Here is a 72,089-nt window from a genome sequence, read left to right on the forward strand (position 1 = left end):
TTGAACTTGTAATTTATTACTCCAAAATCGACGTACCCGGACCTTATTATGAAGAACAACCTGACCCCCCCCCCCCGCAAGAGACCTCTTGAAACAGTCGAATGTAGTTTACCAATTCTTATGCCCCGTCCGTGGATGTCCCGGCTCTTACGTTGGTATGACTTCTATGAAACTGTCCAAGAGGATTTCCTGCCATGTACAAGAAGGAGCGATTAAAAACCATATGACAGCACACCAGGAAGCTATCTCCTGCGATGGTATTATCAAGAATATCAAGATAATAGTGAGGGCTCCCGACCAGCAACGCTTGCGACTGCTCGAGGCACTCCTCATACAGCAAGAGAAGCCCTCATTGAATACGACGCAGGAAGTGCTCTTCCTCCCCACCAACTTAGATTTTAGATTTAGATTTATTTTTCTTCCCGCCACTGGCCAGTGGGCATAAGGCTGATACAGTTTCTCTCCATCTGTCTCTATCCCGAGCCATTTCCCTCGCTTCCTCTAAGTTTTGGATTTCATCCTCAAGATCCCTGACAATTATGTCTATCCACCTCGTTCTTGGTCTACCCAGCGGTCTTCTTCCTATTTGTACTGCTCTCAGTGCTCTCCTGGGGTCTCTATTCTCTTCCATCCTCTCAACATGTCCAAACCATTTCAGCCTTCCCCTCTTCAACCTGGTACTGACTGGCCTTTGTTGCCTCAATCTCACCCTGAATGTCTTCATTTCTAACATAATCATCCCATTTTAATGCCAAGTATTCTTCTCAGCAGCTTCATCTCAAAAGCATCCAAACCTTTTCTCCTCTGTTCTGGTCAGTGCCCAGTGGACGAGCCATACATCAGGACTGGTAGTACTACTGCATTGAATATTCTCATCTTAGTTCTCAAGCTGATTTCATGCCTCGACCAAACGTTTTTCTCAGAACCTCAAAAGCTCTTGCTGCTCCTAGTTTTCTTCTTTGTATATCTTCAACTTGCCTCCCGTCTGCTGTTACCACACTTCCCAAGTAAACAAACTTCTCAACTTGCTTGAGTTCCTGTCCTCTGATTGTCATATCCTCCATGTGCACCCAATCATCATCCTTACTCACAACCATGATCTCGCTCTTCTTTGTGCTGATGTTCAAGCCAAAATTCTGTGTCTCTGTCTCCATCCTCATTACCATACCTACCAGCACCAGCCACGTATCAGCACCAACGCAACATCATCAGCAAAGTCCAAATCCATAAAAACTTCTCCACCAATACTAGCCCCTCTGTTTTCATTCTCCATCACTCTTCTCATTATATGGTCAATATATACATTAAACAAGGTGGGTGACATAACACATCCCTGTCTTAGCCCACTTCCAACTGGGAACCATTCACTTTGCTGTCCATCCAGCTGTTACACAGCTGCACACTCCTTGGTACCAGTTCTTTAGTATCCTTATCACTTTCAGTGGTATACCATAGTGTTCTGCCACTCTCCACATTCCATCTCTCCATACTGAATCATACGCTTTCTCCAAGTCTATAAAAGCACAGAATATTGGCTTTTGCATACTCCCATCTCTTCTCAATTATCTGTCTTAAGGTGAAAATTTGATCCACTGTTGACCTTCCACTTCTAAAACCACACTGCTGTTCTCTAAGTTTCTCTTCTACTATAGGTCTTATTCTGTTAAGTTATTACTCTCATGAATATCTTCCCTGGGACTGACAGTAAACTTATGCCCCGATAGTTACCACACTCCCTTTTGCTTCCCTTATTTTTATATATTGGTATCATAATTGCCTTTTTCCAATCACTTGGTACCACCTCTGTTCTCCAAACTATGCTAAAAACAACTCTTAATGCCTCTATCATCCTTCGTCCTCCTGCTTTTAGCATCTCTGCAGTTATCCCGCACACGCCAGCAGTTTTTTTTTCATTTTTTACAGATTTTAAGGCCTCTTTCACCTCTTCTGCACTAATGTCTTCTTCTTGTACCTCCAGGGCCTCGTTTAAATCTGCAATGCACTCATCCCTACCGGTAGTATCAACATTTAGGAGTCTTTCAAAATACCTTGCAAACAGATTCCTTTTCTCCATTTCGTCTGTGACCAAGTTCCCATCTTCATCCAACATGCCATCACTCCCTCCAAACTTTTTCTGGCTTGCGTTCCTCAAGAATCTCACAGCTGCAAACATAGCCCTGCTCTCGCCAATTTCCATAGCTTCTTCAACTTCGGTAGCTCTTTCTTTCCAAAACATGTTTTGGTCATGCTTCATCCTATCACTTAGTTCTCTCAGCTTTCTATTTCTTCGTCTTTTTAGTTGTTGTTTCTTCTCTAGGTCTTGTTCATCGTCCATTTGAACTCTCAACCTTTGTTGCTCTTCACTTAAAACTTTTGCTTCATCACTAAACCAAGGTTTGCTGTTACTTCTCTTATAACCTAACACCTCTGTTGCTACGTCCTTAGTATCTGAACTTAATATTGCCCAGGATTCCTCTGAATCCATATCCATATTTTCCATACCAATTAATGCCGCAAATTTGCCTCCTACCTTCACCTCATACTGTTGTTTAACTCTTTCATTTCTCAACTTATCCACATCAAACTTTATAGTTCTCCTTTTTTCTTGATTGGCCTGTAACTTTATTCTAATCTTGGCATATTACGAGTTTGTGGTCAGAAGGAACACGGCAGCCCCTAAAAGTTCTGGTGTCTAATATAGACTTAAGGAGACCTATGTGTATGAATAATAGTACAAGTAATACCAGATCTAGCTACATCCCTGATCAAAGAATACCAGACGAGACTAGCAGCCCAGCAGCCAATGACAACGCGAGCCGTCGTGACACAATGCCCACAGAAGCCATGCCCCAGCCTCGACGGTCTGCAAGGCTGCAACAGCGTGACCTTCAACGACAAGTAGCGTCTTGAAGAAAACTTCTTTCAACCAATAGCAGGAGTGCATTGCACCACCAGCCAATGAAAACGCAGCTAGCGGTTGACCCCCTGCTGACCTGCCGCTATATATTGAGTAGATCTTGACAGCACCTACAGTCTGCTCCGACCCACTGCCATGATCATGCTGGGATGATACCGAGAGAAACGTTGGCCACTAGATCAACTTATATTTTGATCTATTTGTTCATTTACTGTAACAAATAAATAAATTTGTAACCATTATCCCTGAAATTGACTCCTCCTGATGAGTAATATCGGCGCAATACTCGCCAGTTGTAGTAGCAGAGAGAAAAGCTAGTATTAGAAAAATAGAGAAGACTATTTACAAGTTGAATGCAGCTGATGCAGCAATATCTTTCAATAATAATATAATATACATACTATGTGTTTGTGAGTTACATTGGATAATCCTGGGAAAAAGTACCTATACATTATCACATTTATTTTATCATATTACATAATTTGTTTATTGCTTCTTAAATAATATTACCATATTCATCCTATTGTTTACATTATTTTAAAATTTACCCCCGCACCTCTCCAGGTCCTTATATCAGGGCTTGTACACGTTAAACCCTAATTGCCCCCCCCCCCCTCCCTTCCCTCCAAAGACGCACTCATCCCAATGCCCTTTGTGGTAGAAACACTACATTTAGGCCTAATAAATAAAATTCAAAGATGGCACTTTCAATGCACTTTTTTTTTTCATAGTCCAATATTTGTTTTTGGTTTTGTTCTATTTCTTTGATAGTTTTTCCTCTCAAACACTTACCGTTATAAACAAACAAATGCAAAGCAGTTTCTGTTTGGTTAATGGAGGTTTTCCGTGCAACACTTATGGCATCTGATGCAACAACGAGTATTTTAAAAGAATTCTGATGCTATTTGGAAACAGTCCAGTGAAAGAGTTCCCAAGTGCTACGAAAATGTTAAAATTATAAAGAATGTAATGAGTGTAGTACTATAAAATGGTACGGGGAGTAATGAAAAACGCATGTAAAACGTGATAAAGTAAACGTACTGTAATAATGTGCTACAGAGGTTCTAGAGTATCTCGTACATTTTGAAAGGAATATCCTGTGTTCTCGTGGTATATTTATTACGTACTTTCAAAGTCATGCTGACATTTGTGAAAATTATTATTGAAACTACCACAAGAAATCACCTATATTTCCAGTTAAAAATACATTCGTTTAAGGAAAAAACAAGCTATTTTATTCGGCAACGAATGAAAGTAAGTTATTTTCACCGCAATTTCACAATTGCTCACAACATTGTGACCTGTAACGCACGCCACACCTAACCTCCCCCCCCCCCCCACCCTCTCCTTCCAACATTGTGACCGGTAACGCACGCCACACCTTATTCTTCCCCCCACCCCTCCTTCCCCCTCCTGGCGTTGCTAATGTCCATTACAAAACTCGGATTTGAAAGAACGTTTGTTTAAGCTTGGTTTTGGATTTTCTGTCCGTGTTTTCCGCCTTTCGATGAGAATGAAGACAAGACTCATCTGTTGAAAGAAGTCTGCGCAAGGTCAACCGCCATTATCTTAAGAATATTTAGTAAAATAGAGCTGTAGTACTAGACATTGAAATCCTAAAACGATATCGACAAGTGATTCATGACGTTGTAGTATCCTCATTTAATGAAAATATCTTTAATTTGCAATAATTTACCAGGACTGTGAGTGTATATCAGAGAAAACAAATAGTTTTAAAACGACATTTTTCGGCCTCACAACTATGCAGGTTTACCGTTTAACCGTCCTTAGTACTAGCTTCGTTTTTGAGATATGCCAACATTAGCTTGAGATTTAAAGTTGTACTACGCGAAAATTATTGTATTTGTACGAGAATTGCATTAAAACCTGTCTCTCCGGCATCGTTTGTTACGATTTTTGGTTGGTGTAATAATGATGGGTAATTACTTTGACCCATTTTTCACATTCTTATTCCTGTTATTTACACATTGTTATTTGTTTATGCACGGTGAGGAAACTATACTGATTAGATTATCGTCCGATTTAAAAGGCATTGAAACAGGTTAATGAACCAAAAAGTCTTTGGAATAGTATGAAGGTCTTATAATTTCCACCTTTTAGGTCTAAAATAGCACGGGGGAGTTTACCGAATCTTGTATTTTGCGGTGTAGGGGATACGGCCTATGTAGGCCTATTTGTTTTATCATAAAATACAATCTCCAGAGGCTTATTGTTCTATCCAACAATTATTTCTATCGTTACATATATTGTGTTTGATGCAGAGTACCATTCCAACAAAGATATATTCAAGTTAACGTTGTTAAAATAAGGAAATAGCTAGTTCCAGCGCCAATGTGACTCATTGTCATTGTGGAATTCTCGTAACACGAAACCGTTAGCAGCACCATTGACATAACATTGTGGTGATTTCCTTCTTAAGAGGTGATAAATTCCTCGGTAATCTTCAAGTGTCTTCTCGTTTTAAAAGAGTTGTTTATGGTACTACTTAGCCTGTGGCGGTGTGACTTTAACCGTGATGAACACAAGGAGGTTTAGTGCACGATCTAGGAATATACCTAGACCGTGGTTTAGTGGGGTACGTTGATTTAACCATCGGAAATATTACAAAATAATAATAATTTCGATAATTTCACATTTTTCTTCCTCAAAAAAATAAAGTTCTGAATCTCTTTTTATTATTGCTGTTTTTAGTCTAAGGGTTAGTTTTCTGCGGAGTATATGCTTAGGCCGTAATTTGTAACAAGTAATTTTATATGTTGAACAGCTTACTGTAAAATTCTGAGAAATTATTTATTTAATATTTAGAAGCATTGATATAAAGTGGACAAAACTCCAGATTCCAAAACGGTTAATTTCTTCGCGTGACTTCAGCACGAAGTGTAAATATTCTGAAACGAAAAAGACTGTAGCTATCTGAATCGTGTGTGTATGTGTGTATGACGTGAAGAATATGGGAATATGTACAACAATGAAAGGATTCAGTCAAGGAATATGTAAAGGTTACTTGTATGAAAATTGCACAGCACAGGATAAATGTAGAAGAAAGTATGGGAGAATTAGACTCAATATGACGGAACAGGAGTATGGATAGGGCGGGATAAGAATAGAGGATATAATTAGATTAGAATAGTAGAACAATAATGGTAGAAGTGCGGCGTGTCAAGGTCAAACGAACTTTGTCTCTCGAAAAGGAATTATATGAAAATATTCCATAAACATAAAGCGTTGGTAAAAGTAAACGGCGTTGGTTATAGTAACCCAATCAGCTCATCTCTCAGACAAAAGGGACTTTGAGTAACAGAAAAAAAAGCTGTACCAAAGTAAATAAAAAAAATATGAAGAATGGTTGTCTCTACCACTGTTGCTAAGGGCACCAGTTAAAAAAAAATTAGCTGTACCAAAGGAAATTAAAAAAATATTAAGAATGGTATGCTCCACCACTGTTGCCAAGGGCACCAATCATTGGTACATGATAATGATTTCATTTGTGTGAAGGAATAATGACTTCGATGTAAGTCAGGGACACAGAAGAGAGAAAACTAGTCAAAGATAAAGGGAGAAAAAATTCAGCCACAGGGCAAATGGCTATCATATGTTGTCTCGTAATAATGAGACGCAACCCAGTTTTGTAATGGTATCACCATTTTTTTGTACTAAATAACCTTTGCTGATAGATACTGTGTGCATGTAGGTATATAGAAATAAGTTTGTTTTTTGCTTTATTAAAAGTTTATTTTTAAAAATGAAGTTAAAAATTTGGGTTTAAATTTTTCTTAGTCTCAGCCGTTGCCACATTACTTGACGATATTCTGTTAATATTCTCTACTTACATAATCGTCAACCACGCTATCACGCCTTCCTGTGAATTTTTATTTTTTATTTTTTACCATTTTTTTTACATGAGGATCAGTTGAAGGTCTGCAGTCCAGTTAGCCATGTTTGAAAAAAAAAAAAAATCGGATGTTCCTTAAGCAACGTCAACTGAGCTTAACGAAACAAAGTACGTTCGCGCGTTCGCCACATCAGCCTATGTGAAATTCGTGAAAAATAAAGAACGAAAACGCAATTTCCATAAGAAATTGTAACGCTTAAACCAGCCCATAATAAAGCTTATGCGTGCCCTGCAGATTATTAAGAAAAAAAAAATCATCCCACCACGAGAACCAGTCAGTAACAAGATACTATCCTGGAGCCACGTAAGGAAAGGTAAGCTATATTGGGCAAATCTTACAGACGAACGGACACACACCACGCTGGCAAGAAAGAGAGGCTGTCTGGAGCAAAACCTTTTAAGCGAACAAACGCCACTTCTGCTCATAATCTTGGCAGTTCAGCCGGAAAGGACTTTTGTAAGACCCCCATGAGGACCTGACGAAGCCTTTCGCATCATTGGCCGATGGACGGTTGCATAAGAAAACCTCGCCCTGCCATTGGCTGCTCGTCCAGGACTCTCTTGGGTCCGGTGGTGAGGGCGTGAGGGAAGCTGAGAAGAGAGGTGGACGAAGCCGAGGAGAATAGACGCTTCTTGGAATCACCGGGAGACAGAAGCCATCATGATACGTCTAGTTAGTACTAAATGCGCAGTTTTAATTCGTGTGTCGTTCGTTTGTTTTGGCTATAGAGTGAAATGGAATATTTTGCCGTGTAATACTGGATTTATTTGTATGTATCATAAATTTAGCTTCGAATAAGTGACATTGGCATTATAATTAATAATATGTAATTTTGTTTTCACAGATATTATTAACGGGATTAGCAGCGTGTTTGCAAGCCATCTCTGGAACGTGAGTAACTGTTTGCAATATATTTTTGTTATTTTTTTAAATAGTAGGATTTGAGTTAATATCATTCTAACCAGAAGAAGGCGGATAGGTTCTGCGAAATATTTTATTCAAAAAAATTTTTTGTTTCATAAGAGTGAAAGGTTACGGCACAAAGAACTCATGGAGGACATCACGTGATCATTTGACATTATGTAATGGAATGTGTGGAAAGTGAATATTGACATTTAAAGAAATAAAAATATATAGGCCTTATTTATGGGTATAAGAAGATGTCATTTGTTGGGAATACTCTCTCTCTCTCTCTCTCTCTCTCTCTCTCTCTCTCTCTCTCTCTCTCTCAGCAACTCCAAGTGACTCTTACTGTGTTATTTAAAATCGACAAAAAAATAATAAATAACGTAAGTAAACGGAACCTGAAGATACTGAAAACAATTATATTAGACTATGAAACCACCTGTTACGTGTGAATACGCGAATAAGCACAGAGAATTTTTTTTTTTTTTTTTTTTTTTTGTGTGTGTGTGTGTGTAGAAGTAGCCATCTGTTGATAAGAGGATCGCGTACAAATGCTAGGCCTAGTTCAGCTGAATTTAGTGGAACGGTTTTTTTGTTCATCAGTGCGCTGATTGATAGGCCTAATTTGTTTACATCAGCATTTCTATTTTTAAAAAAATGTATATATATTCGCTATTATTTTTCAACACTCTTGATAGGCCTAGTTCGTTTACATCCACAGCATTTCTGTTAAAAAAAAATGAATATTTGTCATTGCTTTTCAACACTAGCTGCAACCTCTCATTCCTTTTACTGTACATCCATTCATATTCTCTTTTTCCCATCTCAGTTGTTCCATAGTGTATCTGCGAGTTTATCTTTTTTTCTGTGACACCTTTAAAACATCTTTACTTTGTTTCCCCTCGAACGCTGAATGAACTCATAGGTCCCAGCGCTTGGCTTTTGCCCTAACTTTTATATTCTATTCCATTCGTTATTGTGGTTAAATGTAGGACGGATTCCTTGGAATATGTACTGGAAAAGTTTTATATATATATATATATATATATTATATATATATATATATATATATATATATATATATATATATATATATATACTATTAATGACAGGTGTACATGCAGTGTATGAGACACGATCTATAATAGGCCAAGAGTCATCTGACATATTTTGGCAAAGTTTTCAAGAATTAATCAAGATATTTTTCCATTATGCATGATAAGGAAAGATATTATTCCATTATGCATGCTAAGGAAATAATCATTACTTCTTCAACTTTGCGTATACGACGTTTTCGTTTTAGCCACCGCCTTAAAAAGAAAAAAAAAAATGCATTTTTAACTCTAGATTTATAAAAACCTGACAAAGCGTTGAAAAAAGATAAAAACCTACCTTTTTAAGTCTAGCCTTATAAAAACCTAACAAAGCCCAAAGCGTTCTTACGGTGTCCCCGCATTATCTACTGGGATAATAATAAAGGTAAGGTCGAAAGATCCTAACTGGAAACATTATGAAATGCCGCGGGAAGAATAATGATAACACCGTTTATTCATTCAGGGTTAGTCCTGTGGTTAACCTTTATGGTAACATGTCGCTCTGGGATGCTGGTGGATTGGTTTTAATTTTCAGCCAAAGAAAAAACTTGAGATGGCTTTGTCTGTCCGCGCATTTCCTGTCAGCCTTCAGGCCTTAAAACCAACTGAGGCTAGAGAGCTGCAAATTGGTATGTTGATCATCCAACCTTCAATCATTACATATACCAAATTGCTGCCCTCTAACCTCAGTAGTTTTTATTTTATTTAGGGTTCTATTTAGCCATAATCATGCGTCTGGCATAATTATGTCAGCCCCCAGGCCTTAAAACCTACTGAGGCTAGAGGGCTGCAAATTGGTATGTTGATCATCCAACCTTCACTCATCACACATACCAAATTGCTGCCCTCTAACCTCAGTAGTTTTTATATTCAAGGTTAAATTTAGCCGTAATCATGCGTCTGGCAACGATACAGGACAGTCGTGGTTAAAGTTTCATGGGCCGCGGTTTAAACAGCATTATATCGAGACCACCAAGAGATAGATCTATTTTCGGTGTCCTTGATTAGACGTTGTAGAGAAAACTCGATTGCGCCGAAGTTTTGTTTGTTTTTGTCCTGAATTTCGTGTTTTGTCATTAGTTGGTATTGATAACATTTTACTACATAGAAAAATAAAAATGAATGTAATAACTTCTTTGCCTCTTTTTATTCGGTCGTATTGTTAACATGGTATTGATTAATCGATTAGTTTATTAAGAATGTTGCTGCTGGAAATGAAATCTATCTCTCTCTCTCTCTCTCTCTCTCTCTCTCTCTCTCTCTCTCTCTCTCTCTCTTTTGAATATTGTTAACATGGTATTAATAAATCGCTTAGTTCATTATTATGAATGTTGCTGCTGGAAATGAAATTCTCTCTCTCTCTCTCTCTCTCTCTCTCTCTCTCTCTCTCTCTCTCTCTCTCTCTCTCTCTCTCTCTCTCTCTCTCTCTCTCTGAATATTGCTAACATGGTATTGATAACTCGCTTTGTTTTTTTAAGAATATTGCTGGAAATGAAATTCTCTCTCTCTCTCTCTCTCTCTCTCTCTCTCTCTCTCTCTCTCTCTCTCTCTCTCTTGAATATTGTTAACATAGTATTGATAACTCGCTTAGTTTTTTTAAGAATATTGCTGGAAATGAAATTCTCTCTCTCTCTCTCTCTCTCTCTCTCTCTCTCTCTCTCTCTCTCTCTCTCTCTCTCTCTCTCTCTCTCTTGAATATTGCTAACATGGTATTGATAACTCGCTTTGTTTTTTTAAGAATATTGCTGGAAATGAAATTCTCTCTCTCTCTCTCTCTCTCTCCTCTCTCTCTCTCTCTCTCTCTCTCTCAATACTATATTGTTAACATAGTATTGATAACTCGCTTAGTTTTTTTAAGAATATTGCTGGAAATGAAATTCTCTCTCTCTCTCTCTCTCTCTCTCTCTCTCTCTCTCTCTCTCTCTCTCTCTCTCACACACACACACACACAAAGATTGAGATTAACTCTCATTATCTTTTACACCTGCGTCCTTTCATACCTCTGGTTGACCTCAGAACGAGGCTCCCTTACGAGCAGCAATCTGGGTTGATTTTCTGCCGAGTTTTCCTGAACGAACTTTTAAGGGAACGGGGCGAACGAATTTGAAAGAAATGCACCGGCAGAGAAAAATGTTCGGGGTTGCGTCTAAGAGGTTCACTTGCCTTTCGTTCGTCAAAGTTTTTCGTTCGATTTCGTCTTGGCTTCTTATACGACAGAATGGTTGGAATATAGACGTCTCTCATTGCAGATAGAGAGAAAAAAAACCATTCATCTGTTCCTGGTTCTCTCTCTCTCTCTCTCTCTCTCTCTCTCTCTCTCTCTCTCTCTCTTATGCTCTTTGTGATACCTTTTCCCCGGGATATAGAGAAAAATTAATATATACATAATTTTTTTTTAAATTCGTCAATATACGGATTTATGAATTGTTCAAAAATGCATTTCTCTTATTATTACAAATATATTGATTTTTCCTCTTGCAAAAAACTAAAATTGGTCAGAAATGCATTTTGAAAACGATATGAAAATGATTTACAATATGATCTTAATAAAAAAAAAGTATTTATGTCTTACGAATACAGTAACTTCAAAAGTAATGTGTCAGTTGAGTGTCAAGTGTAAGGTTGCCCTTTCAAAAGTCAGTTATTGTTTTTTTTTTTTTTTTTTTTTTTTTTTTTTTTTTTTTTTTTTTTTTTTTTTTTTTACCTTGCAATAAATTTTTCGCTGACTGAATACCTAACGAAGCAGCCTACTTTTAACTTGGGAGTCAGAACCTCCTCTGGTTATATAACGAAATCTCATGTTTTCATTTTGGTACAAAACATTTTTAATTTTTTTATTTATATTTTTTTAAAAGTTGAATTACTATTTTATTTGTATCACGTCAAATTAGGTAACTACGAACTACCACTCTCAGGAAATCACTGGTACGCGTCTCCTTATCTAAATGTAGATAAATATGCTAATTTCATTTTTTGGCGCGAATTGACAATCGTCTTTGGTATCAATTTGAAGCCGAATATTTTTCCTTTATTGTGATATGTTTATCGTCATATGTTCAAAACAGCAGAACCTCAAAAGTTAAAAGTCCAAATGACAACTTGAAGTTAGTTGAAAAAAAAATGCTCACAATAAGTAAAGTATTGGAGTTATATACGGATTTTGGATATTTCGTTGATAGTGACCCCACCAAAATGGTTTTTTGGGGGTCATTGTTTAGGAATAATACTTCTTGGGCATCATGATACAGTTTTTTGTTTATGTTTTAGCGGTAATCCCTAACGGGCTTGTAAACACGTCGCAAAAGAAGAAGAAGAAGAAGAAGAAGAAAATGTAGAGATATACCGTGTTATTACCCGTGAGGATCACTATCTACGAAAGAACCGTATAGATCTTTCCTAGGTAGTGACCCCCCCCACCCCAACAAGGGTTTCGGATTATTTGTTCATGGCGGTAAAAGAAGATTACATTGCCTTTAGTGATGTTTGGGGCATTACTATTTTCAGCCATTGCTCAAGCATTTGTAACTTTTTTTTAACGGCATAGGGGTTTTCTGTTAGCCATAAGAATGGCGTTGAAATCACCAGTAAGTGTTCCGTACTGGTTGAGGTGGCGTCGTGCAGAGGAAAGACTGACTTGTGAATTGGTGCGTGGTTGATCGGATTATTTCTCTCTCTCTCTCTCTCTCTCTCTCTCTCTCTCTCTCTCTCTCTCTCTCTCACACACTTCCGCTAGCGCGCACATATACGCGTGCGTATACATAGATTTTGCATCATTTATATACATACTTATGTATATATATACGATTACATACATATATGCAAATACATAACATAGGTAAACATGTATATATGTATATTTATATGTAATATAAAATCTGTATAAGCGTGCGTATGAGCGTTCAATAAATTGTGCGTGTGCGCGCGCGCGTGCCTCTTAAAACTCTTTCGGGTACTCCCTGACCCAGTCTCTGGAAGCCCTCTGGAAGTCCTCTGGAAATGTTCCCTTTCTCGTATCCTGGAAGCCCCTTCTTCCAAAGGCATTCCTCCAGCAGAGCGAAACAAGTGAAAGTGTGGGGCGCGGCCTGGTCTCATGAGACCTGTATCTAGACCGTGGTCTGAAACACCAGGGCAGGGCGGCGTAAAAGGCCTGATGTGGTGCCCCCTGGGCATCATCCCAATTGCGCAATGAACCTTTGATGTTGCCGAAGAAGGATTACGTCTCTATCGTTATCATATAGTCAAGCTTTCTCTCTGTGGTCTCGTCTTACGAATAGCTTTCCTGAGAAGTCCTCAAGAAACTCCTTGAAAGAAAGTACACTTTATGCGGTGCACTGTAGGCACTTCTTCAGGTTCTCTACAGCGTCCCTTCGGCCCTGAGCTGCAACCCTTTACAGTCTTTTTTTATGGTACCTCCGTCACCCTTACTTTCCTCATCTCTCTCCTAACAATTGTTTCATTGTGCAACTGCTTTGAGGTTTTCCTCCTGTTGCATCTTTGCAATGTTTTACTCTCACTTTCTCTTTCAGCGTTGAATGACCTTATAGGTCCCAGCGCTTGACCTTTGGCCTAAGTTGTATATTCTCTCTCTTGAAAGAAAGTTAGCTTTAATATCCATTAAGCGCGAGAATGCTTGCGAGATAGAGGTGAATGGCTGTGCATGGAAGGTGTTAAATGTGTTGTTGATGAGACTACTCTGTAGGTATAGGGAGAAAGTAAAGTTTTGGAAGTTTTCTCCACCACTGGTTCATCCACGATTCGGCGTTTAAAGTAGGAATGAAATGTTGTTGTCTCTCGTGTTGTATTTTCTCTAGACACACACACACATTATGTGACGTACAATTTACAAGAACGTTAGAAATTTTAAAACAACAGCCACTCATGTAGGTAATTGGTATTGACGTTACAAGAGTTAAACAATAAAAAAAAATTATAGATAAAAATTAACCATCTAGCCTTGAGATGTTTACGTCATCTCGTTTTGCCGTTGGGCTGTTGTGAGAGAGAGAGAGAGAGAGAGAGAGAGAGAGAGAGAGAGAGAGAGAGAGAGAGAAGAATATATTCATACACGTAAGGACAAGACTTATTGTATGTATGTATACCAGGCAATAGCATGGGAGAGAGAGAGAGAGAGAGAGAGAGAGAGAGAGAGAGAGAGAGAGAGAGAGAGGGCGTGGTCCCATTTTGATGGTCGAGGGAACATGCCAGAAAAAAAAAAAAAAAAAATGAAAATAAGACGGAATGAATAAAGAACTATTGAGGTCATCTTTCTCAGTCCTTAGCGGTTTCGTTTTTAGAGCTGAACCCTGTAAATACCTTTGGGGCATTGTTTAGGTATCCCATTATAATTAGCGCGCATGCCCAATGTAATACACTTGCTTATGCTTTTGCAACGCTAATTTTAAAGGTCAGTTTCATTCCTACGACACGCTATGAGGCATCTGGTGACATCATTAATGGCTTGAAATCCAGCCATGTACAGTTTGATTTCAATTCAATTTCTCGTTACATTAAAAAAAACCTGTTTATTTAAACGAGTGATATGAATATTTTTATAAAGAGATCTATTTTTTTATTTATTTATTGGGTAACTGAGACGGACAGAGGAACTTGAGCTAAGATGTGCTTTTCTTAATAAAAAATGAATAATTTTATAAAGAGATCTATTTTTTTTTTTTAATTTTTTTATTGGGTAACTGGAGAAATACAACGATATGGGGTGTGTTTATTGTAAGTGGTGGTAGCACTGACACTTGATAAGAGTTACGACGGCGATAAGGAGTGTGTTTATTGAGGTGATGGTAACACTGACTCTCGATAAGAGTTAGTCATTTTGTGCAGATGCGGAACAGAACTAGTCGACCATAGAAATGAAAGGTTTTAGTTGCTGGGAAGGACGTATCGGGCACTTGTTAGGGCACTGCGCTCCCCTTGGGCATACGTGAAAGTATAAGCCTTTTGACATTTCAGGTGCCCGAAGGCCCTTCGGATAAGAAACCCCCTGTAACATCTGAGGCTTAAATCCGAGCTAAGGCAAGCTACTACCACTTTTTGTGCCCTTCGTATTTACCAGAGAGACCTTTACGGCCTGTGATGTTTTTTTTTTTTTTTTTTTTTTTTTTTTTTTTGCCCTTCCTTGGAAACCAGCGTCTGTAATGCTGACTTCTTCTGATTTTCTGTTTTCAGGTCTTGGTAATTATTATTATTATTTGTGAAACAAATCCAAAGTTATGTATATGTACATTTATTTAACGGTAATTCTGTACAGATAGCTTTCGGGAATCTGTTCCATTCCCCTTTTCAGATTGAAAATGGTAATCGAACGTATTCCCGAAAGCTATCTGTACAGATTTACCCTTAAATATATGTATCTGTACATACCTGTGGATTTGTTTATCTATTGCAAGACGCGTGCTAGTATTATTATTATTATTATTATTATTAAAGCTCCACTCTCAGTACTGGATATTACTCTTAATCTTATTGCATTTGGCATTTGACATCAAATACCTTCAACACTTTCGAAAGTAGAACTTGAAAATTAGCACAAAAAGATCGAGATGAAGCAAAGGAAGTTCCAGTCATCTTTTGCCCCAATACAAATTGTTTAATGAATATCTTTGTCCTTCAATTAACTTTTGTAGGTTTCTAGTGCGCCTAGGTCAGATTTCAATTAACTTTTGTAGGTTTCCAGTGCGCCTAACCATAAAGAGTAACAGTGTTGCCGTAACTTGGATAGGATTTTAGTGAAGAAATTTTTTCAATAAAAATCGAATATAGATTCACGATAAGTACTTCAGAAATTCTGAAATATTATGTAGTTTATCTGTTGAGAAATAAATTATCATTATTTGTTATTGTTGTCTTTTGTCATACTGAATGCTGAAGACACCCGTAGTGAGGTGTTGTGTACATCATTAATTTTTTGCACTAGTTATATTGATTTTTTAAAGCATTTGTTAAGTGCGCGGTCTTTTTATTTTCTTCCTTCAGGCATGGCTTTCCAGGCTTCCCACCTCTACCAGTGGCGTTCGTAGCTGAGAAACCAGATGGCAGCGTTGAATACAGCCCTGACACCAAGATTAAGAACCTAACCTCTAGATTTGAGACCGTTGCCTACATACCAACTAATCCTTACGGTTTCTCAACAAAGATCAAGAAACTCAATGCTGACAAGTCGAGGTTTGAGGATTTGCAAATCATCAGATCTAATCCCTATGGATTTTCCCAAGAAGTGTTCAAAGTTGATGGTCAGACTAAGAGTAGACCATCTCGGTTTGAGCCAGTTCCTTCCATTCCTAGCAACCCATATGGCTTTTCCAGTAAGGTCGTCTCTCAGTCAGTAGATACCCCCAGTCGATTTGAGACTGTAGAACTGATTCCAGACAACCCTTACGGATTCAGCACCAAAACGGCAACTGAAGGTATTTTACCCAGTCCAAGACCTTCACGGTTTGAGTCGGTAGCTTCTATTGCGAAAAATCCGTATGGATTTTCTGAGAAAGTTAAATCCTTTGAGTCAGACCATCCTAGTAGGTTTGAAAACATTGAGTATATTCCGACCAACCCTTACGGTTTCAGTTTGAGAGTGAACCAGGAAGGGAGCGCACCGCAAACAAGACAGTCGAGGTTTGAAAGCACAGCTTTCATTTCAAAGAATCCCTATGGGTTTTCAGAAGATGTCAGGTCAGTCTCAGACGACAGTTTCCCTAGCAGGTTTGAGAGTGTCGAATATATACCCAATAACCCATATGGCTTCAGTCAAAATGTTCAAGGAGTAGGCGCGTCTCCCTCACAGAGACCATCTCGATTTGAGACTATCCCTTACATTGCAAGGAACCCGTATGGTTTTTCAGAGCAGACACTTCAGAATGGAGAACTTCCAAGCAGGTTTACAAATGTTGACTTAATCCCCGACAATCCTTATGGATTTAGCACTAAATCTAAAGGAGCAGAATCTGCTTCTACAAAGCAGCTAACTTCTCGATTTGAAACATTTGCTTACATTCCAAAAAATCCTTACGGATTTTCAGAGAGAATACAACTGCTTTCACCAGAACTCCCCACAAGATTCGAAAACTTGGAGTATATTCCAATTAATCCTTATGGATTCAGTTTAGAAGCAAAAAAGAACGGAGATGTAGCAAAGGCTAGATCCTCTCGTTTTGAAACCGTGCCTTACATACATAATAACCCCTATGGATTCCCTCAAAGTGCAAGAACAGTGTCAGATCTCCCAAGCAGATTTGAGAACGTTGCTTACATCGCCAATAATCCTTATGGTTTCAGCACCCAAACTCAGGAAAATGGGGATTCTCCCAGATTCAGAAGTTCTCGTTTCGAGAATGTAGATTACATTCCTAAAAATCCTTATGGCTTCTCAGAAAAAATAAGGCACCTAACACCAGATCTACCAGATAGATTCGAAAATGTATCTTACATCCCGGTTAATCCATATGGATTTAGTCAAAACGTTCAGTCTCTTGATGACTCTGTCAACAGAAGATCATCTCGGTTTGAGAACATCCCCCTTATTGCAAAGAATCCATATGGCTTCGCAGAAGATATAAAAACTCTGTCAGGTCTGCCGAGCAGGTTTGAAAACGTTGAATACATTCCAGATAATCCCTATGGTTTCAGCACCAAGTCACAAAGTGAAGATGCCTCTCCGAGAGAAAGGTCATCACGATTTGAGTCTATTCCTTTAATCGCAGATAATCCTTATGGGTTTTCGCAGAAAACAAAAGAAATCTCAGATTTACCCAGTAGGTTTGAAAACGTTGAATACATTCCAGATAATCCTTATGGTTTCAGCACCAAGTCACAAAGTGAAGATGCCTCTCCGAGAGAAAGGTCATCACGATTTGAGTCTATTCCTTTAATCGCAGATAATCCTTATGGGTTTTCGCAGAAAACAAAAGAAATCTCAGATTTACCCAGTAGGTTTGAAAACGTTGAATACATTCCAGATAATCCTTATGGTTTCAGCACCAAGTCACAAAGTGAAGATGCCTCTCCGAGAGAAAGGTCATCACGATTTGAGTCTATTCCTTTAATCGCAGATAATCCTTATGGTTTTTCGCAGAAAACAAAAGAAATCTCAGGTCTTCCTAGTAGGTTTGAAAACGTTGAATACATTCCAGATAATCCCTATGGTTTCAGCACCAAGTCACAAAGTGAAGATGCCTCTCCGAGAGAAAGGTCATCACGATTTGAGTCTATTCCTTTAATCGCAGATAATCCTTATGGTTTTTCGCAGAAAACAAAAGAAATCTCAGATCTTCCTAGTAGGTTTGAAAACGTTGAATACATTCCAGATAATCCCTATGGTTTCAGCACTAAGTTAAAGAGTGAAGTTGCCTCTCCGAGAGAAAGGTCATCGCGATTCGAATTTATTCCTTTAATAGCGGATAATCCCTATGGTTTTTCGCAGAAAACAAAAGAAATCTCAGACCTGCCCAGTAGGTTTGAGGAAACAAAATACATTGCCAACAATCCTTATGGTTTCAGCACAGTCATTCAAACTGCGGAAGATACCCCTAAGTTTAGATCATCCCGCTTTGATACTGTTGCTTACATTCCATCAAACCCCTATGGATTCTCAGAAATAGTCAAGTCTATCTCAGACCTTCCAAGCAGGTTTGAGAATACCCCATATATTGCTGATAACCCCTACGGTTTCAGTACTCTGGTAAAATCGCAGCCAGAATTCAGAAGCCAAAAACCTTCTCGCTTTGTAACAGTAGCAAGCATTGCAGGGAACCCCTATGGTTTCTCAGAACAAGTCAGGGATATATCACCAGATCTCCCCGACAGATTTGAAAATGTAGAATATATTCCAAGTAACCCATATGGATTTAGCTCTGATGTACAACGATTAGATGACTCTCCTAAGGAAAGATCCGCCCGCTTTGAATCTGTTCCGTATATTGAAAAGAATCCTTATGGATTTTCAGAGGATATCTCATCACCTTCAAGCCTTCCGGCAAGGTTTGAGAGGACCGATAAAATACCAAATAACCCGTACGGTTTCAGTACCGAAATCAAGACAGATGGTGACTCTCTAAAGAAACAGTCATCGCGGTTTGAAAATATAGCGTCTATACCCAAAAACCCCTACGGCTTCTCTGAAAAGATTGAGACTGTATCTTCAGAAGTTCCCAGTAGATTTGAAAGCGTTGACCATATCCCAGATAATCCTTATGGTTTCAGTACTGAGACCAAGAGGATAGGAGGCTCCCCAAAACAGAGGTCATCTCGGTTCGAATCCGTAGATGCCATTGCCAGTAACCCGTACGGTTTTTCTGAAAATGTTGACAGTCAGTCAGATCTTCCAAGCAGATTTGAATCTACCAAATACATTGCTGATAATCCTTACGGTTTCAGCAAGAAAGTTGAGTCTGAAGATTAATGAGCAGAGCCCCAGAGCAAAACATTGTGAAGTTGCCAAGAACCTACTAAATCGATTTACACTCATATTAAAGAGTAACGAAACTTTAGTCTCAATTGGCTATTCCTTTTGAGTTCATAGTTACAAGCTTGTAATTGCATTTTAGCTTACTCTAAAATTATGTAAACATAATTTCAGACATGTTTTGAGATCTGAAGGTGGTCAATACATCAGCAACACTCCTGGATGTAGCAATTTTGGATGATAGTTCATAAGATAAATAACCATTAAGACCAGTGGTTCTCGAAATTTTTTATGGATCGTGCACCCTTTCATTATATGTCAGAATGTCATTCACGGCCCCCCTCCCTTTTTCCAAAATTGTGAGTGCGAAACCAACAAAATACTAACACAAACACACAAGCTAGCAGAGACAAAGCTCTGCATGACTTCTCAGTAGTGCGGACAGATGCACACTGCGTGTTGTGTAGTCCTAGGGACAGTTTGAGCCTGCCAATTCCCCTCCCCCTGAAACTCCTCCCTGGTTGAGAACCACTGCTATAGACTATCCATGTATGATTACAAAATATTTTTTTAAAATCTAGTATATATTTTAGTGCTAATTTTAATAGCATCAGGAATCTTCAAAGCTCTGAATCAGTTTGTGAACTTGATCACAGCAAATAAAAAAAAAACATAAAATCAAAGTGCCAATCATCATCGTTTCTAATTCGAAAATTAATCCATTAGCCTCTGTTAAAGGACTGTCAGGCATAATGAAGATTCTTATAATTTACTTTATGCTCTAGAACCTTTGAAGAATGGGTAAGAGATCATTAGAGAATGGTCACCACACTTCCAGGTAAGCAAGTTCGAGTGTGCCATATCTGGTGGAAGGTTAGCTAACCGTGAATTTGTTCAAACAGCATTAAAGTAATAGTTAGCATCGTAAATTGTCCTTTCTTTCAAGGAGTGGAAAATTATTGTTTTTCGGGTTTTGATGAGCAATTTGACTTCATTACTAAGTATAATATGATCAGAAACGCGCCAGAATTTGGAAAATAAAAAAATTTTGAATCTTCGATGGCCCTTGTAAATTATTGAGAGACATTGTGCCATCGTACAAGGAGAGGCAATTGAAATATTTTTTAATTCAACACGGAATTGTCAGTGTGGGTGACGCTTTCAATGAAGCATACGTAATAATCTATTGACTAAAATTCCGTACTTTTTCATAAGGGAAAACTCGACAAATATAGACAGAGAAAAAAAAAAAAAGGACAATCTTAAATGTCAGTTCTGTTGACGATTACAAAAAACCTGTGCCACAGCTTTCTAGTCAGCTGATCAACTATTTTCTTTTTTCTTTCATGAACTAATGGTTTCCCTTAAGGAATTTTGTTTCGTTTCTAGAGGTTTAATGTACGTGCGTCAGCTGTCTGGTGTGATCTGTGTAATGATTTTTTCCTTCTAACATACATTTTTAGGCCTTGTTACCTGGTAAGGCAATTATAAGTAAGCTTTTGTCAATGGAATTTAATTTTAATGTCAGACGCCGTGGAAATTCATCACCAAAATCTATAAGCCCGAATTTTTGGAGGCATTTGAATCACAAAATAAAAATAAAAATCGCGTACAAATATTTCAAGAGAAAAATATTTTGGAATGTACTTTTAATATTGACTAGGAATTGATATGCCTTAATAAAAGAAGCAAATAATTTTGTTTGTGTCATTAATCCAAATCCTATACGAAAATTATATATATATATTTGATATCCATTCTTCTCTAACTACCTCGGAAATTAAATATTTTTTTTTTTATATGTGTTAACCGAAGGGGATTTTTTTTATTTGATAAGTAAACATAAATCGTTTCTTGGTCTTGAACCACGGAACACAAGAACTTACGACGTGCCATTGACGCCTTAACCCACACGGCCATCATATATATATATATATATATATATATATATATATATATATATATATATATATATATATTATGTTATGTATGCATGGGGGCTATATATATATATATATATATATATATATAGGATATCTATATATATATATTATATATATATTATATCTATATATATATTATATATATATTATATTATTATAATATATTTGTTACTAATGAAATATGGTTCAGAAAAACTAAACTTGGTAAACATTGAAAAGTTATTAGGTACAGGTATACCTGGATAAAACAACAGTTTTGGGATTCAATAACTGAAGGCATTCATGCACACTGACTTGGGTAAAAAAAAACCAGGCAACATAAAACAAACTGAAATTTTTATTTTGTTTTTTAGCTGAACATGTTAGACTCAGTCAATAAAATTACACTTATCTTGTAAATGTGATGATGCATATGGCCCTAAGACATGGGGATAGTTGTCATGTATTGATAGAATGTTAAAGTGTTACAGGTTGGAGTAACTGACGTAGCACTCTTTCTTTATGGGTCTTTGGCATCATTCATTTAAAGGTTGTGATGGTGAACAATCCTGGAATATCTATGTGGCCTGTCACAAATCTCCTGAACCCCGTAGGGAGGTAGTGCCGCCAGTGCACCTCATGCGGCGCACTTTAGGCATTACTTTAAGCTCTTTTCAGTGTGCCTTCGGCCCCTAGCTGCAACCCCTTTGGTTCCTGTACCTCCTTTCATATTCTCTTTATTCCATCTTACTTTCCACCCTCTCCTAACAATTGTTTCATAGCGCAACTGCTTTGAGGTTTTCCTCTTGTTACACCTATCAACCCTTTTACTCTCAGTTTTCGTTTCAGCGCTGAATGGCTTCATAGGTCCCAGCTTTGCCTTTGGCATAAATTCCATACTCAATTCAATTCAGTCAAATCTCCTGAAGGGCTTATGTTGTACAAATTTTTTTTTTACCTTTGTTTAAATTGTGACCATTTGTAATCTGAAGAGGAAGGGAGATGGCCTCTTCCAAAGTTAAATCTCTTTTGGGTTCCATCTATTTTTACTGTTTAAATCTATCGAGCGTCACTATCCTCGACGAAACTAGATTCCGTTGGTAAATGGTCGTTTTTCAACTCTGTGTCTTTCTTGGGAAAGATTATAGAGTCTAATACAGACTCGATTCTTAGTGGTGGTTCTTCCCTGGCTTCCCCTGAGGACACTGTAAACTGACCATCTTTTATAAATTCAGTTAGGGTAGGACCGGTTTCCACTATTAAACCCTGTACCTTAGCAAAATCTGCATCTCCTGCCAGAACTTCATCTTTTGGTTCTTGTACGTTCACGGTCTCTATCACCGAATTACTATCATCTTTGATTTCTTGTGGAAATTGTCTGAGGGACAAATCTGGAGGAGAAACCACTTGGATGAATTCGTCTGTCTGGGTTTCAGTGATATCACTGCTGTTGGTTAGTCTCATGTCCCCAGATATTTCATCTGTGGTGTTCTTTGAAGGATGCGCAGCTGACAGATCCGGAGGAGAGATAATCTGTATGGGGGTTTCTTCCATACCCGATGACCAGCTTGGTTGTTCCCTTGCGGTCCAGTCTGCCTCATTAAGGTCAGATTCTGTACCAGGAGCATTTTCCTTAACCTCCTTAGATGTCTCAAGTTTATCTTGTACATGTGTTTCTTTAGTATAATTCTTGGAAGGTAGATCCCCTTGCCTGGGTGAGATATTGGTTTGTGAAGGGTCGTCACTCTTTAGGTTCTTCCACACCCATGGCCTAGAGGTGGTCATTTGAGAAATGACAGAGTTTTGAGAATTTGTCGAGAGGTCATCATATATAAAATGAGAACTTTTCAGCTTTCCATTTGCATTGGCGCCGTGGTACAGAGGATCTCTAGCTGACGTTTTGAATACTGTTGGTAGTTTCTCTTGAGAAAGGCTTTCAAATGATTTTAGGTATTCATGCCTTGCTGTCGGAGGTATTTTTAATACTTCGGGGAGTTCCCTTACTACAAAATTTGTAATATTCTTCATTTTAGGTGGTTCAGTTGGTAACAACCAATATTTGTTGAAGGGTGCCTCTAGCTGCACTGGTTGTAGTGAAGGCCAATGATCTCTTTGTTCCTCCTTTGGAATTTTAGGAAATGGATAGAGATGTATAACTGACTCTGGCACATTTTCATCTTCTTTTTTCTTGAAGAAGTTGGAAAAGAAATTCGTCAGACTCTTTAAACCACTAAAAGGACTGCTATTCTCATCGTGGGGTTCTTTTGACTTCTCGCCTAGGCTAAAATCAATTTTGGGGAAGTAATCCCAGAAAGTGAATGAATCGTTATTTTCATCGTCAGTTAGTTCTTGGGAATTTACATAAGGTTTGTAGATAGTTACCTGTGGCTTAGGAAGGTCAGAATTCACTTTGTTATGTTCTGTTCCGAGTTGTTGTGTGGGGTATTTAGAAAGATTGGGCGTACTGTGTAATCCAAACTGATCACCTGTATTTTGGAAAAAGGGAACTGGAATTTGTAAAACTGGCAAACCAATAGACCTATAATGGTCATTCAGTTTCAGGTCTTCTGGTTTTGGTGGGCCGAAACCTGCTTGGCCCAGAAGAGGAGGACTGTACTGATGGGTATTGGCGTTGTTGTTTTCATTGTTATTGTTGTTGTTTTCATTGTTATTGTTGTTGTTTTCATTGTTATTGTAATTGAGGTTATTTGCTGGGTTAGATACTTGATGATAATAAACCGAATCAGGTTTTATGTTGTACGATGGCTTAGATACTTGATGGTAAAAGATAGGGTCTGGATTTTGCTGATGGTACTCAAAGGTGGGACCGTGAGAGTGGAACACTTTGAAATTATTAGACTTGAGCGGCTCATTGTAACCACTTGAATGGTGATGATGATGGCCATGTTGGTGATGGTGGTGGTGTCCTTTATGATGGTGGTGATGGGGCTTCTTGTGATAGATGGGCTCCATGCCAGAGGCGAACCCAAATTGTAAAATCGGCTTGTAGAGACTCTTGAAGTTGTCGAGGGTTGCGTTCATGGAGAGGATCTTGAAGACGCGGTAGGATTTGTACTTATCAACAGGAAAGTCAAAACTGAACTTGGCCTGAAATGGAGGCGCTGGTGCTTTGTCATAATGAGAATTGTGGTTTGCGTTGTGGTAACCTCCATGTCCATAGCCTTGACTTCTGGGTTGTGGGCTGTCCTCATGGACTTCTGCAGAGGGTGGTTGTCTCAGGTTTTGGTATTCGGGAGTTGGTTGGGAATTGTAGGAACTCGCGGATACGTCAAACTGTCCTTGCAGTGCCGGATCTTGGAAAGTGGTATCCATGAGAGGTCCTGCCGTCAGGTCCTAAAATAGATGTGAGATAATTTTTAGAATTTTATTTCATAGAAAACTGAAAAAGGGTATTCTACTATTGGTTTTTTGGGTCTGTATTTAGTACTTGTGGGGTTTCATTGGCAAACTCTACAATAAACTTGTTAATTGAATACTAAACTCTAAATTTTGTTTTACTTGTCTTATTTCTGTAATTTTTAGTCTTCAGTTTTGTAGTTATAAATTTGTAGTTTTATGATTTTTGACCATTTTTGTACTAAAATTTTATTTTTCTTTTCTGTTTTAACCTTGAAAATGGGATGGGCCCGAAACGTTATATATATATATATATATATATATATATATATATATATTATATATATATTATATGTATATTTATATATACATATATATATATACATTGTAATGCACGCAGAAGTTTGATCCAAAATATGTATGTGTGAAATTCTGCAACTTGAAAAAATTTTCCTCTTTCAGGGAGTATTGTTTGACCGAATGCTTTTTCAAGAAAAAAAAAAAAATAACCAGAGGTAATTATCTTTGACCCTCAAAACAGCAACATCTGGAATCATTCTAGATTTTGATATCACTGACACCTTGCTATATTCACAATCATAGAAAGGTAAGGAATTAAATTTATTTATTTATGTATTTAAAAATTAATTAATAAATTTATTTAAAAATATATATTTCTTGATAGTTTTTCGCCAGTGTTTAGTTACAGAACATGTACTGTAGCTTTTGTGTGCATTGTAGATTGAAATGCATTTGTCACATTTCTTTACTTTTGTATGATTTTTTTAAATTTTTGTAATACGATTGTTTCTCTTGGCAAATTTATTTATAGGTCGAGCTTGCTCCATGTCCCGTAACCCGCCCTGGCTAAGCCCATGACCTTTGTCCCTTTTGGGTCACGTTGCTAGACAGGACAAATTTGGAGTGTAGATGTTTGGTTACAATTGCAAAGATTGAATTAGAGTTGCGAAGATGTAGGTTACGTGCAGTGATTTTTTCTGCTTTTTGTCTGTTGTTTTGGGTAAATGTTACAGTAATATTTATATTCTGTCCACACATCTGCAACTGTCGTTTAAGAAAGATACAGAAATCTTTATATCTTCTCTCGCCTGTGGAAGATCAACTTGATCTGTGACAGCAAGCAGTTTTAATTTAATTTTTCGTGATTAAATTTATGTATGTATGTGTATAATTTATATATATCTATATATATATATATATATATATATATATATATATATAATATATATATATATATATATATATATATATCTATATATATACTTATAATAAAAAAATACTTGCTCAAAACGACATTCAAGTTTTCTAAGACCTATAAGAGTTTGGTAAAACAATTTAATAGCTTGCTGGGTGGAGCCACTCTTCGGTATTATAATTTATATAAATAATTATACATATCTTCGAAATCTCCTTAAACACTGACGACAAGGTAAGTCCATATTTTGCTTGTGGTGTTTTATTCAAGATACATTACCTAGAGCATACCTGCATACTCCATATTAATGATCAAATCCACGCTACCACAACACTGAAACGCGTAGAGGGGGTAAAGTGCCGTCAGTGCACCTCACGATGTGCACCGTAGGCATTGCTTAACGTTCTTAGCGGCGTACCTACGACCCCTAGCTGCAACCCCTATTTATTCCTTTCACTGTACCTGCATTTATGTTCTCTTTCTTCCATCTCACATAACGATTGTTTCATGGGGCAACTGCGAGTTTTGATTTCAGTTACGCTTTTAAAGACTTTTTTTTTTTTTTCCTGTTTCCCTGTCAATGATCTCGTAGTTCCCAGTGGGCGTGGTTTTTTTTATCGAAAAAAGAATAAAAGAGATAGATTTTATAGTTTGCTTTACGAATGGGAAGCATTAATGTACTTGGAAATAATCTGGAATATCTTTGATTTATGTTGATATTATTATGGAGTATTAGGTTATTTGCATTATTTATAGATAGCCAGTTGGTGAATGTATTTTTTCCATGAAAATTCATATATGCTAGAATCTTTATGATCACGTCAGCCATTTGGGAATTTCTAGTGCATATGTGTTAGAAAACGTGTCAATGCCAAAACATGTCTTTATTTCTTAAACATATTCAGTTAGAGTCTTAGATTATTATTATTTTTTATTCATTTATTTTTTTTACCCTAATTGACTCAGAGCAGTTAGAGAATTCCTAGTTTCTTTCAATACTACTTGCCATTACTACAATTCTGTAAAAAAAAATCAAAGTAAATAAATACTAATAATAATAATAATAATAATAATAATAATAATAATAATAATAATAATAATAATAAAAGCAAGACTTACCACAGATGATGGGAGAGTGTGATTAGTTGAGTCAACCATTACTTTGGGCAGAAGAAGTCTTCTTTGACACCCATCGGCGTCGTGAGAACACGAAGTTGTCGCCGCCTCTTCAGAGGGGAGCCTGAAATAAAATTAATGATGTCTTATAAATCTCTCTCTCTCTCTCTCTCTCTCTCTCTCTCTCTCTCTCTCTCTCTCTCTCCTTAAAATGATTGACTGATAGATTTTGATAGACTTACGGTTCCAGAGCCCTGGCCATGGACGATGGGAATACTACTTGTTTTGGTAAATGTAAAGGCGGTAGCCTCACAAAAGAATAGTTTATCAATATAAATGATTTACCGAAGAATATGGAAGAGGATGTAGTATATAATACAGTGAATGTGAGATAATAGAGAAATGTACCAAGATGATGAGAGATTGACAGTCTTCTGTTAATGTTAATGTCTTTCCGAGGAGCTGGTACTAAAAACTGCCCACCCGATGTGCATAGCTTCCGCCATGTTTTAGTTCCAGCCACTCGGAGATGAGAATAAAAACACAAGCAAAATACGGTAAATTTCTAATTATCTCAGTAAATTGCTCAGATAACTTCCCTGTACTGCAATGTACACACACTTCTCTATACTGTTCAACCCAAAATTGTTATTAATAAACGGTATCTTCGTGTGTCCGTCATCAATACATTTGCCCTCGAAATTTTATTTTAATTTATATATATATATATATATATATATAGATATATATATTATATATATATATATATATATATATCATATTATATATATATATATATATATATATATATATATATATATGTGTGTGTGTGTGTGTGTGTGTGTGTGTGTGTGTGTGTGTGTGTGTGTGTATTTCTAACCAACGAAATTTTGCGAGCGCCTTTTCGTAACATACGTAAAGGCTGGTCACTATTCGGAATTCGTAACTGTTACATAATCATGAACATGTTTATAGAGAATTCATTGGCAGATATGAAACCGGTACTACAATTCTCATGTTTACAGCATTCAAGAGACAATATAGATATATAAAACAAGCAAACACAAACACAAATGTAAATCCAAACCTGCTCGTCAGAATCTCTTGGGTGGTGGCATTTGGCAATGCAGCTGCTACTGGCGATGACCGACCCGCAGATGACGTCATCGCCTGCAATAGTGACAGCATGAGATTACAGCAGCTGTGAAGTAGCTAATGATAGTGTACATTTCATCAGTTGAGTGATGCATAATGAATGAGTCCATCTTCACTATACCCAAGATACAGCTTTGAATTCCCTGGCGTTACACTGACTTGAATTTGCATTCCCTCTGCACGCTCTCGGGTTCCCTAGTACTAGTCCTCCGCTCGCCTCCCCGCCTGGTCTCGGTAGTTCCCTAGTACCAAACCCACCTTCCCTCCCCAGTTGTTGCCTTGTGGATAGTTATTTAGGCATTTTGCCCCATGATACCGTCCCTTCGTTCGCCCTCATAGCTCATGCCGTTGTCCCGCTCTGCATACTTGCTTTGTTGTTTGTCCACTTGAATGGATGAATTGCATACAATAACCTCTTACTCTGGTACTCCGTCGTCCGTCTGCTCTTGTGACATTGTTACCAACGCTCGCCTTTTTGGGGGCTTTTATTCTCCCAGTTCTGTTATGTATTCTTAGTCTATACTTTTACAGCTATTTGCAACGATAAATTACCATCGGGTTATTTGCCTTTTTATGCGTGTGAATTTCTTTTGTCTTTTGAGTTTTTGTGTGAATAATTGATGAACTACTACTAGAAAATGATAAACATCTGCTCTTGCTGTAAAAACTTTTGTCTTTTATCGTGGCTTTTCCACGTAGGTCTAGCACACACAAAGATAAATATTTACATTGCACTTAATTTTCTCACTGACTGGAGATCGTGAAGTTGCCATTATATTGTTTTTAGATGTGCTCGTGCCGTAGGTGTCCCACATAACACATGTTTAAATATTTTTGGGCGGTATAAAATCCAAGACAGATAGATTAGACAGAAATATGAAGATGTGTGGATATTATTGGCAGAATTTATTTCGTTATCCTCAGAGATACGAGAACATTATCATCGAATGACACTTTAGCTACCGATCCCACAGAATTATCAGATAGAAATGGGATAGGAAGCAACGGCAAACTAAACTTGACCTTTTTAAGTAATCTCTACATGAATAATTTTGAAGTCTATAAAAAGGCTGGTTAAATTGTGCGCCCCACCCAGAATTCTTTCTATTCTGAGTTTCTCTGGGTTTAAATTTAACTTGGAGTTTATGTCAAAGTTATTTTGTTTTTATTGCATACTTTATCAGGTTAAGTTCAATTGCAGTGACGAACAGATAGATACGATGTTTTATATAGTATTTCTGTTAGCTATCTTGCATTGGTAAATGGGCAAACAATGTTACATGATGGCTGGTTAAAAATAGTTTAGTTTTGTTCGTGTGCAATCAAGATTATGGCTTTGCTTGATAATGGTAAACGTTTTAGATTGAACTTAACCGTATATGTATATGATATATATATATATATATATATATATATATATATATAATATATATATATAGTATGTCTGTCTTATATTGTTACTGAGAACTTAAGTCTTTCTATTGAGGTATTTGCTTTGTCACTGTTCAGTCTTCTCATCTCTTATTTACTAGACAATGTTTTGGAGGCAAGATAAGACGCGAGATATTGTTGTGCGCTAGGAACTAAAATAAGTAAGATGTCGCTGGGGAATATGATGAATGTTGCTTAAGTGACTCTCTCTCTCTCTCTCTCTCTCTCTCTCTCTCTCTCTCTCTCTCTCTGCTGTTGCTACTGCTTGTATGCGGTAAAGCGGGTGTAGTGTTGTCTACAAAAGACATTCTCTTTATTATTATTGCTTGTGTGTCCACACCTTCCGAAATGAAGGTAGTATAAGAGATAGCCGGGACACCAAGTCTACTGTAGACCTTAAGAACGTTACGTACCGCGTTGATTCACAGCGGTTATCAACTTTTTTTTTTTTTAGTCCATGCACCCTTTCACTATATGTCAGAATGTCACCCCTCCCCCCACTCTCCAAAAATTGTCTGTCTCTAAAGTTGCATTCCATTTGATTGATGGCCTAATTTATCGGGTTACTGCCAGATGAGCGAAAATTACCAAAATTTTCGATTTCGGCTTCAAGGAATTTAAGATCTTAATTTCTTCAACGTCGGATGATCAAGCAGTTTCACTGGAGTAACACTGGGGAATTCCTGAGTGAGACTCCATTAACTCTCTCTCTCTCTCTCTCTCTCTCTCTCTCTCTCTCTCTCTCTCTCTCTCTCTCTCTCTCTCTCTCTCCCTATAATTAAATTAGAGCTTCAGCATGCAATCTAATATGAAGAGTTTGATCAGGAATTTGAAATTTCCATTTTTTTTTTTTTTTGAGTTCATCAGAAAATTGAGTAAGCTAATAACTCGCTCTACAGATAAATATTCAGAATGCCAATACAACAGAATAACTTACAAAGAAATAGCCAAAGAATAATTTTATTCCTCTTTTGGAAGGGAGGTAAACTGTTAATATATTCAGTGATATTATTTCCAAGCCACTGTATGCTACCTGAATTCACTCCCCCACTGTCATATAATCCTTCTCTATTCAGAAAATGCAAACGTTAGCACTTTTCTTTTCCCTATATACCTGAGATTCAAAGAGAGTAGGAAAAAGACGAGTTAAGATTAAAGTTTTGTTTTTATAAATGTAATAGAATATATGATAATATCTATATATATATCTATATATATATATATATATATATATAGATATAAATATATATATATATCATATATAGAAAGTATATATGTCATATAATAATATATATATATATATATATATCTATATATATATACTAATATATATATATATTAATAATAAAATACTATATATATATAATTATAGTATAAATTAAATATGTATAGTTACTTAATTTTGTTTAAATACTGACTATGGCCCTTTTTGAACTGACACTTGGATCATACGATCCTCAAAATATTGGTAGATACAGAGTTCAAAATATGGCCTATTAGTTCCCAGGTTCCTTTACTCGCAGTCTCTCAGATTCTCGTTTGTCACTGTTGCAGAATGTTGCTTTCTTAGTTAGAAAATTTAATATTCAAGACTCAATTGTGTAATTTTATTATTGACACTAACTTCTTGACAGCTAAAGCTGGTGTTCACTTAAGGTAAATTCTTGGGTGAACCATATGCCTACGAGACGTTTGTTTGGCGGCCGCTGATTGGCTGGGAGCTGCCTACCTCCCTGTACCAGCCAATCAACTGTCGCCAAACAAACGTCTGGTAAGCCTTTGGCTCATCCAAGAATCGACCTTAAGTGAACCAGCTATAGTAAGGTTACCTGGGAGAATATTTTAAGCAGAAGATAGAATGCATGAAAGGAAAAGGCTCTATATATATATACATTCAGAACAATGCCACGTGTATTGACACCTAATTCCATAGTCTCTTTTGTTTAATAGGATCTGTCACTTTCCTAGCCTTTTTCTTTCTTTTTTTCCCCTGTGGGATAGTAGGCCTTGCCATTCTATTTCCCTTTCGTTAAAAAAATCAAAGTAGACAGTGGTTTCATAACCCAAGAAGATGGATACATTTACCACTTTGGTTTTGATTAATATAATACTAAATCGTTCTGAAGTAGGACTAGTTTTGGTCTGATATAGGTCTACTCTTCTCGAAATATCTTGTAGAAAAAAGTGAATGACAAGAATGACTTGTAAGACATGATATATATATTAATATATATTATATATATCTATATATAATATATATAATTAATAATTTAGATCTATAATTATATTATATATGTATGGTATGTATGTATGGTATGTATGTATGTATATTATTTGTATACTCATGCTCTCGTTTTCACATTTCTCCTTACCAGCACGAAAAGTGTCACCTCCGGCTTCATAATGAGCCCTTCACCTCTTGCAACGTCACGAGCAAAGCAAGGAAGAAGAGTCTACTGAAATTCATGATCCAAATACCAAGAAGAGTCGGTTAGCAATCGCTCGTCACTCTATTTACGCAGATGGCGCCACTTTGTATGGCGCCTGCAGCGGCATTTCAACGAACGGGTTGTGATTCGGGTGTCCTGTTTGGTTGTCCTTTCCAATACCAGTCACTTTTTGTTCTTGGTTTTCCTGCCGTTCGTGTCCTGCATTGTGCGTCACTTTTATTCGACACTGCAACCCTTTACGTACGTTTTCTGAAGGGCAAGAAGACGCCAAGTTGATAATTACTTTACGCTTAAAACTTTCATTTCACGAACTGTCTTTTTTATTTTTTCTGGCCAGAAACCCATAGAGCATAGACGCATGTCGTCGCTCTCGATGGCTGCGACATTAAATAATGTTGCAAGATAGAATTTTTGTTAAATTCCGGTAAATTTAAGTCGACTTTGAAAAGATTCTGCATGTAATACTGTTAGAATCAGCCAGCAGAGGTGAGGCGAACACGATCCGTTTCAGAAACAACTAATCTGACTCGTTGGCTCCGTATCAGTTTACATTCCTGAAACAAATGACCGTTCTCTGTGACGTCACTAGTCGATGGCTTCACAGTTCGCACTCAAACACATATATACAATATATAGGCACCCGTCCGCGCCCACCCTCAGCGAAAGCTTCAGAAAGAATGCATCGTGATCGGCGCCTTGATTTAACTTTATATGTATATAGGCGGCACCTCGTTTTGCGTGAGAGGTGAAATTCGTAAATGGAATATAATCGCCTGGTGATGTGAGGGGGAGAGATGGAGATAGGTAGGGTGAGGTGGGAAGGGGTGTGTAGGGGTGGGATGGGTGAGGGTAGGGGGTGGGGCGAATTTAGGCAACCGCCATCTCTTCTCTTCTCTGTCAGATTATCGTATATAGAATACTCCCGTCTATCATTTCCGTGCTTCGCTGATTGCCACGTTTTGATTTAGTATGTGTCGACATTGGTGACGGATAAAATATTATAGGCTATTTGATTTTTTAGACGTACTTCCCCTTTCCGTATTTCAGTTTGCGCACGTTGACATATGATTTAGCAAAATAATAATAATAATAATAATAACTATTTTTTTCTTGTGAATGTCTTCCCTACATCGAATAATTCCTGACATTTGCCCATAACCTAGACTTAAAGACTTAGAATATAGATTATATATTGGTATTCAAGCGCTAAATGATATCCAGGCGGGGCGGGATAGTGGGAGGAGTCTGTCAGCTGAAAAAAAAACCAAAAAGCTAAAAAAAAATAAAAAAAAAAACAAAAAAAATAAAAAAAAAAAAAACATAAAAAGTAGGAAGGGAAACAGGTGGTCGTGTTCAGGTGAATGCACGCATGCAAAGGGTCGTTTCCAGCAGACAGACACTCCATGACAAAATTGAATATATCACTTTTTCCTCTCTCTCTCTCTCTCTCTCTCTCCTCTCTCTCTCTCTCTCTCTCCTTGTGTATCATTTTCTGTTTCTCCACTCAGGCCATTAATCTTTGTTACACCGAACTCTCTCTCTCTCTCTCTCTCTCTCTCTCTCTCTCTCATATACGTTGTGCATCATTTTCTGTTTCTCCACTCAGTCCTTCATTGTTTGTTAGACCGAACTCTCTCTCTCTCTCTCTCTCTCTCTCTCTCTCTCTCTCTCTCGTCTGTTCTTGCTGTTGGGAAATCCCATAGTACTATATATTTAATATCGCTTCCGTGTTGCGCTTACCAGCGCTTCATTCGTCTCACACCAAGAGATGATGATGATGGTGGTTATCAAAGCATAAAACGTAATCAATCGTCAGTTTCATTAGCGAAACCGCTCAAATTGGGTTTCGACAAATTATGTTGAAATCTCGGAGTAGGACTTTATGGCTCTTTTCGCCCTCAGTGGCTGATATCAGTCAGGAGAGACAGTGATCTGGAGCCACTTACAAGCGGCGAAAGCTTCTCACATGGAAGATATACTAGCTTCTCTCACATTGAAGGAAATAGCTTCTCACACGAGAGAAATATAGCTTCTCACTTCAAAGAAATAACTCGTATTAATGACTCGGTTTTCTTATACGTGTTGAAACGAAATCACTAGACCGAAACGGTTCAAATTGGTGTGAATAATTTCAAATATCATGTCTATAGAAAACTGATTATACATTCAACTCAGTGACGTATAAGAAGTCTACCTTCAAAATCCCCTTGGAAAGGGGGGGGGGGGGGTTGGTGTTAGTGCTGTCAGTGCGCCTCACGCGCTGCACTGTAGTTGTTACATAAGGTTCTTAGCAGCGTCCCTTCGGGCCCTAGCTAATGACCTCTTAGGTTCCCGCGTTTGGCCTTAGGGCTATAAATTCTATATTCTCTTATATCTTATATTCTATCCATTTAATTTATTTCAGCTCAAGTCTAATGATTGTGTTATTTTTTTAAATATAAAAGCACGATTTTCTACAGTTCTTCATAGTCCTTTAACGTATTTATATTAAGGCCCTTTCCTATGACGAAAATCTGGTTATTATAATATTTCCTGTTAACATTATTTATGATAATGATTTCTTACGATGTCTTAATGAAGACATGGGAGTGAATAAAGACATGCCTGAAAGCAGAGGTCAGATCATAGTTTCATTCAATTTCTTATAAAGGGAAAATGGAATATAGGATTCTCCTGTTGACTTCATATAGAGAGGAAAGTTAGACTCATGTAATATTATATACCCGTCAGCGCGCTAAAGTGACCGTTTCGAATCGGCGCACATGACCGTCACTTTTTCCCACGGACGGAGCGTCGTCCACGGACCACGGTTTTCCATCATACGCTGCGATTAATATTCGTCTTTATCTCCTCGTTTTCCCACGTTGCTTTCTCGAGAGCAGTGCATTATGCTGCTTTCGAATGACGTACGAGTTTCGTCTGAGTCATTGGCCTTGGTCTGAGTCTAATAGTCTTCGAGTTCCGAAGCATGGTTCGAACCTGTCGTTCGATACTTCTTCGCCACGCTCGCGTGGGGTTCGGTTTAAATGACAAGTTTCACCTGAGAGAGTATCAGAGTCTGAAATAGTCTCAAAGAGTTTGAAATAGTCTCAAAGAGTCTGAAAGAGTTTGAAATAGTCTCAAAAGAGTCTGAAAGAGTTTGAAATAGTCTCAGAGAGTCTCAAAGATTCTCAAAGAATTTGAAATAGTCTCAGAGAATCTCAAAGAGTTTGAAATAGTCTCAAAGAGTTTGAAATAGTCCCAAAGTCTCAAAGAATTTGAAATAGTCCCAAAGTCTCAAAGTATTTGAAATAGTTTCAGAGAGTCTCAAAGAGTTTGAAATCGCCTCGGAGAGTATAAAATAGTCTCAAAGAGTTTTGAATAGTCTCAGAGTCTCAAAGAGTCTATAATAGTCTCAAAGAGTTTTAAATAGTCTCAGAGAGTCTCAAAGAGTTTAAAATAGTTTCAGAGAGTCTCAAAGAGTTTAAATAGTCTCAAAGAGTTTTAAATAATCTCAAAGAGTTTGAAATAGTTTCAGAGAGTCTATAAATAGTCTCAGAGAGTCTCAATGAGTTTTAAATAGTCTCAGAGAGTCTAAAATAGTCTTAGAGAACCTCGAAGGGTTTGAAATAGTCTCAGAGAGTCTAAATTAGTCTCAAAGAGTATAAAATAGTCTCAGAGAATCTCAAAGAGTTTAAAATAGTGTCAGAGAGTTTCAAAGAGTTTGAAAGAGCCTAAAATAGTCTCAGAGAGTTTCAAATAGTCTCAGAGAGTCTCTCGTTGGATACTGCTTCGTCACGCTGACGCGGGATTCGGTTATTGGTCGAGCAGGACTTATTAATAAAGGGATTCACCTGAATAGATCCCCTGATGAAGTCATGTCAGGGTGACGCTCGTATTGCTGAAATTGTTACCAAAAAAGTTATAATTTTTCCACCGTTACTCGATTTCCACTTTTTATGCTTTTCATTTTTCCCAGTCCATTTTATTTTATTTTTTGGATCAAAACAATGCAAAACTTTTTGCTGGTTTCATTTTTTTTTCGAATTGACCAGTTTCTCGAACAGACGTGTCATTGGATTTCTTTATTGTCTTTCTTCTTCTTACTGGTTTTCAGTGGTCTATTGTGTTGCCAATGTTGACATTCCCATGGTCATTAAGAGTGACTTATTTTGTCTTCGATCTCAACCTCCCGGCTGTCCATTCACCTTTACAGACTAACATCTTTTATTCTGGTGTTGCAGGAGTGCTGCTCTCTCTCTCTCTCTCTCTCTCTCTCTCTCTCTCTCTCTCTCTCTCTCTCTCTCTCTCCTATTCAATGTGTGTCTTTTTCCGTTCCTTCTCTCAGCCCTTTACTCCTTGTTAGACGGACTCCCTCCCCCTCTAACCCCCCCCTTCCCCCCCCCTCTACCCCTATCTCTCTCTCTCTCTCTCTCTCTCTCTCTCTCTCTCTCTCTCTCTCTCTGAATATGGAGGAGAGAAAGTGTGAATGCCACCCACAAGAGAGCAATATAGGAAATTATTTTTTCCACTATTTTTTTTCTTGTCATTTTGCAATTACCAGCAGGCCACATTTCCCGTTCAGTTCACGCGAGTCCCCAGGTGCCTGAGATGATGACGTTTACCTCTTTCTATTAGGTAATTGAACGATATTGCATTTCCCCCATTTACCAAATTTCTATGCCTTTTGATGACCAAGTCAAGGAGTTGTTTGCGCTACAGTGAATTGGATGACCAAGTAAAAGAGCTTGTTTGTGTTACAAGGAATTGGATGACAGGGTCAAAGGGTTATTTGCGCTACAATGAATTGGATGCCCAATTAAAGAGTTGTTTGTGTTACAAGGAATTGGATGACCAAGTAAAACAGTTGTTTGTGTTACAAGGAATTGGATGACCAAGAAAAGCAGTTATTTATGCTACAATGAAATTATAGGGAAATTTTACGACAAATATACCAAATTTCTGCGTCTTTTTATGAGCAAGTAAAGGAGTTATTAGCGCCACAATGAATTTGATGACCAAGTGAAGGAGTTTTTTGTGCTACAATGAATTTTGATGGACCAAGTAAAAGGAGTTTTGTTTTGTTGCGACGAATGAATTTGATGAACCCATGTGAAGGAGTTTGTTTTGTGTCTACAATGAATTTGATGACCATTTGTTGAAGGAGTTTGTTTGTTGCTACCACTTGAAAGTTGATGACCAAAGGTAAAGGATTTGTGTTTTTTGTTGCTACAAGTGAAATTTCATGACCAACGTAAAAGGGGTTTTGTTTTGTGGCTACAGAATTGGAAATTTGAAATTTTACCAAGTAAAGGAGTTGTTTTGTGCTACAATTGAAATTTCCATGACCAAGTAAAGGGTTGTTTTTGTTTGGCTACAAATAAATTTTAATGACCAAGTAAAGGAGTTGTTTGTGCTGCAATGTATTTAATGACCAATTAAAGGAGTTGTTTGCACTACAATGAATTTGTTGACCAAGTAAAACAGTTGCTTGTGTTACAATGAATTTGATGACCAAGTAAAGGAGTTATTAGCACTACAATGAATTCGATGACCAAGTGAAGGAGTTGTTTGCGCTACAATGAATTCGATGACCAAGTGAAGGAGTTGTTTGTGCTACAATGAATTCGATGACCAAGTGAAGGAGTTGTTTGCGCTACAATGAATTCGATGACCAAGTGAAGGAGTTGTTTGCGCTACAATGAATTCGATGACCAAGTGAAGGAGATTGTTTTTGTGCATACAATGAATTCGATGCCAAGTGAAGGAGTTGTTTGCGCTACAATGAATTTGATGACCAAGTAAAGGAGTTATTAGCGCTACAATGAATTTGATGACCAAGTAAAGGAGTTATTAGCGCCACAATGAATTTGATGACCAAGTAAAAGAGTTATTAGCGCTACAATGAATTTGATGACCAAGTAAAGGAGTTATTAGCACTACAATGAATTTAATGACCAAGTAATGGAGTTGTTTGTGCTACAATGAATTTAATGACCAAGTAAAGGAGTTGTTTGTGCTACAATGAATTTAATGACCAAGTAAAGGAGTTGTTTGCACTACAATGAATTTGTTGACCAAGTAAAGGAGTTATTAGCGCTACAATGAATTTCATGACCAAGTAAAGGGGTTGTTTGCGCTACAATGAAATTGATGACCAAGTAAAGGAGTTCTGTGTGCTACAATGAATTTCATGACCAAGTAAAGGGGTTGTTTGTGCTACAATGAATTTAATGACCAAGTAAAACAGTTGTTTGTGCTACAATGAATTTGATGACCAAGTAAAGGAGTTGTTTGTGCTACAATGAATTTAATGACCAAGTAAAGGAGTTGTTTGTGCTACAATGAATTCGATGACCAAGTAAAGGGGTTGTTTGCGCTACAATGAATTTGATGACCAAGTAAAGGAGTTATTAGCGCTACAATGAATTTGATGACCAAGTAAAGGAGTTATTAGCGCTACAATGAATTTGATGACCAAGTAAAAGAGTTATTAGCGCTACAATGAATTTGATGACCAAGTAAAGGGTTATTAGCACTACAATGAATTTAATGACCAAGTAATGGAGTTGTTTGTGCTACAATGAATTTAATGACCAAGTAAAGGGTTGTTTTGTGCTAAAATGAAATTTAAGGACCAAGTAAAAGGAGTTGTTTGGAACTACAATGCAATTGTTTTGACCCAAAGGTAAAGGAGTTATTAGCGCTACAATGAATTTCATGACAAGTTTAAAAGGGGTTGTTTGCACTACAATGAAATTATGACCCAAGTAAAGGAGTTTCTGTGTGCTCAATGGAACATGACCAATTTAAAGGGGTTGGGTTGTGCTACCAATGAATAAGACCAAGTAAAAACAGGTTTGTTTGTGCTACAATGAATTTGTGACCAAGTAAAGGAGTTGTTTTGTGCTACTGAATTAATGACCAAGTAAAGGAGTTGTTTTGTTGCTTACACGAATTTAATGACAAGTAGGGTTGTTTGCATACAATGAATTTGTTGAACAAGTAAAGGAGGTTATTAGCGCTACAATGAATTTCATGACCAAGTAAAAGGGGTCCTGGGTGGTTTTTGCACACAATGACATGATGGGACCAAGTAAAAGGAGTTCTCGTGTGCTAAATGAATTCCATGACAAGTAAAGGGTTGTTTGTGCTACAATGAATTTAATGACCAAGTAAAACAGTTGTTTGTGCTACAATGAATTTGATGACCAAGTAAAGGAGTTGTTTGTGCTACAGTGAATTTAATGACCAAGTAAAGGAGTTGTTTGTGCTACAATGAATTTAATGACCAAGTAAAGGAGTTGTTTGCACTACAATGAATTTGTTGACCAAGTAAAGGAGTTATTAGCGCTACAATGAATTTCATGACCAAGTAAAGGAGTTGTTTTTCCTTGCACTACCAAGAATTTGTGACCAAAGGGTTAAAGGAAGTTATTAGCGCTTACAATGGAATTTCATGACCAAAGAGTAAAGGGGTGTTTGTGCTACAATTTGAATGTAAGACCAAGTATAAAACAGTTGTTTGTGCTACAATGAATTTGATGACCAAGTAAAGGAGTTGTTTGTGCTACAATGAAGTTTTCAGGAAATATCACGGCAAACATAGCAATTTTCGATGCCGTTTTTAATGAGCATGTAAAATAAGGACTTTTATATATTATGCAAATAACCAGAAGTTTACTTTAATCAATAGAAGAACCACCTAAACGTAATTATTTGTCTTTAACTTAATCAGAATCTCACAGTTTGAGGTTTGGCGTCTCTAGCCTGTCTTGAGACATACAGTCACAAAAGAAGACTTATAGAATGTTTGAACTTTTACGTTAAAGGGCTTTCAATTAATGGCTCGAATCTCCACAAGACCAACATCCAGTTAGATGTTGAAGGTTGAACTTTAGTTTAAGAGACTCCTTATTAAATAAATGCAAGGCGAATGCAGGTATTCTTGTGTCTGTATGTATAAGTACGTATTTATCATTTGTTATTCGTTGTTGTGCTGGCATACGGAGATAGCTGAATGCGCGTTATCAGCTTCCTGTGACAGAGAGAGAGAGAGAGAGAGAGAGAGAGAGAAGGGGGGGGGAGTATAGAGATCATATTACCGATAATCATTTACGAGTGAAAGTTATTGACAGGAGAGCGTATGTATATATATATATATATATATATATATATATATATATATATAATCTCATTCACACATCTCTGATAATAAAACTATAATGGTTCTACAAAGCCAGAGCGAGTGGTGGCGTGTTTAGAGTCTAGAGTCTAGAGTCTAGAGTTAGAGGGAGCCTAGTCGCAAGAGTGCGCCCATGTTCGGAGAAGCATGACACGCTAATTGTTCATGCTTAAGTGCAATTACGTCGACATGAAAGGGGGGCGAGTTATAATACTTTTACTGATGTACTGACGCATGCGCAGCGGAGCCTCCGTCATTCTCCGGTGCTCGTGCACCCACGGTCTAGGGCTCTAGGCATATAGTATACCGTGCGTGTATCTACCCAGTTTTCCGCAAAGAGGACTTCTAGCGCCTCAGTGGCGTGGTCGGTATGGTGTTGGCGTGCTACCTCGTTGGCCGCGAGTTCGATTCTCGGGCACTCCATTGAGGTGTGAGAGATGTGTATTTCTGGTGATAGAAGTTCACTCCCGACGTGGTTCGGAAGTGACGTAAAGCCGTTGGTCCCGTTGTTGAATAACCATACTGGTTCCATGCAACGTAAAAACACCATACAAACAAACAAACAAATAATTCAGTCATAAATAGCAATAATTTGCGTTCCGTTACGTTTCTGTATCTTACGATGACCGTAGATAACGGTACCCGAGTCATGGATGAGTCTATGTATTTATGGTTTGAGGAAACAGAACAGTTGAATTAGGGATGAATTACTATTCATGGTTGGTGGAAAATGCAACGGCTGATTCATGGATGAATCTCTGTTGGGAGAAAACTTCCACAGGATCAGGCCTTTCGGATACCTACACGAGTCTCATCAGCAGTGCTTCAGCCCCTCATTTATGCCTGTTTGCTTGCATACTTTCGTTTGCTCTATTCCAACAGCTGTCCAACTCCATCTGTAGGTCTCGTTGCTAAGTAACCAATTGATTCTTTGCCACGTGAATAAAAATCTAATCCTTCGGGCCAGCGCTAGATGAGCTGTTAATCAGCTCAGTGGTCTGGTTAAGCTAAGATATAGGCTAAGCGACTGTGCACACATGGGCAGAATCGAACAAGGTGTCCATAAAGTCCCAGTACCGCTCTGAGCAATAAATAATCGTAATGGTACTGGGACTTTATGGACACCCTGTATTTCTATCAAGATAGCAATACGCATAACGACCGATGTGCTTTAAGGAAGAATCAATCCCCCTTTTCGTGACACTGTGGCTGCACGAAAGGACGTGTCTCGATTTAACGAAATCGATAGTTGTAATCGTATCAATGCACAGGTTGTAAAATGCGTAAAGGAAGGGAGTGACTACAGTAAAAGAATTCAGTGTTTCAGTGTTATTTGCTATAAAGATTCAACAGTTTTCTGTGATCTAGTTTATATTATTTATAATCCTTTCCATTTTAAGTTTATTTTTGTAAAGAGATTCAGGGACTACCCTGTGTAACTCAGTGGTCTCGTCATGATAGAAGCCTGTGGATTCTAGACTACATTGCAGCTTTTTTTTTGTACTATTATGTAAGTCATGTTGGTACAAAGTACTCATGACTACGAACCGACTTTTTGTGGTGAAGGTTCTTAGAAAGCTCTCGTTTGTATCTTTGTATATATATATATTATTATATATATTATATATACACACACACACATATATAATATATATATATATATATATATATATATATATCTATATATATATATATATATATATATATACTATATATATATATCTATATATATATATATATATATATATGTATATATAGTGTATATTATAATATTATATATATATATATAGATTATATTAGATATATATATATATATATATATATATATATATATATAATATATATATATTATATATGTGTGTGTGTGTGTGTGTGTGTGTGTGTGTGTGTGTGTGTGTGTGTGTGTGAATGTCTTTTACTGTAATACAACAGTATAATATGCAGATAAAAGGCCCATAAAACGCTATTTGAACGTTGCAACCATATATTTCGAGCACTTCCTACTGTGCTCCTGATCACTGGTAAAATATGGACTCTTGTAAGACATCCTATGTCCATATTTTACCAGTGATCAGGAGCACAGTAGGAAGTGCTTGAAATGTACTATGGTTGCAACGTTCAAATAGTGTTTTATGGGCCTTTTATCTTCATATATACGCCACTGTGGATTTCTTGACCATTTTAGTGACTCATGCTATAATGAGATTTTTATAGGAACCTAGTTTTGTTAAATAACTGTGGTTGTTTGTCGCTTGCAAAATATTGTGAAGGCGATATGTTGATGGTATATCTGGGTATATCATAGCAGCTTTGAATTTTATAAACGAGACAATGGTGCCTTGATTCATCTCACTGTAGTTTTGTGATTCAAAACTGTGATGAGATTACTGATAATCAGTAGAAAAACCAAGCAAAACCTATTAAGATTTATTAACTCTTCGAAAACGATCAACTTAAATTTACCCGTACAAGGTACCTTGAATTATCTGGACCTTACAGTCCAATCTTACGGGGTGCACTGTAGGCATTACTTGATGTTCTCTGCAGCGTCCCTTCGGCCCCTAGCTGCAGACTCTTACATCCCTTTTAATTTACCTCCGTTCATATTCTCATTCATCCACCTTACTTTTCTCAACTCTCTCCCACTTTTTTACTCCCAATGTCCCTTTCAGCGCTCAATGACCTCATAGGTCCCAGCGCTTGGCCTTTGCCCTAAATATTTTAAATTCCATTTCAGGCTTGCCATCTGATATTCGTGTTCACCGAGATGACGGTCATTCTTCATTCTTCTTCGTGCCTTCGTCGTCGATGACCTAAGTTGTTGTGACGCCATGGTACGTTTTTGCATCGATCAATCAATCAATCATGCCTTAGTGTACTGCAGTGATTTAGCGGTGACGATAGTATCGAGTTTTAAGGGAATAATATTCCAGCGCTGTGTAAGAAACTCTGGTCTAGTTTAGAAGGTCAGTGTTGCTCTCAAGATGTCTGTGGAGGTTTAATTGGCGTTTAAACACTTGGTTGCTCTTGGCATGCAACCCACAAGTCCTTTTTTTGCGTGTGGGGTTCCGAGGGGGGCGGTGGGGGGGGGAACCGCTATCATTGGGTAGTTTAAATTTTTTTTTTTTTTTTTTTTGCGCTATCATTGAGGAGTTCAAGAACTGTTAAGGCTATTTGGTTGTTATGCACTATATGGATGCGTATATCTTACATACATACATATATAAATACCTATATATAAATAAGTACATATATAGATACATTTATACATATAAACATACATCCATACATACAACACGTATAAATACATAATACACACACATACTTACGAATTGTAGGATCAAAGCCTCCTTACGAATAGGCAATACGAATCCATATTCAACTCTTCCTGGAGTCAACCTTCATTTATTTATTTATATATATATTTATTTATTCATCTGTTAATACGTTTATCTGCTTGTTTCTTTACTTATTTATTTTTTTACTACTTATTTATGACCTCCATTCATTTATTTATCCAGTGCTCTGATGGAATGAATAGGCATCATAAGAGTTAATTTAGTGACTAACCCCTCAGCCCATTGACCTCGAAAAAGTTATTTAATCTCTTCATGTTTATCGATCTCTGTTGCGTCTGTCGTGTTTAAGACGGTGAACTGGCTTGCTTTCTTTTCATGTCTCTGTCTGGTAAAACTAAGTGAGCGAAGGTTACACATCGAAGTATAATAGATCTAATTCACATCATAAAATGATTGAACTAATTGAGTATAGTTACATATCAGAGTTAAACTGATCCCCTTCACAATATGATATGATCGACGTGTGACATTTTACATAAACTATGTGAATGTAGACATTTCAGAGTTAAACTGATCCCCTCCACAAAATGAAATGATTGACATATGACATTTTACATAAACTATGTGAATGTAGATATATATCAGAGTTAAACTGATCTAATTCACACGTGCGATGATTGATAGATGAAGTTTTGCATATTGCATTCCTCATTAAGTTTCCATGGCAGTTATAGACACACTCCTTTACAAAAAACATTATATAAAGGTGTCTATGAATTAGACAGCCATATCGGACACTTTATTGTGTTTGACAATTCCAAGTAAGATTTGCTTCGATAGGGAATTCTGGGTATAAGAGCATCTGTCGCACGTGTTCGGAGAGCAAGTGTGTCGACAGCCGATTCGTTAGAAGTATTGAACACTTGCCTTGCTTTTTTCTCTGGACTTTGTTGATTTTGTGGGTATCTGTTACTGATTTATTTCTGATTTTGTGGGTATGTTATTGATATATTTCTGATTTTGGTTGGTATCTGTCATTGATTTATTTCTGATTTTGGTTGGTATCTGTCATTGATTTATTTCTGATTTTGTGGGTATCTGTTATTGATTTCTTTCTGATTTTATGGGTATCTGTTACTGGTTTATTTTTCTTCACGTTTTTGTTTGTTAAAATCTTGTACTGTTTCTTTTCACTCGTTCCTGTTATTTACTGCATGGTTATTCCATTCTGCTGGAGTTTGTTAAACGAGTTAACGTCTCCGTTTCATTAGTTTGATTGATTTATGAGAATCTGGCACCAAACCAATCACTGTGGCACTGTCAGCCATTCAGTGCTTTAGACATTGAATAGAGGGAGTTTGAGTGGTTGGACAGCAAAATTTAAGGAAGGAAGTGGAAGGGAGATAATAAAGTAAAAGGCTACCAAGTGAGTGCTGCCAAAGTCTAAGGGGACGCTGCCAAAAAAAAATAAATAAATAAAAATTAGTAGTACCTACAGTGCACCACGTAGGGTTCACTGACGGTCCTACCCCCGTCATGTTTGTTGATCTATACTAATGCTATAGCAATAAATGTTCCCGTAACAATTACTTGTTATATTTCTCGCTCGCAATAAATCATGAAGGTTAATTTTCCCGAAACGCCGACAGCCATCCACATAATTATAATCCTTCACTCACGAGCGAAGAAGTATTAGGGATAGTCCTTCATATCCTTCATTCCTCTAGGCACCGGATCTCCCCCTTCCCCCTCCCCCTTCCCCCCCTCTCCTTGGGCCCTTCCCCCGCCCTCTTAATGGGTGCCTCTGATTCCCATCGCGTTTTCTATGAAGAAGAAGAATGTGAAACATTCGGCAGTTCACAACCCCCCCCCCCCCCCCCCCCCCCCCCCACACCCCCCCCCCCCCCCCCCCCCGACTCCGATACCTCGGAGAGTAAACAGACCCCGTCTTTGTTTACACCTCGGTGTTGCTTAAGAGCAGGATAACGCTCACCGAGCTAGGGGCGAATATTTTGTAGTTTTAAATTTCACTCAAAACTGTTAAGGGACGGACGTGAAATTTAAAGGCGATGAAATGAGTTGCATTTTTTTTTTAAGTGTCGTACAGCGCAGGATTCCAAATTGCGTGGCTTGATAGTGTTAGGTTTTGGTAATCTTCGACGAAAATATCAAATAATAATGATTCCACGTTGTCTTCTTATTTATTTTTTTTTAATTTGACCACCACGAAGATGTAGAAACATATTTGAGATACGATCACAGGGTATAAAAGAATGACTAACTATGAAACTGCCACGTCTAATAAAATCATTTATTTCAGCACAAATAAATAAATAAATACGTATTACGGGGGCTGCTCTAGGAGCAAGAGCCCATGCTGGCGCAAAGCCAGCTAAATCATAACCAACCAACCAAGAAAAAAAAAACACGAATGAAAATAATTCTTTTCAATGTGTATTTATTCTTGAAATTATTTTAGGGACAAAATAAAATCCTGGAAAAGAAGGTGATTGAAAGCACTTTATATATAGTATCTATCTATCTATCTATCTATCTATCTATCTATCTATCTATCTATCTATCTATGTGTATATTTATGTATATATTTTTTATTCCAGACGATTTAGACAAAAAAATATATTTTTTCATTTCACGTGACGTGAAAAATAAAGGCCTCTCTCTAGCCAGTGAATGGAGTCGTGGGGTTCTGGCGGGCGGGGGTGGGGGCCGGGAGTTGGGGGGGGGGGCGAAGGAATTTCGGTGCACTAGACTCATGAGCGTATTCCTATCTGGCACCGGGAGCAAAAAAGGGCAAGCACAGATGAATGAATGAATGAATGAATGAAAAAGCAGAGGGGGGAGCTGTGAATGAAAGCAACGCTTGTCGAGATGATGTTTTTAGAATGCTGCTGTTGCTGCTGCTGTTGTTGCTGCTACGTGGTCCCCCTGAAGTAGCTACTACCCCTCGAGATATCCGGAGCAAGCAAGCACTCGTTGTTAATAAGCCAAGCATGCGGCATCGCCAATGAATCTAGCGTCACCTACGCCATGTAGCGATGCGCATTTGTTTTCTCGTCGTGTTGACGAACGTCACTTTTTTTTTTCTTATGATCTACCGTGACTCCGCGATGCCAAACGCGCCCTTGTGAGTGTGCGTGAGTCCTGCGATTCAATCCATTGAGTCATATCCTGAAGGAGGAGAGGGGGTGGAAGAAGCAGGAAAGAGTGAGAGAGAGCCTTGGAATAGAACAAGCAGCTCCTTCAATGGTCGCTCTCCGATTTTTGTAGCTCTATCCTTTCCACGGATTTCGATTGGCGTTTCCTTTCTCTCTCTCTCTCCCTCTCTCAGTAACATCAATTGAGCCTGTCAGTGAGTCTCTCTCTCTCTCTCTCTCTCTCTCTCTCTCTCTCTCTCTCTCATAAACACAGTAGTCGATTCTCTGTCATTGACACAAATTGATTCTCTCTCTCTCTCTCTCTCTCTCTCAGTAACATCAATTGAGCTTGCCAATGAGTCTCTCTCTCTCTCTCTCTCTCTCTCTCTCTCTCTCTCTCATCATAAAACACAGTAGTCGATTCTCTGTCATTGACACAAATTGATCTCTCTCTCTCTCTCTCTCTCTCTCTCTCTCTCTCTCCTTTCTGTCTGTTAATGACACTAATATTCTCTACAGTAAAACCTGCTCCTAGAGTTAAGTGAGCACACTATGTCTCCTCGGATGGACTAACGAGTCTTTGAGACGTCCTAATCCTCGTAACTCCTCAAAAGCGACAATTAATTCTCTCTACCACATCCGTCTCATAATGACACTAGCTGATACTTTCAGCAGATTCTCTCTCTCTCTCTCTCTCTCTCTCTCTCTCTGTGGCCCCCTTATCAGGTCCTTCGATCCTAAGCTGAATTACCTCGTATCATCTGACATCATCTGACACCTGATGTCGTTTACGTCTTTTGTTCGAAACAGACGGACAAAAAGTCATGCATTTAAAAAAAAAAAAAAAAAAAAAAAAGCTTTTGTTTGTTTGCTTGTTGTTTGTCTGAAGGACCTTCATGGGCTTGTGAATGGGGGGACGGTCACTTACCCGCCCAGTGATACAACAGGTTCTCGTTTGTTATGTCTTCGCTAATTTTTTTTTTTTTTTTTTTTTTTTTTTTTTTCTCATCTCTCGTGTGAATAGACGTGAATTTATTTGTATATTCGCTTATTTAGTTTCCATTTACGGTTATTTTATATTTAGTTACAGATAATGAGAAACTGACCCTTGTTTTTTTTAATGTTTTTAAGAAATGTTCACAAATATTTTTCATTTTGGAATGACTGCATTCATTAGCCTTGAATATTTACCCAAGGGAAGACCGTATCACTAACATATGTGCATCGGTTTTCGTTGCTAGATGATTGTATACATTAACCTTGAATGTTCACCTAATAAAAGACCCTCTCTTACTGATTCATTTCACTAATAAATAAGATCGTGACTAGACCTAATTTACTTTACATGTTATAAGGACCCGTATCTGCTTTATTTTTCATTTATCTACATTTCTAGAGGAAGGGGAAATGAAAACGTTTTAAATGATCTATTTCTTTGCAAAAATCCTTTAAACTTCACCTGTTTGCGCCGTAGGTATTAGTTTAAATGTGAGAAACAATCCACGGTCATGTCACCAGTACGGAGGCTTATACGACCTCTAGTTAGCCTAGACCGAGGCAAGTTCGCTACTTCCTCGTAATTGTCACGATCCATCTTCGCCTCTGTACCTGTCATTTCAGTCGCCAGTTTTAACTGTTTTCAGTTACAGTAAATATATAATATTACGTAATCCTAATCTCTTTCGCTTCGTCTTTCTCCAGCCAGTTCGTCGAATCGGTAACTGGAACTCCCATCATGGAGACGAACTGATTACTCAGATCATAGAAGCTCGAATGCTCTCATTGCCCTTTTACAATATCCTGGAAACTTTTTTCCTTTTCTCGCGGAGCACTTGCCATGAAATGACCTCCCGTTTCCGCGGAGGAAATTCGCAATAGGGCGGAAATTCTAGAAGCTATTCACTCATCTCTCTCTCTCTCTCTCTCTCTCTCTCTCTCTCTCTCTCTCTCTCAAGGACGTGCGAACATTACCACTGCCATTCAGGCGCTGTGAGCGGCGCATGCGCGCGCTGCTCGGCGCGAGATCAAACTCAAAGAAGCTTACATTAGAGCTAATCGTTTTTTTTTTATCAATACTCTAATACTTTATTAATTCCTAACTCTCTGTCTCTCTCTGTCTCTCTCTCTCTCTCTGTCTCTCTCTCTCAGATCAAGATAACTTGTTACCGAATTTATTTCTTAGTCTACTTTCTCAACTAGGCCTAGTGCAGTTTACTTACAGCTCCACCAGACGAACAAGGAAAGTGAAAACGTTTTAAATGTTGGTATAAAGAAGAGAGAGAGAGAGAGAGAGAGAGAGAGAGAGAGAGAGAGAATAGGACTCACGTAAGGAAGACCTTCAAAAGATCGTATCTTAATCGTACCCGGCAGAGCGACAAAAGAGTCGCGTAAAGCGAGGGGGATTATATATTATATGAGTCTATAACTTTAGATAATATCCACGGCTTCTAAGTCGCTTAGATGCACTGTGGTTTTGCTTTGTCGCTTCGAGGAAGCGTTAGCTGACTCATTAATACCGAGTAACTACGAAAATAGTTTACGTTTCTGTGAATTATGTTCTCTCTCTCTCTCTCTCTCTCTCTCTCTCTCTCTCTCTCTCCTCCTCCCCTCCTCCTCCTCCTCCTCCTCCTTCTTCTTCTTCTTTAGGTAAGTATTAATTCAATTTATATGTACGACTTCTTGTTGTCGTAAATCCTCAACTCGAAATGCCTTTTGTTAATCTTCCATCCTCCTTCCTCCTCCTCCTCCTCCTCCTCCTCCTCCTCCTCCCCTCCTCCTACTCCTCCTCCTCTCCCTCCTCCTCCTCATCCTCCACCCCCGCTCGGGGTTCATTATTTCTAAATCGTCCCTTGTACTGCCTAACCTGTCTAAGCGCCTAAGAACACACTAAGCATCTATAAACACTCATAAACCAATTAAAATGTCGCAACTTCCTCCTGCCAGCCTCTCCTACCCTACCACCGCGTCAGTAAGCGAGAGAGAGAGAGAGAGAGAGTTATGCATTGATTGATAAAATCATGTCGAGAGAGAGAGAGAGAGAGAGAGAGAGAGAGAGTTAAAAGGAGTTACAAGAATTAGGATGTCTCAAAGACTTGTTAGTCCATCCAAAGAGGAGACATCGTTTGCTCTGTTATTTCTAGGAGCAAGTTTTACTGTGCATTGACAGTGTCCTCCTAATGATTTTGTCTAGCTTTCTTTTAAACTCTTCCACACTGTTGCTGTTTACAACTTCTTGTGGCAGTTTTATTCCACGTGTCACATATGTTGTATGTAAAGAAGTTTTCAAAATGGGATGTGTTGTATCTCTTCAGTTCGAGTTTCCATCCATTATTTCTTGTCTGGTTTTCGTTTAACGTAAATAGAGAGAGAGAGAGAGAGAGAGAGAGAGAGAGTATTAAGCAATAATGAAGTAATAGGTTTAAGGAGAGAGAGAGAGAGAGAGAGAGAGAGAGAGAGAGAGAGAGAGAGAGAGAGAGAGAGAGAGAGGCGCCATGTTATCTGTAACAACATCCGAGTCTACATCTCCCTAAAAAAAAGAAAAAAAAAAGTGTGACGTCACGCCCTCCAACAAGTGAGATACTTGAAGCAACGATAATACGTATGGAAGAGCTACTAGATCCTTCCCTTGAACGGGATGGTTTGTGCAAAGTGTTTGTGCCCGAAAAAAAAGCGATCTTAGGCGATGTACAAATAAACCAAGGGGTCTTCGAGGAGCTTGGTAAAGAAGCAGAAGGAGGAGCACCCTGATTTTGTTTACAATCATCATACAAACATTAAAAATGGGTGGGGGGGGGGGGGAGAGTGGGGGAAGTTCGTAGAGAGAATAATGGTTTCCGAGCATATTATAAGCTCCTGTCACGTTTTCTTAATATGGTTATGGCTGCAGGATGCTTTTGTGAAATTGACCAAATTACTATTCATTAATTTCGTCTTTAGGGCAAAAATAAACCTTCATATTCTCTTTTATAAGCTCAAAGAATGTCTTCACAGAACGCCTTTAAGTCATCTTCATTCAAACGACAAAATTACAAGCGTTTGTGTAATTGATTTTTATTCGTGTTGAATATTATTTTGACGTAATTGATTTTTTCGTTAATTCTCACTAGCATCTATTTCCAGTATCCTTTTTCCTTGACAAACTCAGAGAATATTTTCGCAAACACTTTTTAAATCCTTCAGACTTACAGGACAAAATTGCAGAATATTCTCAGAAACCGGAACAACCGTCAGTTGCATTGGGTCTATTAGCAATGTTGCATAAGCCAAACACCCTCCATACTGTTATTGTTTTAATTATTGTTCTAACGTCAGATGAAGTACCTTCGTTGACTGCGTTCGCCATAACGATGTGTGTTCAGCAAATGTTGATTCAATTTGCAGCTGATTAAAGAAATGCGAGTAAACAGTTGCTTTTCGAGTTCGTTTTTGTTGTTTTTGTTGTTGTTGTTGTTGCTTCGTAATCGGGGAAAATATAAGGAAAAACACTTGATAGGCTCTTCACGTCAGCGCTATTTATACAAAGCTCTTGGTGGGAAATCCTGTTTCTCGTTGAGAGTATAATATATATTTTTCTGAAAAAGAAAACTATTGTCTGCCCATCCACACTTTTTTCTGCCCGCCCTCAGATCTTAAAAAACTACTGAGGCTAGAGGGCTGCAAATTGGTATGTTGATCATCCACCCTCCAGTCATCAAACGTACCAAATTGCAGCCCTCTAGCCTCAGTACTTTTTATCTTATTTTAGATTAAATTTAGCCCTAATCGTGCGTCTGGCGACTACTATATAGGATAGGCCACCACCGGGCCGTAGTTAAAGTTTCATGGGCCACGTCTCATACAGCATTATATACAGAGACCGCAAAAGGGGGATTAAGTAATGTAGACATAGTTCTTATTTTGTAATTCTATATTCGATATTCTTAGACTTTCATATAATGGCTGAAATTTAATTGTTTTTTGCTTGTTTGTATGTATAATGTTTTTACATTGCATGGAACCAGTGGTTATTCAGCAACGGGACCAACAGCTTTATACGTGACTTCCGAACCACGTCGAGAGTGAACTTCTATCACCAGAAATACACATCTCTCACACCTCAGTGGAATCCCCGAGAATCGAACTCACGGCCACCGAGGTGGCCAGACCAAGGCCATACCGACCACGCCACTGAGGGCCTGTTCTTTGCTACTGTTTTCTCTCTCTCTCTCTCTCAACTCTCCTCTCAGCTCTCATCTCTCTCTCTAAATAAATGCTTTAGTAATCAATGGAATCTCTCCAACTGCCAAGAGCATTCATCTTAGGTTAAATAAACTTTTGATGTATTAGTAGAATTCCTTAGTCTCTTCAAAGCTGCATCCTTCGGTATTTATTTAATGTAATATTTATCTGTTGATTTGTATTACGTTTTATCTAGGAATTTAGAGTATTTGCATACTCGTTATATCTATTTCATCCGTCTGTTTTATCTATAAGTTGGAAAAAAAATGTCTACTTGCTGATATTTTTAGACGTCCGCCTGAGTACTGCACCATAATCTATCTAAATACGCATCGGCGTAAACGCTTATGCGTAATATCTTTTTCTTCAAGACACCAGTACTACACAACGGTTTACGCTCGCGCTTAGCACACACACAAATCTCGTTTTCCCGAAGTCAAGATAATTGGTCGAAGGTACAAGTCGTATCTCTATGGCTTCGTTGTTCCGTTGTTTATGCTTTTTCTACCTTCCGAACTGAGCTGCTCGCCTGTAGTACTACTACTACTTGTCGTGTCAGCGTTTGTTACGTGCACGAGAGAGAGAGAGAGAGAGAGAGAGAGAGAGAGAGAGAGAGAGAAACAAATAAAATCCGCAGGTAATGTGGCGTCTTTTTTCACGTTTTGCCGAGGCTTGTTTTTGAAAGAATGTAGCATATTGTTGTACTTGGGAAAACGCTCTCTCTCTCTCTCTCTCTCTCTCTCTCTCTCTCTCGTGCACGTAACACGACAAGCAGTACGTATAGCCTCAGTAGTTTTAATTTTATTTAAGGTTAAAGTTTGTCATGATCGTGCGTTCTGGCACCGCTATAGATACCAACAATACAGTTTCATACAGCATTATACGCTGTACAGAAAATCGATTGCGCCGGAGAAACTTCGACGCATTGTTTATTATTATAAGTTTATACATATTATTGTGATTTACACAGTGAAGAGTCACAAAAACATCCGCTTCTATTATATCTAGATAGTTTGTCAGTCTAAGGCGTATATATCTATATATATACAGTTTGACAGCTTCCTCATTTGATAAAGTAAGCCGTGCGTCAGGGAGCATTACAGGAACTGAAATGAATCTGTCAAATGCAATAATAATAATAATAATAATAATAATAATAATAATAATAATAATAATAATAATAGCTTATTTTTCATTTTTTAATGTGACTCTCTTGACCTCACTTTTGCAGACTTAAAAGTGTGTGTGTGTGTGTGTGTTTTAACATAAAACATTGTCTCTCAATAAAGAAAGTGCCACATTCCCATTTTTAACTGTTGAATCATGGATGCACCCACAGTGCAGCATACTTCCATCACAGCATGACACAATTCGCCTATGCAGAAGGTTCCTCAGGAGTGTTATATCTTTTTTTTTTTTTTTTTCCTAATTCAAAATATTTAAGTTCTTTTTTCCAATTTTTATAGTTTAGTTACATTTTTATCTGTTTATTTATTTACTTTGTTAATTTTTCTTTTTTTGATAAGTGATCCCTTCTCTCTCTCTCTCTCTCTCTCTCAGTTCTGTATTGAAGTATCCCCTCGTTCTTTTAGTTTTTTTTATATGAAATAATCCCTACTCTCCTCAAGTCTCTCTCTCTCTCTCTCTCTCTCTCTCTCTCTCTCTCTCTCTCTCTCTCTCTCTCCTAGAAGTTTGTAAACAGCAGCGATTGTGGAAGGAGTAATAGGGAAAGCTAGACCGAATCACGAGGACACTGTGAATGAACAGTAAAACATGCTCCTAGAGATAAGTGAGCACACGATGTCTCCTCTTAGGATGGAATAACAAGTCTTTGAGACATCCTAATCCTTGTAACTCTCTCTCTCTCTCTCTCTCTCTCTCTCTAGACATAAACCACGCTGTATATGCAATTTACAGGAGGTGGCAGATCTGTATACATGAACTTGGGCCCCTGGCTTGGGACGTACGATAACTCTTAACTGGTTCACCTTGAATAAACAGTCAAAGAAGAGTAAACATTTATCTGTAGCAGGGGGCGCTCTCTCTCTCTCTCTCTCTCTCTCTCTCTCTCTCTCTCTCTCTCTCTCCGTATAATTTTTCTAACTTTCCCCCTCTTTACACGTGTTGCTATACGAACAAGATCCCGTGCTTAAAACGTAAACAAACTCTCTCTCTCTCTCTCTCTCTCTCTCTCTCTCTCTCTCTAAATATATATATATATATATATATATATATATATATATATATATATATATATATATATATATATATATCACGAATACAGATAACATGAAAACTAAGCATAAACGAAAACAGAGAAAAACAGAGGGAAAAGAACGCAGCAGAGAATTCGAAGCTGACGATCCATAAAGCGAAAGCAACACGAGAGACGCCGACGGTAACCCTTCCATCCATCGTATCTCGTCGGTAGATATCGATATCCCGTTTTGCGGTTTCACCCGAGCGGAAATTAGATCTGGCCGAAGCTCCCTTCTTCGGGACGTAGCATCCCGTGTGCGTGTGAGTGTGTGTGTGTGTGTGTGTGTGTGTGTGTGTGTGTATAGCCATATACTATGGGAGGGTATAGGATGTCATCCTTCTTCTGTTTCAACCCCAGGGGCCTTAGACGCATCCTTCGCTATACTTAATGTACGGAGGGGGAGGGGGTGTGTGTTTGGGGGAGGGGAGCCTGGCGAGCTTGCTTTTTTAATAGAATTCTATTATTTGACTTGGTCAGTCAAAGCAAAATTGATGTCTTAGGTGTGACAGCTTCAGAAGAAGTTGCTAAAAAAAAAAGCGTGCTTGCCAAAGCAGTAGTAGGATTCATTCAGAACCGAAGATGTTAAGTTTTGTTCAGGATTTTTTTTTTTTTTTTTTTTAAGTTGGAATCATTTCCCAAGACGTCTGCAAAAACCATTCCGATTATTTTTTTTTCAGAGGACTCGAATGATGTGCCCTAAATAAAGGAATAATTATGTATAAGCCACAATTTTTCGGTCATATCCTTGGTAACCAGAGAAAATTTTACAATACACACACACACACACACACTCTCTCATATATATATATATATATATATATATATATATATATATATAATATATGTGTGTGTGTATATATATATAATATTATATATATATTTATATTGGATATATATATACACCATATATATATATATATATATATATATTATATAATAATATATGTATATATATATATATATATATATTATATATATATATATATATATATATATATATTATACTATATATATATATATTATTATATATATATATTATATATATATACATATATATATATATATATATATCTATATATATAAAGAGAGAGAGAGCTCAATATAGGTGGTATTTATCAGTCATCAACACAAATGAAGGCCAGTGCATGACGGTATTTATTTATAATTACCTGTTAATTACACATTATGAATTCAGGTCACGGAGATTCGGTTGATATGAAAAGAAGAAGTCTGTGAATAGATGATTTCGATAAGTAAAATTTTTAAATTTAAAAAGTCCTTAATTCGATGACTCTGGACAAGTTTTGTTGCCAAGGCTTTTTTCGAGGAAATCAAGTTTTCTGTACAACGTATAATGCTGTATAAAACCATCAGCTATGACCTTCAGATCTCCAGTCGCTCACCAATTGCGGTAGAGTGAGGGTGCGTCTCTCATAGCTTCGGAGGCGCTGCCAGAAGCACGATTCATGACTAAATTTAACCTTAAATAAAATAAAAACTACTGAGGCTAGAGGGTTGCAATTTGGTATGTTTAATGACTGGAAGGTGGATGATCAAAATACCAATTTGCAGCCCTCTAGCCACAGTAGTTTTTAAGATCTGAGAGTGGCACAATAGTTTTCTTTACAGAAAGCTAAAAAGCAAGTTAAAAATGAACTTCGGCATAATCGAGTTTTCTGTACAGTTGATATTGTTGTATGAGCCGTGGCCAATGAAGCTTTCAGCCATTGCCCGATGTTGGCCTGTCTTATAGCGTTGCCAGACGCATGGTTATTGCTAACTTTAACCTTAACTAAAATAAAAACTACTGAGGCTAGACGGCTACAGTTTGGTATGTTTGATGATTGGAAGGTGGATGATCATTTCACATTACCACCATATTGACAAACGCTTGTACGCTGGTAAGTGTGTTTTATCATTAGAAAAATAGATATAAATTCTTTGCTGTTCCTGCAACAGTTACTCGAGGACTTTATTTTTTAAATTTCATTTTAATTAATACATTAATTTATTTACTTATTTATATGACGCTTTGTACACATGCCTATATTGAGAAATACTTGCACCTTTTCACAGCGCACTTGTATTTATAATTGGAACACTGACAACCATCTGACTTTGAATAAAAAAAAATTATATATCAATGTGGATACATAAGTAGCCTTGAGATTTACAGTTTTAAAAAATTCGTTTTAAATGGTTTTTGTTTTTATGTTCGTAATTTAAACGGATACACAAGGAAGTGTATTTTCTCGCTGATTATTTTTGTAACGTCCTTTTGTGGGAATCAAATGTCCAGGAAAAAATATCAGCGTCTGATTTAAAAAAAAAAAGACAATAACATTTTGATTATCTTTAAGAATAGCAGTTTCTAAATTGTCAAGAGAGAGAGAGAGAGAGAGAGAGAGAGAGAGAGAGAGAGAGAGAATTAGCTTATGTCACTGAAAGAAAATCAACTATTGTTTTTACTAGAGAGAGAGAGAGAAAGAAGAATTAGCTTATGTCACTGAAAGAAATTAATTATTGTTTTTTTTTTACGAGAGAGAGAGAGAGAGAGAGAGAGAGAGAGAGAGAGAGAGAGAGAGTAGAGAGATAGTATTAGCTTATGATCACTGAAAGAATTAACTATTGATTTTACGAGAGAGAGAGAGAGAGAGAGAGAGAGAGAATTAGCTTATGTCACTGAAAGAGAATCAACTATTGTTTTTACGAGAGAGAGAGAGAGAGAGAGAGAGAGAGAGAGAGAGAGAGAAGAATTAGCTTATGTCACTGAAAGAAATTAACCATTGTATTACGAGAGAGACGAGAGAGAGGAAGAGAGAGAGAGAGAATTAGGCTGTATGGTCACTGAAAGAAAATCAACTCTATTGTTTTTTACTAAGAGGAGAGAGAGGAGAGCGAGGGAGAGAGGAGAGGAGAGAGAGAGAGAGAGAAGAACTTAGCTTTATGTCAACTGGGGGGGGGGGGGGGCAAAGAGAATCAAACTATTGGTTTTTAAGAGAGAGAGAGAGAGAGGAGAGAGAGATGAGAAGGAGAGAGGATAGAGGAGAGGAGAGAGAGAGAGAATTAAATGTTATTTGGTCACTGTAAGAGAATTCAACTATTGTTTTTACGAGAGAGAGAGAGAGAGAGAGAGAGAGAGAAGAATTAGCTTATGTCACTGAAAGAAATTAACTATTGTTTTTACGAGAGAGAGAGAGAGAGAGAGAGAGAGGAGAGAGAGAGAGAGAGAGTTTGTTCTATGCAAATGTTTTAACGCTTACGAACAGACGAAATATATAGCTCCATTTGTTGTTGTTATAAATACATCATTCTTTTAGTTGTTAGCATGACCAAAGCCACTTAGATTACCGAATGGTGAACGGTATCGTAAGGAAATATCGTGATTTATAACTCGTAGTCTTACTTTAACGTAACCATTATAGTATTTGTGATTATTCTGTCAGTGACTGCTCACACATACTGGCGTTCCATAGACCGAGTCAGCTCACTAGAAGTGCAAAGAAGCATCGAACTTGTTCTCATATATCTTGGGGGAAAAGTAGAAGAAGAAGAAGAAGAAGAAGAGGAGGAGGAGGAGGAGGGAAGAGGAGGAGAAGAGAGAGGAGGAGGAGGAGGAGGAGGAGGAGGAGGAGGAGGAGGAGGAGGAGGAGTGCAGAGTGCAGACTGGTTGTTTGTTAATGCACAAACGCGGTTAGAAAGGGAAATCGTATAAACAAACAGGACACCTGAAACACTGCGTCAAGGACACTGGAAAGAGGTAATAACTCCCACGACCTCATGATATAGGTATTCAGCGTTTTCCAGAGTACTTCATGAACCTCTCGAGATCTGGAAATGACATTTGATACGACGGTTGACAAGTTATTGTAACTTTTGTGGGTGGAATAACGACTCGGAGTCATTGTTTACGGGGTGTATGCTTGCAAAAGCGCCTTCCATCATATACTAGGGTGGCAGTCATCTCTAAGAAGAATTTGGTGAAACATAAGTCTAGGGTTAAACATCCTGGACGAGAATGAACGAGGCTGAACGGTTTTGGGACATTTTTTACGAGGTATATGCTTGCAAAAGCGCCTTCGATCATTTGCTCGTGAGTGGCAGTCATCTCCAGGAAGGATTTTTGGAAACATAAGTCTAGGGTTAAACATCCTGGGCGAGAATGAACGAGACTGGAAGAAGGAAAAGTCCAGAAAAATTCAAGAAAACGCAAATGATGCAGCATGCACAGGCTGTTAAGAGGGACAGAGGGCGTCCGGAGGTTATGGTTGTTGCGATTTGGGTAGGGGTTGAGGTATGGTAGTCCCTGGGGCAGGGGGGTTTAAGGGGTAGAGGGGGTGAAAAGAGGATGAGGTGGTCTGACTAGTTTCCAGTCGCGGTTTCTTGTTGGGGGGTGGTGGTGAAGCGGGTGATGGGGGTTACGAGGGAGGGGAGAGGGAGATCTTGCCGTGGGGGGAGGGGGCGAAAGGTCATCTTCAACACAGAACTATAAGTCCGTTTTGTTTCATAGTCTCAGTCTTGATGTGGAGAGTCATTCGAGAATCTTTACTTAAGTCTCTTGTTAAGTAATCACCCAGCAAGATGTTCCTGCTAGTTATTTGCTTCATAAAAACTTTAATATACTTCCCTAGGCCGAGCGAACACTGCAGCCAGATTTCACATCGGTCTAAGCTCCTTGGCCTGGATGTACCACCTCCCTCCCTCCACTCTTGGGGGGGAGACCGGATTCCAGTTCGCTCCCTCATCCTTGTCGCAAATGGTCTCACCCACCCCCCTCCCCATCCCCCCGTCCCTAGAAACACCCACACGCACAGGTAACCCGCAGTTTTTAGTTTTTTTTTATGTAACTCTTTTATTCACCCGCCTACCAGTCATGAATATGCCTAACATACCCGAGTTGCTAAGTCACATCTATTTTACTCGACAGTCAGCTTTCTTTTTGCTTCTTCCTCAGAGAGGCGAGATGTTTAGGCCCACTTCTTTGCAAATAGAGTTTTCGATGTTGGAAGTTTCTATTGCACATTTTCCTTTATGTGTTAGTTCAGTAGCTGAGTCTAATTTCCTCATTAATGCATTTTTAATGTGGATTGTTTTCTTAAGCGTACTTGCAAATGCTCGCGCATTGTTTCTTTGCTAAGTTATTTATTTAATTATTTTTGCATCTAATATTTTTGCATCTATTTTTGTATCTAATATCTTGAAATTAAATCTGATGATTGAATCTCAGGATTATTATCATTTATGTCTTAGTCCATATTTCTAGTTCTCTGCCTTATTGAGTGAATAATCATATAATATATGTTTTAATTCTGTCCATTTTAACTTTAGAAAAATGAAATTACACCGTATTTTCCTCGTCGATCTAAGACTTTGCCATCTTACAAAACAAAACAAAAAGCAAATGTTTGTCTTAGACACAGTGCACCAAAAGTTATATCCTGTTCTGTTGAACTTCTGGAACTTCGGTTACCAGGCAAAATATAATCAGTTCTCTTGGCTCTTATTTAGTTTTAGGAGATAATCAAGCGAGCTTTTATTTTATTTATTTATTTTTTTTTTAATTTACAGAAGGCAATATGCCGAACGGGTTTCATTCCTAGTAAGAGTTATTCCGCGGTTGGTGGAAATCTTTAGAATTTGAAAATGAGGCTTTCATCGTTCAAACTGCTCTGAGTAGTCTGTTAAACTCCATTCAAACCTTGATGTTGATGTGGTTTCCCTCGTCTGGATCCAGTTCTACCTTCGTTTGAAAATGTGTCAAACTTTGCCTGGCCTCGGCAGGCAATCTGTTGAATGGTGTGTTAAACCTTGGAGAGAGAGAGAGAGAGAGAGAGAGAGAGAGAGAGAGAGAGAGAGAAGAGTGAATATGAAGTTTTGCCTGCCGGTCTCGCTTGCCGAGGTTCGTGAGTCTTCGAGAAGCAAGAAAACTGAATGTTGCTCAGTGTTCAAGCGAAAACATGTCAAATTATGTTCACTTATCGAAAGATAATCCACTGAACAATGTTCACATTAGGGGAATGAGTTCTCGGAAGTTAATCTATTGATCGTTGTTTTCTGGCCGGGAAATAATCTTTCAAATCGTGAGTAAATCTTCTGATCTATCGAGAGATAACTGTCTTGCTTTCCTTCGATCTCTTGCAACGCGTAGATCTTGATTTACGATGAGAATTGATATCAGATATGAAGGCTCTCTCGCGGTAATACAATCTCTGCGAATTGTTAAAGTGATAACTTATTTCGCTGCGGTAGCCTGTTTGTGTATACATGTGTACGTGTGTGTGTGTGTGTGGTGTGTGTGTATGTGTATGTGCTCGGGTGCATGCGTGAATCATAAGATTTCTCCCTCTATTAAAAGATTCCATTGAAATATATGTATATAATTTATAGGTAGATATATAAATATTTTGTTAAAAGATCTGTAAAAACATTCTATTAAAGGATTCTGTTAAACTATCTATTAAAAGATCTGTGTAAGATCCTGTAAAAAGATCTATGAAAAATTATATATTAAAATATCTATAAAATGATTCGTGAGGAACTCCTTTTCGTTTTTCGTATGCTTACAAAGCAATCAGGAATCATCTTCGAGTTGTTATTTACTATTTTATTTATCAAAGAAACTCACGGCAGACATCTTCAACATTCGTTAAATGAAGACTAAAAACCTGTGATTTATTTTAGTTATCCGGAATGATATTCAATATATGTAGGTCTAGTCATTCTGAATCTAGGGTGTGACGGTCGATAGACGTATAGGTCTAGTAGTCAATCCACTTGTTGAGGAATCAGTCACTGATTCTCACTGCCGCGATTGGAAGTTAGACATTGATTCTTATGCTGTGGATTAGAAATTAGTCATTGATTCTCATGATGTAGAGTAGAAATTAGTCATTGATTCCCATGCTGTAGATTAGAGGTTAGACATTGATTCTCATGCTGTAGATTAGAAATTAGTCATTGATTCTCATGCTGTAGATTTTGCGTCTGTCTTTGACATGTATTGTATAGAGGGCTAGGTAGATCAAGGAAGTATAGACCTATTCTTCTTGAGACAGTTATAGCCTCTGGGCAATCGCATATTCGGACGTCTGTGGCCGTCCGCCATTGCACAGAAGTGACAGGGGATAATCCCTTTTTCAACCCTGAGTCCCTATAATCGTACTTTCTCACGTTTAGCGCCGCTGGTCCCTTTGTCCCTCGCTTCCATCGACCCCTCTTGTGTCATTTTCCATGTCATTTCCTTCCTGACGCCGAGTTAATCCTTTTTTCTTTGGCGCTAGTCTCATCTTTTGTTTATTTTGAAGTCAACCTTGTAGCGTTGGTATAGATTGTCGTATTAAGTATTAAGGTTATTGAAGGTCGATGATTTTATTTTTTATTCGTGACGTTTCGTATTCTTCACAGAACAGCAGTTTTATAAAAGAGTCATCTTTATCAAGAATACGTTCATTGTATAATTTGATACACACAAGTGTAAGTATACAATAAAGGGGTTATAAGTGTATTGACGCATTATTTTGCTCGTTTTTATTCGTACCGTTTTTCGTAATCTTCGTAGACCGACTTCTTTAGAAAACAGAGATATATAGTCTTTCAGGAATACACTGCTGATGTATATCATCCACAGACATAAATCGTAATTTTTACAAATAAACAAACACTTAGTTTTCGGAAACAAACTTCCAATATCGCTGCAGTACTACACTGCGTCGCTAGTACTAAACCATGCGTTGCTAGTACTACACTCTGCACCGCTAGTACTACACTATGCATCGCTACTACTGCAGTCTGCATAGCTAGTACTACACTCTGCATTGCTAGTACTATACTCTGGATCGCTACTATACTAGTACTACACTCTGCATTGCTAGTACTACACTGCATTGCTATTACTACACTCTGCATCGCTAGTACTACACTGCATTGCTAGTACTACACTTTGCATCGTTGGTACTACACCATGCATCGTTAGTATTACACTGCATCGCTACCACTACACTGCATTGCTAGTACTACACTCTGCATCGGTAGTACTACACTGCATCGCTACTAGTACACTGCATTGCTAGTACTACACTATGCATCGCTAGTACTACACTGTATCGCTACTACTACACTCTGCATCGCTAGTACTACATTATGCATTGCTAGTACTACACTCTGCATTGCTAGTACTACATTGTGCATTGCTAGTACTACACTCTGCATCGCTAGTACTACATTATGCATTGCTATTACTACACTCTGCATCGCTAGTACTACATTATGCTTTGCTAGTACTACACTCTGCATCGCTAGTACTACACTGCATTGCTAGTACTACACTCTGCATAGGTAGTACTACACTGCATCGCTACTAGTACACTGCATTGCTAATACTACACTATGCATCGCTAGTACTACACTGTATCACTACTAGTACACTGCATTGCTAGTACTACACTATGCATCGCTAGTACTACACTGTATCGCTACTACTGACACTCTGCATCGCTAGTACTACATTATGCATTGCTAGCACTACACTCTGCATTGCTAGTACTACATTATGCATTGCTAGCACTACACTCTGAATCGTTAGTCCTACGCTCTGCATCGTCCTCCTTTGACAAGCGACCTTGCTCGGGAATCCAGTATCAGAAGAGGTCTTTCGTTCGTTTATCGCCTATTGGCATCCTTTAAGTCTAATAACCTGATTCCGTAATATTATTTATGAGCTCGGAATATTCCGAATACGTGCCCGGGCTCCCGTAATGCCGGATCAGTGGTCGCTGGGAGGGTATTGAGCGAATGACGGGTCCCTGTAAAGATGGGTATTATGTCAAGTCTTTTTGCCTGTTGTATGTTTGTGTGTGTTTAAGAGAAAGGCTAATAAAAGTAACAAATAAAAATTACACAGCAGTTTCTTCGGCGCAATCGCCTTTTCCGTACAGCGTATAATACTTTATGAAACTCCCAGCCACTGCCCATGAAACTTTCAGAAGCAGCCAGGTGGTGGCCTGTGTTTTTGGCATTACAGCGGTGCCATGCGTACGATCATGGGTAGCTTTAACTTTCAATAAAATAAAAACTACTGACGCTAGAGGGCTCCGATCTGGTTGGGATGATGATTGCAGCGGCCTGTGTTGTTGGCACTGTAACGTTGCCAGACGCACGATCATGGGTAATTTTAACCTTAAATAAAATGAAAACTACTGAGACTAGAGGGCTGCAATTGGGTATGTTTGATGATTGGAGGGTGGATGACCAATATACCAATTTGCAGCTTTCTAACCTCGGTAGCTTTTAAGATATGAGGGCGGACAGCAAAGGTGCGGACAGAGAAAGTGCGGACGGATAGGCAACTAGCCATCGCAAGTTTTCTTTTATCTGATGTATGCAAAATGTTTTTTTTTATTTTTTTTTATTTTTTATTTATTTTTTTTTTATCATCCGAATGTTGTCGGGGGCAGATACTGAACCGGATGCATAATTCAGAAGATGCTGTTATTCACAGAGAGAGAGAGAGAGAGAGAGAGAGAGAGAGAGAGAGAGAGAGAGAGAGAGAGAGAATACGGTGCCACACTTAGGAATAAGTTCTGATTTCCAAAGATCTCTACGTACAGATTATTATTTATCTGCTCTGGATATCCTGCTGTTTTAGAGAACTGATATTTGATGATACTTGAGTAATGAAAACTAGGATGGTGAAGAAACAGCTGATACCAAAGAAGCAACCTCTCTCTCTCTCTCCTCTCTCTCTCTCTCTCTCTCTCTCTCCTAAGACAAGTTTCATGGATTTTTAGTCATTCCTTTAGATTTTTTTCTTTTTATCTGTTATTCTATTCATTTAGGTTTTTTTTTTCTTACCTGATAACCTGATCTCTTCTTTCTGTATTCGCTGTTGTCTTCTGAAGCTGCTTTCATTTCATTTGATGACGTGTTTATCTTCTGAAGAATAATAATAATAATAATAATAATAATAATAATAATAATAATAATAATAATAATAATAATTGAACACTATGTTCTTTGGAAGCTTGAATTTCAAGTTAATTGGTCCTTTGGTAGGCTTGTTTCACATAAATAGGGGTTTATCTTATAATAATAATAATAATAATAATAATAATAATAATAATAATAAAGCCGCAGGATTTTATCAATAAAAAATGTTGCCCTCGTAGTGTGAATTGGACATCTGTTGCGTCCAAATCTTCCCCCACCCCCACCCGCCCCCTCCCCCGAGAAAGGGGAGGGAAGGGTCTCTCTCTCTCTCTCTCTCTTGCTTACTGTGATAACACACGCCGGTGACCGGATGTGACCCTTAACTCATTTATTTTCGGGTATTCCACACTTCATGCCCACTTGCGTAATTCGGTTGTCGGTTTTGGGGCAGTAAGTGCGTATGACTGTGTTGGTACTGCACCCAACTTTGTGAATAAACGCAGTTTATGTCTCGATTTTTGTTTACATTGAACGAAATGATAAAAATCGTAAGTGTTATTACTTGCAGATGCGCGAAGTCACATGCTCTAGAATACTGAAGGTTATTTATTAGTTATAAAACTTATTAAACAGTGGTCCAGAATGTTAGGTTTTAATGAGGCAGACAAATAAAGCTGTGTAGTTACTCTCGACCCATTCATTCATTATTCATTATTGAGAGTGATTTATTGTAAGGCTGTTTCTGAGAATGGTGATTTGCATTCTTGCTATCTTCTAGCTGTTGTGTAGAGGTATTTTAATATGTATACTATATATATAAATATGTATATATATAGATAATAATAATAAGTAAAAAAGCCCACTAACTTACCAAACACATTTGTCATTACGTTAAAAAGACATCGGTATCTTGATAAAATAAAGAAATAAGTCCATCAAAAGCTAAAGGATGAATGTGTACATTCATACACATTATTCGATACTCAGGAAACAGTTTTCAGCCTCTCTTCATCTTATGAGCATCAAAACACTGGCAAGAGATTCATTCACAGTTTTATGGCAGAGGGGATGAATGACCTCCATCGTTGGGCAGTGTGAGTTATATGGGTTAAGTTAGGACATGTCGTAGTGTTGCTTTGCACGGTTTAAATAAAATGATAGCGTGTTAGATTAAAAACTAGGTTTTTAAAATGCGTATTCTTTATCCACAGCATTTTAAAAGTATAATTGAAGCCTTGTAAGAATGATTATTCTTCATTCACAGCAATTTTTAAGTAAAACCAGTCCTTTGGAAATTATAATGAAAAAACGAGTCTTTAGGAATACGTATGCTTTATTCCCAGTACAGTAAAGATAAAGCTTTTAGGAAAAGCACATTCTTTAATTCCAACATTTTAAAAGAAAAACCAAGCATACAGGAATGCACATTTTTCATTCACAACATTTTAAAGGAAGATGCATCTTTCAGGAATTCAAAATACCATTCTGGGCGAGTTATATAGGCACAAAAAAGCGCTTAGTAAAAGAATCACACTAAGAGGAAAGTAAAACCCCGCATGCGTCTAGACTCGTCCATTCATCTGGATTAAAAGTTTGACCGCGCCAGAATTAGGATAAGTGGTCATTATTAGGCCGAGGGGACCATTAATAAGCCCAGGGTACTAATATGGGTACAGGGAATAAGGATGAGGGGAAGAGGCAAGTATTGGATTGAGGGTATCAGTGCTAGAAGGGGATTGATCTGGAGATGAGGAGGTTGGTATTACAAATGTAAGGTTCAGGGAAGAGACTGGTATTAAAAGTGTAAGCTTCAGGGAGAAACTGATATTAAAAGTGTAAGCTTCAGGGAGGAGACTCGATACATAATTGAAAACACACGAATAACATAACGCTGGAAGTTAAGATCCATTAGCAACAAACGCTTTGCTGGCTATATTCTTAATCCCCGAAAGGGCGGGTAGTTGTGCCGTCAGTGCACCTCATGCCGTGTACTGTAGGCATTACCTAAGGTTCTTTGGAGCGTCCCTTAGACCCCTAGCTGCAACCCCTGTCATTCTTTTTACTGCACTTCCGTTTATGTTCTCTTTCTTCCATGCATCTTACTAAGAATTGGTTCATAGTGCAACTGCTTTGAGGTTTTCCTCCCGTTACGTCTTTCAGACCTTTTTTACTGTCAATTTCCCTTTCAGGGCCGAATGACCTCATAGGTCCCACCTTCCGCTTGACCTTTGACCTAAATTTCTACTGCATTCTATGTTCTTAGCAAAACCGACTTTTATATCGAACCCATTAGGTTGAATTCTTTCCGCAGGAAATTGTGTGTGTTTATGTGTGTGTGATTTTTTTTATTTGTTTATTTTTATTTTTTTATGACTCGTCCTTGGTCCAGGGGAATTAAACCAAGACGAGACCTTGGAAAGAAGGGTTATGAACACTCAGTCTTTTTAAATGTTACCGAGTCTCCCGCTGACGTCATCCGCTACTCTGTATATACCGTCTTTTGTTGTGGTTTAGACAATCCTCGTGTTATACCGTAAATGCGCAGGTGACGTGAAACTTGTACATATAAATTAAATTGGCTCTGACTGTAATTACCTGTGTCCGTTCCGTTTTCTACATTGTGATTGGTAATTTTTTTTCATTTATGCTTTATAATTAATTTGTTTTATTCGTTAACTTTTATTACATCATTCTTCCTCTTGCTTTCATCCATATTATTCATTTTATTTATTCATAAACTTTCAGCAGAACAATTTGTACTTCATACCTTTAGCATTTAAGGAGAGAATCTGTGATACTTGACGCTTAATTCTGATCATATAAATTTAACCCAAAAATATCACCAAGAATAAAAACAAATGGTAAATATCTTTCACTTAATTTAAAGCAACTTCCTTCATCTGCAGAAATACTCTACACAATGAAAATTATAAATTTTTGGAAGGCGGAACAATGAACAATAATGAAATAGGGACATGAGATTGAGAGAATGCACGTCATTCAAGAAGAAAAGTCTCTGTTGAATTAGGTCTACACGTATTCCTAGGAGCAGGATGAATCTTATTTGTCTAATTATTATTATTATTATTATTATTATTATTATTATTATTATTATTATTATTATTAAATGAAACCTATTCATAGGGAACAATCCCACCACAGGGGTCATTGACTTGAAATTAAATAAAGAAAAAAGAGATCCAACTTATTAAAAAAAAGAAACAAGATGAATGAATAAATTAACAACTAGATAATAAATAGTTGGACCATTTACCTGATAAAAGGAATTTTAAGTAAAATTTTGATTTGTTGATTTAATTTTTGAGTTGTTTATCTCTAGTGAGAAAATAATTGCTTTTGTTGTGTCAGTACGAACTTGTTGTAAAGCTTTCGTCTTAGTTACGTTAGCGTTTCGGAGTCTGCGGTAAACAGAAGGTCCATAGCTATGTATATACGTATGTATATACATCTACATATATGTATGTGAAAGATGAGGCTGCTAGCCCCACTCTCTGTCTTGTGAGCGTCCAAGGGGTCTGTCTATGTGATCAACCGTCCAAATAAAGACCAGACCCAGGATAACTTATCGAATGACCAGTGGTATAGCGCAGATATATGGCTGTCGTACACACACACACACACACACACACACACACACACACACATATATATATATATATATATCTATATATATATATATATATATATAGATATATATTATTTTGTGTGTGTGTGTATTATCTGAACCGGAAGTGCACGCGACATAGAAGTGAGCAAAGCAGCGCTTGTTTTGTTTTCTGGGAAGCGGGTGGGGGGTGGTGGGGGGTAGGGGTAGTGGTTGGTCACAGGTGTCGACTTGCCTTTGATAAGCTTTCCTTGTGCTCGTGTATGAACGAGAGAGAGAGAGAGAGAGAGAGAGAGAGAGAGAGAGAGAGAGAGAGAGAGACCCTATCTTCTCTATCATTCAGGCAAAACAGAATTTTTTTTTTAAATACCAATAAAACATCAGCTCTTGGCTATGCATATGTAGCATTAATACAAACATACACTCTCTTTGTTTATATTTATCACTTTCAAAAAAATTAAATTATGCAAATAACAAGAGTACTGAACATGGTAAAAAAGTTTTTTTTTTTAATATCAATGAATGGCCAGCATATATATACCATTAACGCAACCATACACTCTTGTTTATATATTTTTTCACTTTCAAAAAAATAATAAAATTATGCAAACAACAAGAGTACTGAACATGTTAATTTTTTTTTTTTCAAATCAATAAAATCAATCCCTCGGCCATACACAACTGATATTAACACGCACACACACATATTATATATATATATATATATACTATATATATATATATATATATATATATGTATATTTATATATTATATATATATATATATATATATAATATATATATATATATATATATATATATATATATATATATATAATATATATATATATATATATATATATATATATATATATACTGTGATTGTTTATAGTTATCACTCTCCAAAAAACAAATTGTGTTAAATAAACGAAAGTAGATGAAACGGGGGCCTTTGGGTCAACATTTTCAGCGGTCCACTTTGGGAAATGTCACACGCCGGGCTATTTGCGTCTTGTTTACAGCTTGTGTTTAGCCCCGTCTAAATTTGGAAGTTGTAACAATGCAACATTTAGGGTGTAAATAATTTCCGTTTTTGAGGGTCTGCGGAGAGTGAAGGGCTTTCGTGTACTGTACAATTTTTTTTTCTCCAGAGTATTTAAAATGAATTCTAAAAAAAAAAAAAAAAACAAAAAAAAAAAAAAAAAAAAAAAAAAAAAAAAAAGGTAAAAATGGTAAAAATGCAGGAGTTTCTTTGGCACACTTGAGTTTTCTGTTTAGCGTATAATGCTCTATGAAACTATCAGCTGTTGCCTGGTGCCAGATGCACGGTCATGGCCAATTTTACCCTTAAATAAAATAAAACTTACTGAGGGTAGAGGGCTGCAATTTCGCATGTTTGATGATTGGAAGGTGGATGCTCAACATAGCAATTTGCAGCCCTCTAGCCTAAGTAGTTTTTAAGATCTGAGGGTGGTCAGCCGTGGCCTGGTGCCAGATGCACTGTCATGGCCAACTTTACCCTTAAATAAGATAAAAACTACTGAGGCTAGAGGGCTGCAATTTCGTATGTTTGATGATTGGAAGGTGGATGCTCAACATACGAATTTGCAGCCCTCTAGCCTAAGTAGTTTTTAAGATCCGAGGGCGGTCAGCCGTGGCCTGGTGCCAGATGCACTGTCATGGCCAACTTTACCTTCAAATAAAATAAAAACTACTGAGGCTAGAGGGCTGCAATTTCGTACATTTTATGATTGGAAGGTGGATGATCAACATACCAATTTGCAGCCCTCTAGCCTCAGTAGTTTTTAAGATCTGAAGGCGGACAGAAAAAGTGCTGACGGACAGACAAATAGCCATCTCAATAAGTTTAAATTTACAGAAAACTAATAAGGTCTCGTGTCCTCTTATCGTATTATTATTATTATTATTATTATTATTATTATTATTATTATTATTATTATTATTCAGAAGATGAACTCCATTCATATGGAACAAGCCCACCAAAAGGGCCACTGACTTGAAATTCAAGCTTCCAAAGAATATGGTCTTCATTTGGAAAAAAAAAAAAAAGAATATAGAATTATTGTCTTATCAGTTCGGGATCTTGCAACCTCCTATGACATATTTATCTTTCACAGGAGACCCTATGGCATTATTTCGTAGTTTTATGATACAGCATTAATGTCATTTTTTCTGACATAATCTGTGACTTGCTACAGCATATTTTTTTCAAAGATGAGATCACTAATTAGTCTACGCGTGGGTTTCATAGAAAGAGTTACATTATATGGTTACGTTTAACCTCTGCTTCGCCACGTCATTGATGGCAGTTTACGATGTCGTAATTGCAACGTAATTCGGTCGTAAAATGCCATATACGACTCCGGTGTCGTACACGCGGAAGACAGTATAATCTTTTTTAGTGACGGCTCGAATTTTGATTTCAGATTAAGGGCTGCAATGGAGGAGGTCCTTCTTGGTTTTCGCTGGCGCTGCGGACTCAGTTTTTGTGACGCTCACCGTCACGAGATTCTGAGTTCGTGGAAGTTTCGAACTCGGTATCATTCCGGGAAAATGGAAAGTCACCGTGGACACTCAGATGCATTTTCCTGCGGAATTCGTTTATTCACACGTTATACATATGTGTATGTGTATGCATATATATATATATAAATATATATATATATATAATATATATATATATATAGATATATAGATATATACGTATAACTGAATCACGTAAGTTTGGAACATGATAAATCCATAAATAAAGGTATAAGCCACGAAGGGAAAATAAACAACGGAGTTTCTGCAAGATCTTTCGACTCAACGTCCTTTACTCAGCAAATAAACTGACTTGCACGAGGAATTGACAGTACAGGAAAGGTAGTATAACTGACAGATAGGGATTACGTATAAGGAGATTAGTACCTAGAATCGGGCACACCTGGAGAATGAGTAACCTTTCCAAACAAGCATAAACATGGGTACAATTTAAAAAAAATAAAAAGATTGAGTCAATCTGCATATAGTATATGATATATTTAGATATATTATATATATATTGTATATACTAAAGAAATACCTCAGAAATATACATCTGACTAGTCACTTTGATTTTCCGAAGATTTGTAAATTTGATCAAGACACAACCCAGAGTTGACGTACGTTCACAAACATGGATTATTTTTTCCCAGTTACATTATTTTGAAACTTTCGAATTTCGATCCAAGGCCATATATTTGCGATTCAAAACCGCATAATGTGTGTCTGAAGGATGCAAAACACGTCAAGTCTGTAATTGTGACAGGGATACAGAGTTACAGAATTTGGTAAACATTACAGAATTTGGTAAGCAAAGCTGGGGATGTTTGAGTAAAGTTGGTCGGTGGTTTGTTATGATTTTTTAGCTGACCTTATGCCAGCACGGGCTCTTGCTCCTAGAGCAGCCCGTAATGTTTTTGAGTAAAGCTGACATTCGCAGGAAACACTGTCAGCACGAAATCCGGACTAGGTTACGCTTTGTTTCATAATGTACAATCATATGTACGTATGTATCTGTGTATATGTATTTGCATATATAATCCAATAAGTATCTTAACTAAATAATCAATATTACAGTTATCATAAGTGTATATATATATATATATATACTATCTATATATATATAGTATATATATATATATATGTATATATATATATATATATATATATATATATATATATATATATACATATATATATATATATATATATATATATATATATATATATATATCATATATATATACGTATATATATATGTGTGTGTGTGTGTGTGTGTGTGTGTGCGCTCGCGCGTGTATTATGCCTTAATTTATCGGCATCTATCTGCATTTTTTTATTTTTTTGTATATATTGAATAAAAAAAATTTTCGTTGTGAATCGCGTGATCAGTATTAAGGGATATTTGAGAAGTGGACTCCTTTAAATAGAATGTATATTTTTTATTATTAGTTCATTTATTATTATTATTATTATTATTTATTATTATTATTATTATCACAACTAACATGATAAATAGGTCACAAATCTGCATCGCTTTCACCCCAAAAGGTCAAGTGAAGCCAGACCTTTTGACCAATAACAGTAACAAAAAGAAAAAAGAAGAAAACTACTATGCCTATCAGCGTGCTTGCGCGCTCAGCGGAAAGGTTAAATTACCATCCCTGGCGTCCTCGCTACCATTGTCGTTCAAAGCAATTTTATTAAAGGGCTGAAAGAATTTTTTTTCTTTTAAATCGATCCTGTTTCATAGCAAATAACAAAGAGGATACTGGATTCTCCTTTGAATGAGTTTGCTGTAGCATTGTTTTACCTGGCGTCGCGAACTATATGCGTTCAAGGTAATTGGGGTTGTTTTGTCTGTTGTAATTAAATTTTTTTTTTAATCGTGAATTGTCATTTGCTAAAAATGTCCTTTAGTTGATGGGGTTATAAATAGCTCTGTATATAACTTGTGGACGGGATTGAAATGTTATTTTGTATCGTAAATTTGCAATTTTATCAAAAACATC

General features: G+C 37.5%; 2 protein-coding genes across 2 annotated transcripts; one reads left to right on the plus strand and one right to left on the minus strand.

Annotated features, from left to right (window-relative positions):
• Window positions 1-6,935: 6,935 nt before the first annotated feature.
• LOC135196385 (uncharacterized) lies at window positions 6,936-20,939 on the plus strand. Its single transcript, XM_064223181.1, has 3 exons — window positions 6,936-7,503; window positions 7,676-7,722; window positions 15,822-20,939. Exons 1-3 carry the CDS (start codon window positions 7,492-7,494, stop codon window positions 19,237-19,239), a joined length of 3,477 nt encoding a protein of 1,158 aa, XP_064079251.1. The 5' UTR covers window positions 6,936-7,491; the 3' UTR covers window positions 19,240-20,939.
• A 592-nt stretch (window positions 20,940-21,531) lies between these two features.
• Window positions 21,532-32,567, minus strand: LOC135196386 (general transcriptional corepressor trfA-like). The gene is made up of 4 exons (XM_064223182.1): window positions 31,812-32,567; window positions 27,941-28,023; window positions 26,857-26,977; window positions 21,532-24,518 (listed from the first exon to the last, which is right to left on the minus strand). Exons 1-4 carry the CDS (start codon window positions 31,839-31,841, stop codon window positions 22,224-22,226), a joined length of 2,529 nt encoding a protein of 842 aa, XP_064079252.1. The 5' UTR covers window positions 31,842-32,567; the 3' UTR covers window positions 21,532-22,223.
• Between the last annotated feature and the right edge of the window lie 39,522 nt (window positions 32,568-72,089).

This window comes from Macrobrachium nipponense, chromosome 17 (genome assembly GCF_015104395.2).
Source record: "Macrobrachium nipponense isolate FS-2020 chromosome 17, ASM1510439v2, whole genome shotgun sequence".
Taxonomy (NCBI): Eukaryota; Metazoa; Arthropoda; class Malacostraca; order Decapoda; family Palaemonidae; genus Macrobrachium; species Macrobrachium nipponense.

What these genes read in the sequence shown, in the direction of transcription:
- LOC135196385 (XM_064223181.1), top strand. An exon ending in TTGCAAGCCATCTCTGGAAC is followed by an intron (nt 7,723 to 15,821) that starts GTGAGTAACTGT and finishes TTCTTCCTTCAG; the next exon opens with GCATGGCTTTCCAGGCTTCC.
- LOC135196386 (XM_064223182.1), bottom strand. Translation starts at nt 31,841, where the DNA reads ATGAAGCCGGAGGTGACACTTTTCGTGCTG. An exon ending in AGGTGACACTTTTCGTGCTG is followed by an intron (nt 28,024 to 31,811) that starts GTAAGGAGAAAT and finishes TCACTATTGCAG; the next exon opens with GCGATGACGTCATCTGCGGG. An exon ending in ACACTCTCCCATCATCTGTG is followed by an intron (nt 24,519 to 26,856) that starts GTAAGTCTTGCT and finishes CATCTATTTTAG; the next exon opens with GACCTGACGGCAGGACCTCT.